At 42.2% G+C, this 72089-nt stretch overlaps 1 protein-coding gene and 1 long non-coding RNA gene across 2 annotated transcripts; one reads left to right on the top strand and one right to left on the bottom strand.

The window, feature by feature from the left end:
• Positions 1 to 587: 587 nt before the first annotated feature.
• Positions 588 to 46794, bottom strand: gfra4b (GDNF family receptor alpha 4b). The gene is made up of 8 exons (XM_037076088.1): positions 46540 to 46794; positions 10724 to 10999; positions 10549 to 10629; positions 8463 to 8808; positions 7604 to 7713; positions 6670 to 6804; positions 2477 to 2661; positions 588 to 1809 (listed from the first exon to the last, which is right to left on the bottom strand). The coding sequence occupies exons 1-8, from the start codon at positions 46580 to 46582 to the stop codon at positions 1666 to 1668; spliced, it is 1320 nt and encodes a 439-aa protein (XP_036931983.1). The 5' UTR covers positions 46583 to 46794; the 3' UTR covers positions 588 to 1665.
• A 4589-nt stretch (positions 46795 to 51383) lies between these two features.
• LOC119007717 lies at positions 51384 to 53701 on the top strand. The gene is made up of 3 exons (XR_005071206.1): positions 51384 to 51507; positions 52621 to 52689; positions 52877 to 53701. It is a non-coding gene; the product is annotated as an uncharacterized LOC119007717 (long non-coding RNA).
• Positions 53702 to 72089: the final 18388 nt, after the last annotated feature.

Genomic DNA, 72089 nt, shown 5'->3' on the forward strand with positions numbered 1-72089 from the left:
ATCACGATCCCTCATCTGCACCTCACGTCTAACAAACGCTAACAAGATGATAATTACATCACCCCGTGTCACAATCACAGGGTTAATTATGCACTGTTGTGACCTGAGCAATGTTAATTGTCTGTTTGCAGTAAAAATAAACAACTTTAAACAGCGAAAAAATCAGGAGGATTATGGGTAATTCATTTGTTGGAGTTGTCAGACAATGAATCTATTAGTGTTTCAACACATACTGTGATTGTAAATTACTGAGATGCCATGATGGTGAAATGCTTGTGTGTGTGTGTGTGTGTGTGTGTGTGTGTGTGTGTGTTTGGCAGCTGGCGAGCTTTCAACAAGACGGATCAGTTTGACACATCTTGGATCACAAATGGCTGGATTACGCTCTAACTCCTCTCGTATTTTTATTTCACGTAACGCACTCCAGAGCACTCGTGGAAGTCGAGTGGGCATTAGTTTAGAGAAACATGTATTCAGTTTTGTTGCCTCCGTCTCCCCTCGGAAAGTCTTAAGAGAGAGTCCACCCCGGCAGCACCAAAACAAAGCATTTGTTAATAATAAAAGAAAGGGTGAATGACACTAATGTGTAAACATAATGAGCTGAGAAGTTTTATTTGCAGAACCTCCGAGCCTGTTCAGATCTCACCGGCACGTTCCCAGAACAGAAAATACTGAATCATTCATGACAGTCTAATCTCAAACAGGCTGCACAACTGGTGTTGAACAAACCTCTCACTTCCCTCTCTGGCACGACTCAGAGCCTCGTATAGCAACGACGTTCACGTACACAATGACAAATAAAAGGGTATTACGCTCACAAAACACACACTACGGCAGCTACAGGTACAGGAGTTACTGCTTTTTTCTGATTATTTTCCTTTTCAAGTCCAAGAATTAGTCTTTGCTGATAAGGACCGAGGAGCAACAGCTACTGTAGCTTTAGCAATAACAAAGAGGTGCGAGAGAGTGTTGACGAAGGCCGTCCGTCCTGACGTTTCATCACGGTTGATCTTATGCGCTCTGGTTTAACACAGTTTCTTGCAGAGCGTGCTGCTGACATCTAAGAATCAGGGCATTTGTCCATCATGTCTGAGCAAATTGTCGCTCTATTGTCGGACCGTCTCTCCACTATTCCAGTGTTGGTCAGAAATAATGGTCGTCTTTCAGTCACTGGAGAAAAGTGGCATTGAAGCCCCTCGATACTGCAGCAGCTTTGAAATCAGTCTGTGGGCCGAGAACAGAGCGGACACAGTTCTGTGGTTTACTTCTGTCCACTTCCCCTCACAGCGTGTCGCATAAGAGCTTCTGTTGATACTACAAATCTTCACAGGTACCGACAAACGTCATGTCTTTGTATCATACATATCTGCGCTATATTTTCATAATAACTCTTGAAAACGGATACAGTTGGAAAGCAGCACTTCATTTCAGCGTTTGATATGATTGCAACGACAATGTACATATGTACAGACTGTGGCTTCGGCCTGCCGCAGAAGTCTGGCGGGTGGAACTGGACCACGTAGACACAAAAATAGAAAAACAGAATCGCTGTACATAGTTAAAGGGAGGAGTAATGCCTCACGGTCCATTTTCCTCTGAACTACACCGGTCCTCCCATCTGTTTGGTACTACTAGGAGGGTCCTCAGCACACACCCCTGCGGTCTTTAGTGTCTGTTGTTGAGCAGATGAAGGAGCACCAACAGAAGGCCGGAGGCGGCCTGAAGAATTAGGCTGGGAGGCGAGGCAGAGATTGGGAGGCTGTTGGACGGCAGAGTGGACTGACCCACTAGCTGTTCGTTCTCCAGGCCCTAGGAGGAGACAGAGAGATCAGTTTATGGCCACTTTTTGGATTGTACAGTGAAAACAAAAGAGATCTACCACCTCCACAGTGTGTTTACAAAGAGCCCTCTGAGCTTCAGGTGATCATAACTACTCATCACTTAAAAGAAGGATAGTTTTTTTCACAGTATCCCCGGACTGCATTAAACTGTTGCCCTGTGAGCCTGTGTGAGGTTATAGAGTCGATCATTTATAAATACGCACCATGTCCTGGGTGTGAAACATGGCTAACTGCACATTGGACCTTGGAGAATCACTGCAGTATTTACGTATGTAATTACATTTTTATGACGGCGAACCTAAGAACCATTAATCGTCACTTGGCATTGAAGGTGGGCTTTGTGTCTTCCCTTCCCACTCCGTATAAAGATAAGGGATGTGTGGGTATGTAGCATACATATGCAATTCATTTTGAATAATACTCCTGATCTGACATTCTTACAGGTTTCCTGGAAGGGAAAAAAAACATCTTTCTTCATTTTGTTTGTACGGAAGCCAGTAACAGATGGTTTTATTTGGATAACAAGAAAACGTATTATGAGAAAACAACTTCATGTCACTGTCACCAGTGTTTCCTGCTGTACGTACGACTGTGTGAAGCTGCAGAACACTGAGCGGAACAAGAAAATTGCCCACCTGTGTTGGTATTATTGTATCCAGGATGTTTCTCATCGTCTCTATGGTTTCTTGAGGAGAGGCGGTGCTCCGGTTTGTGCTGCTGCTGCTGCTGCTGCTGCTGCTGAGGCCGGGGCTCGCTGTGCTGGACTGGCCGAGAGTCAGCTGTGGGTCTGTTTCACTTCCGAACGTCACGAGGGCGTTCTCTAAAAAACATGATGCATAGAGTTGATAGATTAAAAAAAAAAAAAAAATCTTTTATCTTTATGTTTTCATCAAGTTCCACTCGGGTCACTTTCAAACCACAGCGGCTGCCTTTCGTTCTGAGCGTTCGCTGGGCCTGAGCTGGTTCGGATTTGGTCAGCAGAGGCGAGAAAGAGAGAAAAACACAAAATACTCAGTATTCTCTTGGAGTATCCAAACTGCACCTGCCTCTCCACATCGACCTCATTAACTCATAGACCATTTGCACTGGCCAAAACAACTCTGAGACCTCTCTCTGTATCTTTTCTAGGCAGGGGGCCCGAGGAAAGACTGGCCAAAGATTCACCTCGCTGCACACACACACACACACACACACACACACACACACACAGCGAAGATACTCATGGTGTGTGTACAGGTTCAATGATTTACTCGCCAAGGTCAGTAATAAGGACCATTAATTATTCAAACCCTGGAGCAGAGGTCATAAGCAGAAGTGGAAAGAAAGTGTTAGTGGGAGAATCAGCATCAGGGAAAACGGCTGAAGAACAGAGGAGACAATAAATTACAAGACCCAGACGCTGCCCTCTATTATGAACTGATTACATGAGCTCCACTTCCATCCATGTTGTTTCCATTATTTACCTCATGTTGTTTCCCCAGGTCACCTTCTTAACCCTGCAGTTAACACCATACACATGGTAATCCACTGGACTTGATATGCAGCGCTGAACATGTTCTGCGTTTGACACATTGAGGATTCAGAACTGTGACAGTTAAATATGTGGATGTGTTTGATAGTCAGGCATCATTTTAAGTCTTAAATGCTTTGTAAAGTTGGGAATATATTACACTCTGTTTAAGAAACTTCCTCTCTTGATGTATTTTTAGCAACTTCGTCTGTGTCGCTGTGTGAATGGTGATATTGATTTGTTAGTCACTTGGAACCAGACTGAAATATCTCGTGCTGACGTCTGTGATGTCCCGACTTTACCTCTACTCCAAACACGAGTTTGACATTTGTGGTTTTTTGTGAAATGTCCCAACAAGAGTCTAATCGATAGACATGAGATTTGGTTCAGATGTTCGCGTGTCCTCTGTCAGATGATTTGATGTGGCTTTAGTGATCCGGATCCTCTGACATTTCATCCAGTGCCATCAAGCCAAAGTTTTAATCCGTCCAATACTTTGATTCATGACCAAAACACTTCTGCCACACCCATCAGCCTCAGCTGTGCTTTGTTTTTTTTATTGTCAGTTAGAAAATGCTGGAAAAGTGCGTTTCTGCAAACCACAATGTTCCGTTTCCCCAGAAAGAAAAACCTGAAGGAGAGGGGTCGCACGTCGGGAAACTAACAAAGCACTGCACACATCACAAAAAAAGGGTCAAAGAAAACTGGTCCCTTGGTGTCCAAAAGGTGACGGTGGGAATTAAAACACACAACCCACCTGCTGATTCTATCAAAATGATTAACGAACAAAGGATTGGACCAAAAACCAGAGGTGAAGTTGGAGTCACAGGAAACTGCAGCCCCCCTCACAAAGTCTCTCTCACAGCAGGACGTCTGTAAATCTCTGATCTCTGTCCGTACAATGAACATCAAGCAATTCTACATTTCTTTCGGTTCAGTTATCCATTACATGTTGTGACAATGCAGGACTCAAGAAAAGAACTTTGAAAACACCAGCCTTGATCGACACAAACACAGCTCGAGATGTTCCGACTTCCTGTCAAAAATAAATTATTTTGTCGCTATTAACACGGCTGGAAATTGTCCCTAAGTCTCCTTAAACCATACTTACAAATGTTGAAACACAGTACTGAACTGTGGTCACTGGCTTCTCACTTAACTCCACCTCCCGATATGCAGCCTTTTATACTTGAAGTGTAAAATACTTTATTATAGTTCATGCAATTTACAAGCAATAACATGATAGTCAACCTGTTATCATGTGAAAAAAAAGGTATTTTATTGTTAAGTGTATCTATATACGTCACTTCTGAACTTCAGGTAGAGCTGCAACGATTAATCAATTAGTCCATCAAAAGAATATTAACTATTCTAATAGCCCTAAAGGTATGAAGGAGTGTTTGTTGAAATACCAGTTTAATGGTTAAAATGATCAAAAGTATTCTGCAGTTTTTCTGAAGGAAGTTTTCACAAGTTAGCTCTCTAACTTTCTTCCATTTAGAAAAACAAACAAAAAAGGTACATCAGGTGTTTGGAGGTGATTTAATAAATATACAATTACTTAACAATCACAGGGCCGCCTTACTTATAATTCACAGAGAAGTGACTGTCTGAACACCCAGGTAGAATTACCAAGGAAACAGCTTGAAGGGGATGATTAATAACTTGAGAAAATGAAGTGAGCGAGTGCACAGGAGAGAGACGAACTCAGAGTCTGGGAAGGAGGCGCCTGGTGTTAATTCTACAAATAGCGCAGCAGCTCTGATTTAAAACACACTGCTCTGCTGCTGTTTCGCCACGCTGGGAAACATCTGTCTCACTGAATCCCCACAGCTCCACCCTGTCACCTTTTTTTTTTCCATTTTATTCCATCACGGAACTTATTTACTTTGCATCTCACACCGTGTCTCTTCGAATATTCCCTCTTGCAGGTTAGTGTGAATTATTCTAATTAGGGACCACAGTTTTTGTATTTCACCTCATGATGAAGTTACTCCGGCTGCAGCAGCGGTGGAGTGTAATTATTTCAAACAGCAGCAACCAAAACAAGCAGCTGAGGTTTTGTATAGCGGTGCTTAACACTTTAAATGTAAACAGATTTGTGTGAGACACGAAAGTATCCATATGCCTACTTATTTTAGCTCAGGTGATGAAGAGCCAATGTAACATAAACAACATTATAATATCCTTAAAGTCTCAGAGGAAAGAGGAGGTTGTTTTTTTTTTATCCACTCCAGGCAGAAAAAATAGTGAGTTTGTGTGCTGGTGGATGGATTTTGTTACCTTTGAAAAGAGCCAGGCAGACTGTTTCGCCGTGTTTTCAGTCTTAATGCTAAGCTAAGCTAAGCTTTGCTAGCTATGTATTGGACAGACATGAGATTGTCTCTCAATCTAAACCTCAGCAAGAGAGAAAATTAGTGTATTTCGCAAACTGTTGCTGTGAAGGTGAACACAGGAGCATTGTTTATTTAGATTTCTGGCGTTTATTTCTTCTTCTAACTGATTTAAAGTTATTCACTCGCTTCATCACTCTCATTGAAATAGCACAAATTTGATCATACAAATTTATGAAACAGGGTTAGCGGTTTAAAAAAATTGTATGTATTACATACATTGCCTTACAAACTGTCAGTGACTAAAGTGACAGCCTAGTTTCAAGTTTAGTTTTGTACGAGTCATTTGCGACATACTTTTTTTTTTACATTTCTACTAAACTCAATTCACTGACATTCAGCAGGTTGAGGTTCGGTGATTGCAGTTCCAAAATTTGTAAGTGTGACACCACTGTATATTTCTTTTGAGGGACCACAGCTTCTGACACCACGGGGAAACTTTGGGGAGACCTGGGGACATTTTCCAGCTGTGTATTTTAAGCCAACACATGATATTTTTCTAACCCCAACCAAGTGTTTTTTTTTTTTTAGGCTGATAAGATCATAATCACAGAACTGTGACAAGAGACATAATGAAAATTGAGCCTAAAGAAATGCAAAGTTGCCACATCAAGGAAAGTAGCTCATGTGGTTTTGCAGAAACGACATTTATCCTGCAGATTACAATCTGAGAAAACTGACCCTTATGCTCTTAGAATACAAAGTATCTGATGATGTCAATGTTAAAATATAAAACGGTGGACAAAAAACAACATAAAGATGCTTGAATAAAACAAAACATACATCCTTTAATTAAACTGGATGACACTAGTTAAACGGGACACTGAAATAGCGTATAGTTTTTACCCCCAGTTCCCTCAATACAAACACAGCCCCTGCTCTATAAGTCCGTATATTCCAGGTCTTTGTGGATAGAGTGACTCACTGAGACAGATGTTGTCTGTGAAGTATCCCAGGAAGTTGTCGCAGTCTTCTCTCCGGCTGCCGCTGGCTGAGCAGGAGCACCACGGAGCCACGCTGGACGTGAAGTTGTCGACGTAGTTGGGAGTTATCGTGCTTCCTGCAGAGAGACCGCACACATGCCTCAGTCAGTATTAAATATTCATCCTCCTCTGAGTTGTTACACTGCTCTCATAGTGCTCTGTTAACAACATTAATGGACGCTGCATCTCCTACAGCCTGACCTGATGCACAGGGCTGATAATATTCCAGCGTTGTAGGTTGTACTGTCTGTGCACTGACTTGTGAGAAATACACCAATTTTCTCTTTTTTAGGTCACAGAAGTGTCTGGCATTGAGCTTTTCTTTTTTTTTTTTTTTTCGGTAGCTGTTTTTCTTTTTCCCCTTCACCATAGTGGAGGTAGGATTTCAAGTGCTTTAATAAATACAAGACAGGAATGAAGATGCCAAATGTGTGTTTGTGCTGAGGGGCACCATTTCAAGTTTCTTGAAATGCATTAGGTCGTCTCTCCTGCGCGCTGAAAAGGGAAGTGGCTGTTCTTTTTTTTTTCTCCATTTTTACGGACCGTTATAAAACAAATTAAATATTGTATAAAGAGGCTGTGTTTCTGTAATGAGAGATTTTTATGCTTTTGTATCTTAAAACCACGTTGAACTTTTGTTTTTCGGGTTAGAATTATACGTTTCATTTTATTCTCCCACTCACTCCGAGCCGGTTCTGTATTTTTTTAATGTACCCTCCAGCTAAGGTTGACTCATTCCTGCCGTCCTGTCGCTGCACAACTTCTCTCTCTCCCTCACCTAACACAGCATATGGCCTCATATCTTATTCCACATCCTCTACATGCTAATTTTTCCCCTCTCTCCATTCATGTGTTACCTCTCAGGTGTGCACCTACCTATGAGCCCTGTGTAGGCGAGGAGGCAGGCGCCGTGGTTCCCGTGTTTGCAGCCGTTGGCAGACGCTTTCGACGGTTCGCAGTCGTACTGAAACTGCGCCAGGCGAGACCTACAGAAACACCAGGCACACGGTTAGCAGGGAACATGATCCATGTGTCATATGATGTAAAAAAGTTTGCTGATTCTTTTTTTTTTTTTTTACACATTCTTTAAAACTTGGTCATTTAATTAGGAGTTTGCCCCTCTGACATAAAGACTTATCATCGGTCGTGGTGAAGACTCAGAGCATTGGACTGTAATGTGAAAGTGATAGAAAGAGTAATATATTTCATCCCCCAGACCTGGGATCATTAGTAAAGCCCTCTGAGTGTAATGGGGCTGTGAAAAATAATGGCCATGACCAGAGATAGCAATGAGCGATAACTCTGATCCATCTGGCTCTTTATCTGTGCTAAATATTTAATGTGTTATTCCAACAGGCTCTCTGGGGTGTTCTAACCGACGGTGGTAGAAAGCTTTAGGGTAAAACAGCGGGCCATTTCGTTGATTGAATGGCTGTTTATTTGGTTTCAAAGAGTCGTAATATTGAGCAACAGCGGCCAAAATATGTATGGTGAGGAGATCTGGAATCTGTGTCCGAGGAATACTGGAATAAACTGGGAAGGGTGAACGATCGGCTTCGCTGATTTGGTGTAGCTTCAGAAAAAGAGGCGGATCGTTAGGCAAAATCAAACTGGGAGTTATCAGCATATTATAGCGATATGTTATTGTATCCATATGAGACCGTGGCTACGTGAGGAATAACTTTAATATCTGTTACAGACATAAAGAGCCCATTAAAACATCTCTGTCTCTAACCTGCACACATAGTCGGCGTTGCAGATCCTCATCTGTGTAATGCAGCTGGGCTTTTCCGCACTTTCATAGGAGCAACTGGGCACGATGGTCTGCCGTCGACGCTCCGCACATGCCGTGTCGGTACAGGGGCAGAACAGCAGCTCGTGCGTGTAGTCAGCCGGGACCCGGTCGAAGAACCTCCTCAGAGCCTTATTGCATTTGGGCCGGTTGCACAGGCCCGACTTGGCAGTGGGTTTGATACAAGCAGAGACGTATTCCGTGCGGAGCTTCTGGCACAGGTCGTCCACATTGCAAGCCTTGGCTGCATCCAGGCAGCGATTCACAGTTGTCATGCCAACATCGGAGTCTGTGGATGGAAGTGAGGTCAAAGGCAAGCGTTAGATATCAGTGGAGGAAGCACAGCAACAGGGCCAAAAGGTTTTCTGTTGAGCGTGTGTGACCTGCGGTATGTACGCTGTTTATTTATTCAACATGCCTCGATGTAATCTCGCCCGGGTAGAGGGTTCAGACGTGGAGATCTGTACTTCGGAATTAAAGACCGGCTTCAAGGTGGAAGTGTCTGTAAATAAACACTGCAGTCTAATTTCCAGAATAACAAAAGGAAGTATGAGGAGGGGAGTCGGGTCTCTTCTCTCTTATGAAAACAGAACAATTTCTCAGGACGTAAGTAGAACACAGTGGGCTTCTTTGCATTATTTTTTTTTAATGGTAACGTTTTCAGACTTCAGAATTCAGGCTTTGAGTTGCAGCATTCAAAAGCACTTACTATATTTTTTTGCTGTTCACCTGTGTCCCCTCCCTGTCATCCTTTTATCTGCACAAGTGCGTCACTGCTACATCCTTATGGCTCGTCCTCTATCTGTTATTTCAATGTTACTAATGCTGCAGATGCACAGTCACAATCTGCTTTTATCAAACCTGTAAAATATGATTAGCAGACGGGTCTTTTTTTTTTTGTGCCCTCATGACTGAATTCTCCACTGACGTTACTGACATCACATGTACCCAGCAACTCGGTGAGATGCAGAGAAATTAACACAGATGCTGATTTAATTAAGCCTCAGGAAATGTATAACATACTTGATATCCAAGCGTAACTAGGTGCAGGCTACTGCTGTGTGATCCGCGAACAAAAGGCGTCAAGGCGACTTCCTGTCGTCAGTGAATAACGCAGACCTGCCCTGGTGAATGGTCACAGTGGGTGTGAGCATGAGCCCTGGTCCTCGGTGGGGGGACTTCTGAATGAACCTCTTGTGTTCACGTTGCCAGGGAAATGAGCAGCCAGCTGACCTTTGGGTGGTTTGCTTCTGGCATGATTCATCAGATTTCTGCAGTGTGTTTGCAGTTTTCTAACACTGACAGGTGGTCAGCCTCCACCTGTCACTCTGGGCGAGAATCCTTTGGCGCCTCGCGAATCAATTCTGATTCAGAGAGCTACGAACCTCAGCTTTCTTCATGGGGTTTTCAGCGTCTCTTCTGCTCTCAGACATGATCTTTCAAGAGAGACGCCACTACGACGCATCTAAGATCTTTCCCACGATAGAAAGAGAAACTTGATAGAGCTAGGCACTTCTTTCTTTTCTTGAGCAAATAATAATCAATATTTTAATAGCTTTAGTAAACATCCTACACAATGAACATGTGCAAATTACATATTCAGCTCACGTTGTTCACATTTAACACCAAGTTTGTAATTTTTATATCCACCAACTGTAATTTTCTTTTCAGAGTTTGGGCTTATTTTAATCAATTCTGTGAGATTGCATTGTTATGTGAGCCTGAGGCCATATGAAGGAATGCCTGCATTAGTATTCGTGGATGGTCTTGGATTGCGCTACTTCAGTGTCTGGCAGCAGAGTAAGGTTGCCATCAAATAACTTGAAGCCAAAGAGATCATTTAGGATGCTGGAATTGTGTTCAGATAAATAGTAATACAGGTGTAACTCTGTCTGAAGAACAGAAGGGACCTTGGCTTGCCTTGGGCACGCTTCCAGGCAAGAAAAAAAAATGTATATATGCGAGAACAAAATGTCTTCAAAAGGTAGAAAATATTAAGGGGAAAGTTAATGAAGGTCAGTGAACTTGCCAGCTGTAATAGAGGCCAAGCGGACGTAGTCGTAGTCCCTCTGCACGGTCTCATAGGGAAAACTCTCCACCAGGTTGAGTCCTGAAAGGAAAGTAAGCACAGGCAGAAACATCTGAATACTGTAACGGATCAATCTAATTTGTAAACTGCACTGTAAGCACAGTAAACCACTGACCATGTATGATGGACTGGTGAAGGCTCCAGTAGATGCTCAGGCAGTTCTTCTCCTTCTTCATGCCCCGTTTACACTGGCAGCCATGCAAGGGGCTGGACAGCAGGGCGGTCACAGCGTTGGCACACTGGCTCCTGGCGCCGGGGCCCAGCTTCACGCTGCCGTTGCCCGCCACGCACTGACGCAAGGTCCGCAGACGTGGACTGCAGGTCTCATCGCTCGAGCACGAGTCTCCAGCCACCAAGCAGTCTCTGCCGGCCAGTATAACCTCTAACAGAGCTGCGAGAGAGAAGACAAAGCCGACAGATAAGAGCACTTGAGACGGCAGCACAGGTGTCAGGTCATGAGACGAGAGGGAAAGTAAGGAGCAAAAGAGGAGCTGAAAAGTCTGACACAGATGTCAGGAGTGTGAAAGTGAAGGAGGCAGGAAAGTAAAGAACGTTTCTTACAGTTGTGAGAGGATATTGAGCAATAAGTTAAATCAGCTGTGAGGCTCAGTGTGTGATTCTGAAAGCGTGAAAGCTCCGAGATGAGATTCTTTTCAGCTTCTCAAGTATGCGATCATTACAACACCCCCTCCTACCAACCAGTGAGAGGTTTAATGGATGGCGTTGATGCACCTCATTGCTCTGTTGCTTCAAAACCTGAGATGTGTCATGCATCGTCAGTTTGGCGAGCTCAAAGGTATTGTGTGTGATGAGCGGTTTTCAGTCCGTTATTGTCGAGGCGATGGACGATCACGAATGATTTACGGTAGTATTTGTAGCTGTGATAGCAGCCCTGCTCTAAAGATGGCAATGTTGATCTGTCTGTCCACCTCTTTGATCCGGACGTCAGACAACGAGACAAAAAATTCTCGACTGAGCTATTCAGTTCCCTTCTATTACACGAGTCAAGTGAATTCAGTGGAGAACGCAGATAATGGTGTGTGCTCAGCTCACAACAGAACCATGACCGTTTAATGAACTCTGTCTCTATGAGCAGCTGTGGATGGTAGTAATTGGTTTTCCTTTTGCATGGCTCAGGTCGAATGGCAGGATATGTTCTTAAGATAAACATGGACCGACGTAAAATATGTAATTTATTCAAAGGCACGTGTATTCTGCCGTAACAAGTAGCGGTAACGTTAGTCGGATAATGAGGGAAGACTCGGTAATGCATCATGACTTATCTGGATGGAATTAAAATGTAATTAACTGCCGTGCTTATTATTACGCTGCTGTGTGTGTTGAGTTTGAGTCGACCCATTATCGCTGCATGGAGATTCGCTCACCGGCAACGTTTGTTTTAATAAACAAAGCTCACATTTAACATCACCGGGGTCACAGTGAGGTGGTCGGCTGGATGTTGGATGTGTAAAGCTCTGGTTCTGAACATGAAGAATGGGGTTTACACACTGAGTCCTGTGTGGTTAGAGCTGGGCAACAAAAGCATAAAAGGTCAAGTAGCCCAAAAGAAAAGAGAGGGTCATTACGTCACTGACTCTTGTTTTGGTGCCAGACTGTGGTGTCAATGGGAGACGCATGGAGAAAACTCAAGATGTCGACACGTTCATCCCTCGATCTGGTTTGATAAAGGCTCCTGTTCACAATGTTTTTACAGTCTCATCACAAACCTCGTCATAGTAACCATGAAACACACACTCATGTCTGTAACGTTTGACCATCCAATCGGTTCCACTGTACCCAACATGAAGTCCAATCTTACAGTCATGTCATACGAAATCACAGTGTTGAGAAAATTTGGCTTAAAATTCTTCTTTTTCAACTTTTTCTGCATGGAGACGTAATCTTTCAGGACAGAATCCCACTGCATCTAAAAATTGAGAGCACAGTCTTTTCCCTAACCTCAACAAAACGCCGGCAGCGTCTTAAATCTTCAGGCGGATATTGAAGAGCGAGATCTGATATTTTAGCAGAGAACAAATAGAAAACACAAATAGTTTTTTATAGAAATGTAATTTCTGGGCGACAGGGTCACATTTGGGATCGTGAAGGTATTAAAAGATAACAATACTAAAAAAAAAAAATAATAATAAAAAAAATGTTGTCTTCCTGGGTGTAAATTACCAGAATCTTCCACATCGTGTGGCCTGATAGAGCGCGAGTACACGAGACTCACACTTTTACAAACTTCAGACCGCCGCTAACTTGAATGGGAGCCTTTTACAAATGTTATCACACCAAATGGCTCAAACTCTGACTGGTAACATTCATCATTCTGCTGGGTTCCCAACAACCTTTTAAAGCTGCTTGTCCACAATGTAAGCTTTATTGTTTGCCGGTGTTTGTCACCGAACATTGTAATTGCACAGTTTGCCCACCGTGTCAGTCTTCAGAGTCGTGTGGTTGTAACTACTTGAAAGCCTTTTGACAGTATACACACAGTAACATGTAGCAGTGGGAGCTCATTATACAAAATCATCAATATACGTGTCAGAAAGTGTAAAAAATTAATTTGCAATTAGCAACGTCATCTTTTCACCGGAGAAGCTTTTTGTCATAGAGCTCGCCTTGTGAGCCACATGAAGCTCAGACCCTCGCTGGAGTTAATTGCGGCGGAGAGCTGCCACTTCTTCTTTTTAAGTCTTTATTGCGCTCCCTGCAGGTTTTCTTATCATATCGACAAAGTACAAGATAAAATAGCTTATTTTTGTAGCTCTGAACACTCTCATGTCCCATGGCATGTTCACACGTTGTTTTTATGTCGTTTAAATGTTAAGAGCTTCATGTTGCTGTTGTTTTCTTCATCGTCTCCGCAGAAGAATGTTTTTTTTTTTCTCAGGTTATTCTAAAAACACTTTCCTTAAGATCAGTGTCTCTCACCCCATCTGCTTAAATCAAATATGTTCAGTTACATGCTGCTTTTATCTGCTGAGGTATTTCTGAGTCAAAATTGCAGCAGCCAATGATTTGAGCTCCAAAACAAACACACAGATACAGACGCTCAAGAAGAAAGAACGCAATAAACCAACTTATTTCCCATTTTATCAGCATTGTACTATAAATCACATGATCCTTCAAAGAAGCTGGATCTTCACTGAAAACCCTGCAGGTGAACTGAGTCTCACTCTCTCATCCTCTATTCAGCACATGTCCGCTAAGTGCATCCAAAACAGGCATGTGGATGCTACAGGGGCAAAAAAAAAAAAAAAAAAAAGGTCCAACCTAGCGCCAACGTCCTGGAAGGCCAGATGGTCAGTTGCAAATTCAAGGCAGCGATCCCAGGCCCTTCCTGCTCTGTGTGTCAGTTTGTGCTGCCTGGCCAGAAGCTGGAATAGACGCCATACATCATGAATGCAAATGAGCCGCTTGATTTGACATTTCCAATAAGCCTGTCTCAGTGTACCAGTGGGTTTAGCCAATTAACCATGTCAGTAATCAATGTGTTCTGAGGCTCAGTTAAGTCCTCAGTTTCCCTGCCACATAAATCACGGGCAGATTGGCTGATCAGTTACCCTCGCGCACCGACTTAATGGTCCACTCCAGGAGAGATAAAATGGAAAATGAAACTTAATGAAGTCAGCTGGAATGTTACCCTCACTCCTATAGACCTACAAAGCAGTGAGGCGGTGAGGTTGGGGGGGAGGTAATCTATTGGTGCCCTTAAAGAGTATCACCTTTTGTGTTTGTGCTCTCAAGATATGAAAATTATCTTTGTTCATGAGCCGACTGGAACCACCAGGCTCCCAGCAGTCCGCTCTGCTTTTGCCACGTCTCCGTTTCAAGTTGATCGAGCGGCATAAGCCGTAAAAAGACGCTTTCGTCCGTCGCGTTTGTCTTCTTCAAAAGCCTCAGATTTTCCAGTTTATGTGTATGTCTTTTGAAATATTAACTCCAGCCGAAGGAGAAGAGAGAGATTTTTTGGAGAAGGGAGAGACATTCATCAAAAGTCATTAAAATGTAAAGGGTTAGGAGTGACACACTTTAATAACATCCAAGTGAATATTAAATTCGGTCTTATTCTTTTTTGATCTCCTGCTGGTCACATTAAGCTCCTTAAGTACAGCACCCCTGCCTTTGAGATAAAAGTGAAGTTTATAACGTCGTAGACGCCGTGTCGGCCCCCGAGTGTCCTTTTATTCGTTGTTTGCATCAGTGACGAGTTCTCGAAGCTGAAAATTTACATTACTCAGCGAACTCAAACTGTGTGTTTAATCATGTTGGCAAAGATGTTGGCCTCTATTTTTTTTTCCTGTTATAAACTCTTGCTGTCTGATTCTCTGCCCAAGACGACATTATTTGCTTTTATGGTTCAAAAATGAGCAATTCCAGACATCAAAGCAGAGAAAATTGAATTTGGCAAAAACGAGCCGGCAAAATATCCGTCTGCGTTCAAAATAAAGCGGCGTCAGCTTCGCTCGTGGTGGACATCAAACAAACAGAGCTGGAAGACCCAGAAAAACAGTGTCATTTGTGTTCAAAGATCCTGAAAGAGGAGCAGTAACACTCTCGTGAGGTTGTGCCAGGTAACTTATTTGTGCTACACATTCACATTATTTTGTTTCTTTAAAAATACAAACATCCTCTCAGTCGATCCTTCTCTCTCTTACGGAGGGACAGTGCTGCCTGTAGGACTGTCATAGGAAGTATTTCCTCAGAAACATCAGACATGAAAACACTTCAGTCAGAGGTTTTATCAAAGAATGTGATCTGCAATGAACGGATGCGACGCCGTCTTCTGTCAGAAAACATTGTTCTCTTTATTGTTACATGGTGAACAGGACCTAAGGCACAAGGCAGGAACTGCCATCAAAAGCAGGTAGTAAGAAACTGGAACGGAGAAGTCTCTGGTGACGGAGGGACGAGCAGAAGCACAGAGGAGTAAACAAGCAGCAGCATCGAGGGCCCTCAGTGACGGAGTCTGTATCATACAAACTGCCTCACCGACTGGATTGATGATTGTAGAAGTCGGATAATCGCGATCGACTCTCAACTTGTCTGAGTAAAATGCTCTGCTTGAACAAACGAGATGAATCCTCTGTCTGGTGTGATTCAAGAGGCTTGTTTCAAGTATATTCCCGCGACATGTGACTCAAATCGATGCACTCGAATTTTATTTATTTATGTAGAAAAATAATGTGATTCCAATGTGTGAATTGTGATACACAACAAAATCTCTGCTGTTAAAAGTTAAGATTTACAACCGGTTAAATTAATTTCTTCAAACATTATCGTGCATATTGGGGAGAGGTAGACGGTCAAAAGTGTCAAAAACTGGGTTTCATTTTGTGAAAATCTTAATGAGGAATTCTGGTGCTTTCAAACCTGGACGCGGTATTTTGACGTTTTGGATTCTGGCCTTTGCAACCTTCCTACAACGGTCTGCAACATGATCATTTGGGGCAACTCCCAACAGACAAAGGTTCATCCACTAAACATGCTTTGGGTTTTGCCACTTGCCGGCTGAGGTTTTCATTGTAATAGGTTGTAATAGGAAATGTTTGGTAACCAGAAATACAAGTCTCGTTCCGAAATCTGGCGAGTAGTGAGATACTGCGGGATTACAACGGTATGAAGTCAGAGTGGGAAAGAAGACTTTGGAGTTTACAAAGAAGAACTTCCTACAATAACTTATTTCCAATGAAACTATATAACTCTAACAAATCAACAATTATTATTTTATCTTTATCTGTTCTCTCGGAGTCGGTCAGTCGGATCAGTTTTTTGGAAATATTCCAAAACTCACTGGACATATTAGTTGGTAAATGTTGCACCTGCTGGAATCTTTAAGCGTTTCCCAGTTTCCCCTATAGGTTTATTCTTTTTTTTTTATGAGTTCAAACTGCACCAATCTGCCTGTTTATAACTCATTCTGATCTTATTTAAACAAAACATGACTGGCAACCGTCGTGCAGTGAGTCAGGATCAGGATCTGCACTCCGTTCGACACCCTGTATTTTAGAAGACCCATCATTTGTATTCCCCGGTCGGCTGGCTCGAGTCCATCCTCAGCGCCGCAGACAGCCGGCACTTTCACACCAGGGGAGGAAAAAAAAAAAAAAAAATCATGATGTGTCACGCTCTCCACTTCTGCAAGCAAAGGACGATACGCTGATAAGTTAATTGCGACCATTACATACCAATCGTCGGTGCACTCATAGTGTCACCATTTCCAAGTTGAAGATAAAACAGCCTTTGTTGCGCGACATTGAGACCGAACTTGACAAGCCGTCACACCAACATACAAATTGGACCACACACACACACACACACACACACACACACACACACACACACACACACACACACACACAGATAGAGCTCCACTCCTTCAGTCTTTCTCCTAAATAATCACAGCCTTTATTTCCCTTACATCTGATGAATGAATGAATAAAAATTTAAGTTCTCCGTCTGTTGGAAACTGAGAAAGAAAAAGCTTTTCATAATTTCTTGTCTTAGTTACAGTAACGAGTCGCATCTCCTCCTTTGTCGTATAAATGTTAGAAGCCTTCTGTTTGGTGATAAAGCAAATTAGCGAGGGCCGAAGAAGCAACCTCGCATGGATGACTAATCCTAATACATTTATGGAAATCTCCTGCAGCAACAAAACACAATTGTTATGTCGGTTAACTTCTCAGACCCCAATAACACTGAGTCAACCATCTGTTTTGGCATTCTGTCCTCACCAAGATCACAGTTTTCATTCCTGATTACTCAAATCTGACCCACATTTTGTTGCGGACAAGAAAAACATAGCTTTTGGAAATTATAGACATCTGTTGTTTGTCTATCTGTCACCTCTAACAATCTTTGGATTCGCTCATTTTGAAATTCAACATGACCAGTAACACAATAAAAGTCTTGTCGATCTGTATTCATGCTAGTTTTTGGCAGATGACTTAGGGACAATAACACTTGATTGCCTAAGTCATTTTTGAATAGAAAAATACCCAAAATTAGTTGTTTCCAAATTCGAAAAACATTTACGTGTCATTCTTTTTGTCTTCTTGAGCTCTTAATAATATTTAACTTGTTTCTTCTTTAAAGGAAACAATCAGAAGTTTAAGCTCTAAAGGATGTAATTGTAAGTTTCAGTTCTCGTCTCTGCACTGGAATAAAAAATGGAAATGATCTGAATGGAAACATTAAGACCATTGATGTATTCCATCCAAAAGATTAACAAGTAGAAGAGATTTGGCTGAATTCAGATTATTTGGGTGTTCTGGCTCAGACACACTGAACTGACGTCAAAGCCATAAAGTTGCACTTTAACGCCCCAAAAAACGACATCGACTGCCAACCAGCTTGTGCGCCGTGAGCCTGCGTGGTGGCGACAGTCTTTTCTCTTCTTCTTCCGTTTCTCCTCTTGTGCACAGATTCTCTAAGCCGAACAGCCAGTCACAGCGATTTCTCTCACCGACGGCTCTGCTGCAGATTCAAACACGCTCGATCCAATCCAACCCAGGATTTAACAGGCTTAAGGCTCATTCACAGGTAGCACACTTGTTGCAGCCCAGATCTGAGCCCACACCAGGTACGTTCATCTGACTGGAGCAGACCGCCGGAGTGCCATCATTCCATGCGGTTTGTGGGCCAGAACAGGGTGTCTGGTACAATTTTGCTCTGTTTCCACACGGACTAAAGCAGCTGTGTGGCTACACGGCCTTGTGCCCTCCATGACTACAGGTGGTATCGCTCTGTATGTGCTGAAATACGGATTAAAAGAAAGCAGAGTACGGACAAAAGGCTTCGTCCATATCTGAGCTGCTATTGAGCATAAACAAGCCTTCAGCGTGGATTTATGCTAATTTAACTATGAAGGCCTTTGTCCAGATATAGTTAGCATCATTTAGCCATTCAACTAAACCCCAAGAGAACGGCCTTATATGTGACGGCTTTGTCTGCATGTCTTTCAGTGTTGTTTATTGTTGTTCCGACCTGCGACCTGCGTTTTCCCTAATTATGCATTACCAGCTGAGTGAGTCAATGTCCTGTAGTCTTTCTCATGGATCAACAGGAACAAAACGGGCTTGTAGCTGGCTCGAATGTGTGTCTATGTGTCAGCATGTGGGCGCCGTCGTGCCGGTTTGAATTTTGGCACTTGTCCCGGCGCTTTACGACTGTTTCAGCGTGCCAGTAATACAAGCCTCAGGTGGTTCAGGAAGCTTTTAGAAACCACCTGAGGAGGAACGGCCGAGGCTTTCGCAGAACACACACGTCAGCCGTTTCACCAGTGAGGATTTACAGGGAGCCTCTTTTCAGGTTAGGTTCAATTTCAGTGTTTAGACCACCGTAACGTCTGATTTTAAGGTAATTATTGATGAGCCAGATACATTAAACTGCACTACATCTAACACTCCGCACATTCTTTGTATCGGATGAATGAAACTGTGTGTTCATGGACATCGATCATTGTGAAACTGTCACAACGCATCTGATCCATCAGATTATTCAATGAAAGGAGTGACAGGGATCCAGCAGCACCAGAGCAGTGGTCCTCTGATGATTGCATGCAGCTGTGGATATTTACTGCACACATAATATCAGGAAGTAATCACACACGCACCTGTTAATCATCAGACGGTGATCATCGTCCAAACACCAAATGGCCACTGATGATGATGTGGTGATGATTTAGTTTACAGTGCTCATGTTTAAACGAGTTTAACAAAGTGCTTCACACATACCAGGAAATAAAATGATGTTATGATAAAAAAAGAAACCAATATCTCACTAAATAATGCTCAATAACAAAAAGCAATTTTAAGTTTATAAATAAGCCTTTGGCAATGATTATAAGGGGTGAGTCAGTCGACAACAACAAAGTTGCTTATTAGATTCTGTCTGTTCCCCCCCCTTTTTTTTTTTCATTTCTGACAGTTTTTCTGTCTGTTCACAACTTTGGTCCAAGCTGAAATCTATCAACAACTATTAAATGGACTGCTGTGAAATGTTGTACACACGTTAATATTGCCCAAACGTTGAGTCCTAATGATTTTGCAAACTGTCATCAACATTTCTGAGCGCGTGTTCTGGGTGACGACTGTTGAATGGATTGTTATTTGGTACAGACTCTAAAGCTTTGCTCAGACCACAGACAAAATCTGTTTAAATTTAAAACGGATTGTGCACTCTAGAAAACGATCAGACTGGATTTGCGTCCCCAGACATCACCAACCCATCAGCATGTGTTGCTTTGGTAACGATGTAGGCCTCAGTAGGTTCGCTGGTGACGCAGCCTTGAGCTTCCTGCTTCGCCCGTAGAGAGAGAGCCTCCCCACAAACTGTCACCCGACGGTTTATTCCAGCTTCTGTCCACGGACTGCTGCTCTGTGTCAACAATGAGCTCCTCTGAAACTTCCCTCTGGATTTGACAGTGTTGTTATGTGTCATGCTGCATGTGACACTTTATATCTCCCGTTGGTGAGATAGTTCGGATGTTTGCTACAATCTCAAAATATCTGTAGTTCTGTTTTACCAACAGGAGCTTTAAGCTCAGATTTCTGTTAATCTAGACTATCCAATGTGACTTTCTTACTTTCTAACTTTCTCAAATCATTGAGGAAACTGGAGATGCACCGATTGCAATTTTTGCCCTGAGAACGCTCCGTCTTGGTGGTGATATGATCTCATCTGACTTTAACTGAACGCCACCGTCCGAGTCCTGTCGAATCCGTCTCTGATAGACGTTGATCGATGTCCTTTTAAATCCTAAAACCCTTTAAACACCCTGTAACACATGTGTTTCTCATTCAGGGAACTAAAACTTCTCAAAAGGATGGTTGAACGGGAAACACACACACACACACACTCGCACACAAACGCAGACTCAAGCTGTTACTAGTCAGCTCGTACTTTGTGGAGCCAAACAAACTTTAACGCTACAAGACCTCTGCAGCTGTGCTAGTCAGTCCTGCAGCATCCAGCCCTCGCATCAAACTGACACCGGTGCTCACTCGACTCACTGACTCCAGTCATGAATAACAACCACCATCTTCGCTGCGTTCAGATGTAATCTTTTGTTTACAGTTCCTCTCTCTCAGATGGCAGCTCTTGCATTACGGGATCAATTTATGTGTTTGCTTTTTCTTTTTTCTTTGTTTTCTCTTACTGCACGGTTGAAATGTGAAATTCCAACATGGAAAAATAAAACACAGGAAAGAGTGAAATGCAAAGAAAACATGGCTTTGTTACTACACGGTGGGTAAATGGCATCATGCTCCTGCCTTTAGCAATCGAGTGTGATTAATAACAAGCGTATTTGTCAATGTGAATGCCTCGGGGGAGAATCACGAGCACATGCAGCATAATTAAATGGAGGCGACTGAGAGAAATGTGGCACTGAGTTCATTATACATTCATTACAGTAGATTTAGAGACGTCAACACATGTAGTACTGTTGATTTTTAGGAGTTGAGTGCAAGGTCATGTTGGTACTGACTGAGTTAAAGGATTAGTTCACACAAAATTGAAAATTAATTATCTACTCGCCCTGATGCTGATGGAAAGTTTTGTAGATCACAGAGTATTTCTGGAGCAAACCAGCAAAACGGAAACACAGCAATCTTCCCCAAAACTGAAATATATATATATATATATATATATATATATATATATATATATGTATATATGTATGATTTTCACACTGAACACACAGTGGAACTTGTGTCCAGGGCTACGGAACTTAACCCAAATTTTCATCGGCATGGAACTGAGTAGATGACAACTGGATTTTCGTTGCTGGGTGAACCTATCCTTTAATATCAGTGTCCTCCCGCTGTGTTTGTGTCACTGTGTTTGGCGAGGGGAGAGTAGGGTGAGTTTAGGCTTGGCTTCAGAAAAGCTAGAGCATCATCGCCTTTCCGGGCCAAAGCCCCTCTGAGGGAAAGTATCGATTAAAGTCAAGGGTGGTGGTGCAGGTGGAGGAGGGGAGATGGTTATCAGAGAACTAAAAGGTTCCTATTCGGGATCCGATACTATCTTAGAGACATGAGACGTCACTTATAGGAACACAGGTTTTTATTGCTCTAACAGACATCTCTGTATCTCTAAATCAGATGACATACTTGTGTCTGAGTGAATGTGATTCTCTGGATACAATTTTACCTTTAAATGCAAGTTACGATTTCAGTCCTGGTTGATGTTGTGACGCCTTTGGTCCGTCTGGCAAGCAATACAGAAATATCCACAGCCTTACTACAGTATAAACCAAGACCCGGGAAATCTGTTGAATAGCTTTCATGTAACTCTGCTGACAAACCGACCAACCAACAAACACACACAGGTGAACAAATAACCTCCTAGGCGGAGCTAATACAGTGACAATACAATCAATCAAAGCCAAACACCAAACGCTTGAGCTGGATAACTTTGTAAAATAGTGTTTTTCCATCAAATCAACAGACTTTAATTATCAGAACGGGAAATGTCAGGAACATCTTTGTCAACCAAGACAAAGACTGCTTGTAGCAGACAGTTACCTGAAAGCCTGTTCAAAATGTAGCAGCAATTAGTGATTAATGTAGCTGTTCATCAGGAGACTATAAATCACTTCAGTAGTTCAGAGACTTTGTACAGCCACAGTCTGGAGGTTTTCATTAGCAGTAATTAGCAATTATTTGAGCAAGAATTAAAGCTACCTGTCCAGATATCAACACAATATGACTCTGTCTCACCCAAACTGTGTTATGAAATTGTGTTTTTGTACATGTTATTTGTTTTTGCACAGTAATCCATGAGACCTGGTCCCCAGAAACCCTTCCTACTTTTTATACATCCATGTTAGCATCATAATAATCAAGAGATCTTTTACTGGGTGAAGGATTAGCATATGCATACTGTCATGAAAAGGCCATTATTTATGCCGCTGTTGTGCTTGGTTCTGGCACAAAGGTGAGATACAGAGAGAAACATGTGATTAAAACACTTAAACACCTATTTTTTTCTTCATGCGAGCTAATGTTTTAATGATGTTTGTAGCACTGAGTGTGTAGGATTAATTAGTTGCCAAAAAGGAAATGGCTACACAGAGGAACCTTAACTTGATTGCTGGCCTTTGCCCAACACTCCCACAAATAAGAAGGAAATGTTTACGGAACAGTAGCAGCGCTGCTTTAACAAAGTGATTAAGTGTTAACCTTCTGTCGGGTCTGATGTTGTGGCAAGGCCATAATACCTGCCAGCTGTGGCTGTCACTCAGGAGTCATTACAGGAGGGTGGAGGGGCCACACATTCCAATACGATGATTGATGGGCACTTTTACTGATGAGACTCTTTAACAGCGGAGCCCTCTGGGTTGCTCAGACACACAGCATGGCCTCGGTCCTTGAGACCCGTCTGTTGTGTTGTAATAAAGCAGAAGCAGCCGCAATGAGATGAGCTCACACATGAATCTTGAGCTCGTGGCTTTTTCGGCTGATTGCCTACCATTGCGATAAGGAGTTGCGACATGGCAATTTCCATAGTGTGTTGTTATTTGAAGGTAATAAATCTCTGGGCTTTTTTGTGTTTTTTTTTCAATTTTATGGGCCCATATGCACACTACACTGGTGATGTGCACAACAACTGCATCGGCTGTTTTTAGCAGTAAATTATTTGAATGTGTTGCATGGCCTTCACAAAGCACCCCTGCGTTAGATCTCAGTTTGATTTTGTGTCTCTGTTTGCCTTCCCTTGATCTGTAATTGGTGTCTGAAAGCACTATATGAAAGCATATCAGTGCAGGGGAAATTATCATTCACTTCCAGCCAACATTAAGACGACAAAAAGTGAAATGTGGGTCAGCAAGACCAGATGTTATCCTGTTGAGTTAGACTCCTGAGCAGAGGACTCTGTCAATCAGGCAGAACCCTTGGGACTCCAACAGTGATCTGCAGTAGCTCAGCTGCACAACTTCATTTGTGATTCACTGTTTTTAAAGCCTCCAATTAAAGGTCACCGAGGGATCAGAGACTCCCAAAGGCACGGCCTGCAGATCAAAAGGATCACACATCCCTGGTCAACACAGGCTGTAGAATAAAGTCAAGAATCGGTCACTGGCCACTGCTAAACAAGAGATTTCTCGTAAACTTGTCTATAACTGGTGCTTCAGTGGGTGACTATGATTGCAAAGGATATGTGAAAGTCATTCCTCTAGGATCGAGAACCTGGGCACCTATTTGCCATCTTCACAGCTGTCAGTCATGCTAACAACACTGTTAGTGAGAAAACGAAATTTACAGTCAGGCGCGGAGGTGTTGTGCTGTGAAGTCTTACATACATGCGAGGAATGCACACAGGAGAGGGTGACAGCGAGTCATTCTCCTCTCCTCATTAGCATGTCAGAGGAGTGATTCAAAACACAGCGTGTAGCCTCACATGGTGTTAGAGAAGCTATGAGTCTACTGCTAATCCAGCTGATAATTATTTTATTAGTCACAGCATTTTAAAGGTGTTTTTTGTAAAACTATGGCCAGAGTTCAAAGGTAGCTCCAAAAGTTAGAGTGGACAGAATAACTTGGCTGTCGACTCATTGAGTTGTTTCCTCGCATTCTGTTGATAATGTTGGTTCAATGAATACAATTCAGGCCATATCTTAAGAAAAAATGGCACTTTATTTGCACAGTATGAGCCTTATCTTATGCACGGAGCAAAGTGTCATTTTTCATGCCAAGTGCCCACGTTGTGTGAGTAGCAGATGTACTTGCGGCATGCTGGTCTTAAAATGAGGTGTGGTCAGGCGCCACAGACCTACAAAAGCCTGGTATAAAGTTAAAGGCGCAGTATTTTTCCTGCTGTTTAATTTTTTTTTCAGATAGATAGATAGATAGATAGATAGATAGATAGATAGATAGATAGATAGATAGATAGATAGATAGATTCACACACACATTCATACACTGATGGCAGAGGCTGCCATGCAAGGCGCCAACTGCAACTGTATCTTGCTCATGGACACTTCGACATAAAGCTAGGGGGAGCCGGGATTCAAACCAGTGACCTTCCAATTACTAGACGACCCACTCTACCCACTGAGCCAATAATAATATATCATAATAAACTTGACAGGGCAGAGGAAACTCTCAAAAGAAACATAAATTAAACCTTTTGCTTCTCAAATGATGTTAGACAGCTCTGATGGAGCTCGGGATTCATTAGGAGGACAGCTGCTTCACTCCAAACTGTTTCACTGTGGAACACGAACAATGTGTTATCCTCAGATCCTGACTGGTCCTGCCGGCGTGTTGGGAGACGCTTTGTGCCCAGATTGTGCATTGTTTAACAAGCAAAAGAAAGTTGGATATATCCTTAATGCACTTAGGCTGTGGACTTCAGACCATGCACCATAGATTGTTTAAATATGCATCCATAAGTGTTTTTGATTTTTAGTTCCTTTGAATGTGCATCTGTAATTAACGCATTTTAAAACACAAATGTAAATTATAAAAATAATACATGTTTATTTTCTCTTCAGATCTACTGGTAAACATTGTCCATGGCACTTACTTCTACAGCTTTCTCTTGTATTTACTGTTCGTTCTAAACAGCCTGGCTGAAACAGTTATCCATTATTATAGACAAAAACCCATTAAACCTGTCTGTCATGGTTTGGAGAACAAAAGCAATACTCTGAATGAAATAATCACAATTTTCTTTTTTTCAGTCACTTCAATTTGACTTCCACTGGCAATAAACCATAACAATGTCCTACTTAATTTCAGCCCCGATATTAATAGTTACTCAGTCAAACAAACTGCCTGGATTATAGGTTGTGGAGGGGGGGGGACAACTGAAGCTAAAGCATAATTGAATAAGTGGCTTCATTTGACACTTTGCTGTGTTACTGTAAATGTTATGGTAAAGAATTTGAAAATGTTCAGAGACACACTAACGAGCTGTGTTTTTTTTTTTTTCAGAATGACAATATTAACATGACGAGCTCTGCGGAAGCTCAAAATGAGACAAGTGCATGTCAAGTGCTTTAATACAAGCTTTACTCCAGTTGCTTTCATCCTTTATTTAGTTTTTACCGTCATAATTGTGGACTGTAATCAAAAACCTCCCCACTTCACTGCAGGTCAAACACAGCCTGCAACATTATAACAATGCCGAGCTTGAAAAACATTTTACAACACACTTTACCTTTCATGCAGTGTTATAATTCCTATCCCAACAAATAACACCTTTGGATGAAATAATTGACTAGGTAACATTGATCGCAGGAACTACGTAATAAGGTTGATATTGAACAGAATCCTCCTCTCAGTGGCAGAACCGGGCAGGGCTTTCATAACAATTCAGGGTTTTTCGTTAAATGTGTTTATTAGCCTTGAAAACGGCTCGAGCAGACCGCTGATGCTGCGCTTTACCGACCCGAAGCATCAGTGTTCAACTACGAGGGAACGAGACTCAATAATCAACTATCTTTCTCAAGAACTGCTTACGTCACCTTTATGTACAATTCAAATTGTGCTGAGAGGGAAGTATTTACACTGGACGTATTACCAGGGAGATTTAAATATAGGAATCATGTAACAAATACATCCTCATCACCGCTGACTGCCTACATATTTACTGCTGACACAGCCATCAACAGTCCATCTGAACAGAGGTGCGAAGACGGAGGAGTTATTTCTGGCACCTTCCGGTTCCAGAAGCAGAAATCCCATCTGTTTTCTTGTTGAGGACTCACAGTTGGAGCGCTTCAAGGCTTGGATGGACGCGTGACTCTCCTGGTTGAATCATTAGTTACAAAACACGAACAACAGTGTTTGAATATGTCTTTGATTAAATGTCAAAGCGCTGCATAACCTCGCCCGCAGTCACATTTTGATCTCCTTGGTCCTCATTCCACTTCTCAACCAAACCGGGCCTCAAATCCATCTCTGCTCTAACCGCTAAACAAAACAACTGATCGTGCCTTTGCTGCTTTAGCCTCAACCCCCTGAAAACAACCTCTCAAAAGAGCTGCTGAGTCTTTGGACTGTTTTACAGACTCGTTTTCAAAGACAAGCCTCCAGATCTCCGTTCATCTCTTTGTTTTGTCTTGATTTTTATTTCAATGTTCATTAATATGTGTGTGTGTGTGTGTGTGTGTGTGTGTGTGTGTGTGTGTGTGTGTGTGTGTGTGTGTGTGTCTGTGTGTGTGTGTGTGTATGAAACATCTTCCTACCTGTGTGCATACAAGTGTAATATTAGTGCTTTTTTTTTTCGGTAAGAAACATCCAATCAGACCTTGAATTTCTGTTACAGTGTGTGCAACACTAGTGGAGGGCAAAAGCTAAAAAACTGACAAAAGGAAACAATAAAGCAACATAAATTAATTCAGTTTCATATTCTGGGTCCATTTTTTAAAAAAAAACTGAGCAACCTCTGTGCTGTGTTTTATTTCGAACTGCAAGCATTTAGAATTTACTCTAATGACCGACGGTCCTTCAGAATAACAGCAGTCACAGCTCGTACTAAAGCCAACTTCAATGTCAAACAGACAAAAAAATAAGCATGAAATAGCTGCAGACCATCAAATCAGCCTTTACATTATCAGACTCCTGTGTTTCTGCGATTAGCACTGAAGGTACTCGACTTGGATGCTACATCCGTGATCTGGCTTCTCTCTCAGCGAAGGAAATGTACAAAATCAGCTATTAAATGTCACAGAACCAACTGTTGGACAAAAGAGACAGCGGCAAACAGAAAGCATGCAAGTGTAGGCGAGAGAGAGAGAGACGGGGGAGCGTTCATGTGGAAGAAAATGAGGTGAAACAGACACTTCACATTTCTTTGATAATTATTAAATGTGTTTCAGTGTAATTTATGGTTCAGCAGTGAAGTGTATGGAACTACACGGCAGACTGGAGTCTCTGCCAACTGTGACAACCACAGATTAACGTGTGACAGCTGTCGCCGCCTCACTTGAGTGGGTGTGACGCACATTAAGGCGACGCATGTGCATCACCTGTATGGAAAAGATTTTAATGACTGCGAGGAACAATAATGGAGAAAAAAGACAAAAGAAGTAAGTAAGAAAGTTAAATTAAGAGGGATATTTAACTCTAATTTTCCATTCTGATATATTTCAGTTGAGATTATACTAATCGAACTATTCACCAACATCAGGATACCTGGTGTTATTTTACAGTTTGGTATATTAACATTTGTATGATCATCACATAGAATGTTTTTTCTCACTTTCCTTTGTCCCTGAATACAGAGACTTTCAAGGCTGGTTCATACTGAATGTAATGTCACACAACAGCCTGTTCAAGGATTCCTGCCGTGTTAATCTGTTTAAAAGAGAATATATATGATATATATTGGAATACTTTACTTGCTTGATTTATAAAAAAAAAATGTATTTATGTAAAATCTCACTGATAGTCAAAGGAATGTTAGCTGTTAAAGGGAAAGTTACGGTTAGGAACTAACCAGGTACTCCAGCTTCCTCCCACAACCCAAATTGTCCCGAGGTGTGAATGTTGTTCACTGTGATCCTGAAAATGATAATTGGTTTCAGATAATAGACTGATGGAAGTCCAGCTGTGCAGCACCATGACATGAATGTATCTTCATTCAAGCCAGCTCAGCTTTCAGATTTGTACTCGCTGTAAAGGCTGTGTGAAAGCTCCGGGTCATTTTATACCCAGGAAGTCGAACTTTTTTAGCTTCATGCACCACTGAGCAACATTTATTGGAATGAACTGGACGCTGCATCCAGATTTTCCTTCATAAATCCGCACTAATCTTGAACATGAGGTTAGCGAACTAAGCCTGCTAATGTCAGCTCAGCAGTGCCATTAGTAGATGCATGCTTCCTTCTGCGTGATGATATGGTTGATGGCTGTAATTCGGTAGAAAAGAAGTAGTTCTGTCATAAAACTGCACAGAACAAGGTTATCTTGAGTAACCACATCATGATTTCTAGAAAGAGACATTGCCGTTGATGTTTTACAAATGTATTTTTTGGGGCGCTCTGAGCATCACAAGCTGAGTGTCGTCAATTAAATTTTAATTTAAATGCAAATGCAGACCATTCTACAAAGCTTCACAACTCACATCGAAACAGTCAAGATGGATAAATGACACGACAGGTAAGATGTTTTTTTGGGGGGGTGATTTGGTCATGAAGTTAACCTTCACTGGAGAAATAAAGCACATAAGATGCATAACCTGAGAATAGAATCACTAAGAATTTTTCTGAATTCACAATATTCACACTTGAAAATGTCAAGCTGACTTCAGCGGTGCCATTTCCCAAAAGGTTGCTCTGTTATAATTTCGTAACACGAAATACCATAAAATAATGTGTCCAAATTGGTTTCATCAAGAGACTTGCAGACGCGCTGTGGATAAGCTTCTGATTGTAATTAGTCCATGAAGTTCAGCGTAATCCTCCATCTTGTCCCTCTGCATAACCTTTCAAACAGCGTTCTGCGGAGGAGATTCTTCGGACAGGGTATTAATCCTCAAACGACCTTTGTTTCTTTCTTTCCTTGTGGCCTTGTAATGACTTGAAGAGAGCAACATCAGCTTTTACATGACCTTTTGTTTTGCACAACATAACCATATGTTGTTTCTGTAACCCCAGACAGGTGTTCCGCCCAGGTTCGAAGGGCATGTATAAAAGTACTGAGGCAGGTAATCTCAGCCAGCAGCTTGTTCTGCAAACCTTGCCTTCCTCCTCCTCTTCCTCCCTCAACCTGGCTCAAAAAGCGCCCTTCCGTTCTTGCAGGAAAGTGTGATCCTGTAAGAGATATCAAGCTCGAGTCTCATTATGATGCAGACCATGAGAACCGCGGGGCAATGGATCAACATCCCAAAAGCAATAACAATGCTGCCAAAAAACTGAAAGTGCAGACGTCTCTGCTTCTCTTTCTACTGGAAATCTTTTCACCATTAATGAGCAGGTCATTTTGCCGAAGAAACGCATGAGATCACAGCCCGAGAGCCTTTATAACATCAAATCTGTCTAAACTAGCGAGCAGCAGGTCTTATTATTCTACACTCAACTTATTCAGCCATCAAACAGCATGAACATCTAATATAATACCCCGAATGTTAGTTCTCATCAATGATTTTGTTTTAACAATTGATCGAACAGGTGGTTTCTTAAGTGATGAACCCCCGAGAACTAAACCCTACTATGAAGTTCCCTTTAATGCTAAAATAAAACAATGTGTGCAGCCGTAAAACACAATAATAAAACTGGAATGGGATTCAGTAGAGAGTATACCCCCGCCAAGTATCAGAAAATACATTTATGGTGTTTATTCTGGGCCGAGACACATCCTCCATCCAAAAGTTGTAATATTAGAGATTCTAGTCCCCGTTCATTTTGTGAAACCGAATGGGACCGTGGTAACAGAAAGTGTGGTTAATTGCTACAACAGAGAATATAACAGAAAATCAAATTTTTATGCTCGCTGTGGCTGTTCCTTCTTGTTCCTTTACTCCAAAATAGCAGTGACTTCTAAACGAAGAAAACAGTGCTAAAGTCGAAAGCCAATCACTATGTATGATAATCTGATACTGGATCCAAAGACGGCACCAGTTCGACGTGTCCTGTCAGCAGCTTTATAGTTTTACTTTAAACATGGAGAAAATATTTTTTGGGGAGGCACAGGAGGATTTTCTTTTTGCTGCAATACCACAAGTGGCCACCGGGCAAAACTAAAAGCAAGTCTTTCTTTCTTTCCCATGACTTTTTTCACAATAAATCATCTTGTGATTCGTCTGTGTAGCAGCAGCAACAGTGGGATGTTCCATTTGCATTGGTAGTAATTTAACACAGCAGTAATACAGAATACAGAGTAAAGAGAGTGAACACTGAGGCTTATACCAAAGAGATTAAATTACGTTGGATTACAAAGCATCGTTTCCCCGTAAATCCCTCGCGCAAGTGTGAAAACAATCTTTATTCAGTGCAGAAATGTCTGACTGCCATGAAAAATTTAAACTCTGCATGAATAAAACATGCAAAAAAATGCATATATACACATAATCATATACTGTATATATATAATCAAATGGGCTTCGATTTCATTAAATATTAAAGATTATAGTGCCATGTTTTTTGTAACATGTACTGTACATGTTCTATCATACTAACCACTGTGGAGATATATTTATCTTTACACAGTACCACAGAAAATAACTTCCGAGCCCATTGCGGTTTTGCTGCTTCTTATCACAGCAGCAGTGTTGAATCTCCCGGGATGTGTGTGGCAGAGATTCAATGGACCCTAATACGGAGCGATTCTTCTCCAGGGGCATATCCATGGGAATGTGGCTCTGGTTTCACAGTTATCACTCACAGAGAGCTGTCAAACGCTTAGTGGCATTCACTTGATCCAATTAATTAGGGCCTAACAAGGCATGGAGTGGGAAGGGATTTGGATCTACAGGGTGGTGACAGAGTCAAAGGCCGCTACAAACGAGGCCAGCGTCTCGTCACACACTGGCCATTAATGAGACGTGTGCTGAACTGCTCTTTCCAAGAAAGTTGTGGGCGTAGAACACGCTCACTGCATATTTCCCTCAAAATACAGAATCAATAATGTTAATCTAAAAGGTTCTAGCAAACGTTAACATAACCAAACCAACCCTGACACTGAACAAACATTCAATAACTTCCAGGGACGCTGTACGAGTCTCACTGAGCTCAACGTGAGACGGGGATCTTCTGTGCACACAATTTGCAATTTGTTGGCTGCGTCGCTCCCTGTGTCTGAAATAATTAATCCAGTTTTGGTGAGCGGAGGTGGCATGCTCTCCTGCATGGAGCAGATGTTGTAAATCCACTGCAGCTCACACAGACAGGTGCCCTCCAGCCGGTTCCTGTCTGCTGCCTTGGTAATGGCGTGCTTCCTTTCCTTTGCACACACTGGAGGAGTCGAGCAGCACTTGGCCCAGCCTCTATCATCTCCACAGCACAAGGTTACACAGGAGAACATCAGTCGACTCATTATTTCAGCATGCTGCTTCGTTGAACTGAACTGAATTTCCAGGGTACCTTTCACTGATCGGATGAATCAGCTCCTTGTAATAACATACTGTATATTCAGCTCTGTCGTCAATTCAAAGAGACTTTTATTATCTTCTAGTGTTGAGAATAACAAGGTACTTTCTCACACTCAATGAGAAAATCTGTCCATCTCCATCGACTGAATCTTTGCTGCAGCTCAGCATCTGTGACTTGGTTGTACATTACAGTTAGCATACTGCATATTGTATGTTTGTGGGTATGAATTCTTGGCATTGTGGACTGTAGTCTTGCGTGCACAATCCAATATCACCATGTTAGTGTTGTTCCTGGACCATCCTTCCACCCACCAATCTCACTTTTGTAATGCTGTAGATTTCCCACTACGAGGACAGAGTGGAAAAACACTCACACGGGAGAAGTTATCCTTTCAAACATGGTTTACATGCCACGTTCAGCATGGACGTCGTTTTTTTTCTAAGAGGTTGATGTTTCGACAGCAACATGCAGATAGCAGAGGGAAGCAGAGTGCTGCCAACACTCTACACCAAACTAAAGTATGTGGATGGAGGTGCAACTAATGGTTATTTTTGGCAGCCAGTTACCTCTTCAGAGGTCTGACAGTCCCCATTTTGTACTCGCTCAGATTACCAGCTGCCTAAATATGCCTGATCAAGATCCATGCATTATTCCCGCAGAAATTTACGAGAACCTCAAAAGAAAATCATATCTCGCAATTTTAAAGACAGTAAGAAAGGAATTCCAACATCTGTCCCTTTTTCTGGATCTGCTCCAAAAATTAACAGGGTCTATTCTGGGCTGAGACACATCCGCTGTTCAGGTTTTGTGGAAATCCATTCAGTAGTTTTTGTGAATGCCTGCCTACAAACCAACAAACGGACACAGGGGAAAACATCGAGCTAACTGGCAGAGGTAATTCAATTTTCTCCCAGAGCTCAAAGTCACATCTTCTTGTTGCCACTGCTTGTTTTATCTCTCTGAAAGTTTAAACTTCTGAATGATTCAATTCTTTTTCTTCTGACATTTGGAAAAGAAACAAATCCTTAAAACTAAGAATCTGGAACTTGAGACTGTTTTACTGATAAATGACTTAAATGGTTGATTAAATTAACAAAAGAGCTGCTGAATACATTTCTGTCAATTAGTTCAGTGAATTTGAAGGATAATCTTTTCAACTATGACAATGAAAATGGAAACAAAGTGGGTTTTTTTGCGACAATCTTTTGTTATATAAACCTTGATTAAAGGCCTCTTGTGGTGTAACATCACACGAGTCTCACATGTTTAAACACGTGACTGAACACTTCGAGGTGTTTTATTAATTAAAGTGCAGCTTCACTCAAAACTTTGACCAGGAATTACTCTCTGATCTATATCGATCTACATTTAAACCTTTTATTAATCGTATTAGGACCAAACCAGTAGCCTTCCACTCAGCAGCAGTGACTCATCCATCCGTCTACCGCTGTGAACAAGCAGGAAACACTCTGGATAGGTCAGCATACACACAGCGCAGGCACATTTAGTTTCCAGTACACTTGTCCTGTACTTTTTGGGGATTTTCAGACCTCTTGTCAGTGCTCATCAATAAACCAGTGTACCGTGTATGCAGAACTGCAACTAAATCACAAAAATCAAACCACAGTCATACACAGTGTTGTGCTGTGGTGACCACAGATATTGAACCTGATGTATGAGTTGTGTGAATTATCTTGTGAATATTACAAATATACTTTTGCAATTTACTTTATTTCAGCATGTTTTAAAGTTTGAATGACGTCAGGGAGCCTCCACATCGCTCCAACATACATTCACTCAACCCACAAAGACGTAAAGGCTCTGAATACTTGTCGTTCAGATGTGGTAAACAAGATTAGGCTGTATTTTTTCCACTCAGACTACAGTATTAACAGCAATCCTGTTGGGACACAGGGCCGTTGCTGCCAGTTTCTGATCTTGCTGCCATTTTTTAAAAACATTTATTTACGGTATTTCATATTTCCTGGTGTAGACAATAATTCAATTCACATCGTGCAAACAAGCCATTCCAGTCATTCCGTTTTATTGTGGCTGCGATGAAGCCACAAACTGATTTCACTGATTTGATTAACTGAAGAGCTCCTCCTAGGCATAAAGATAGCGAATAAATTTCATTGAAAAAGTGCGTGGTGCCATAGCTCAGCTGGTACATGGTCTAGTCTGGGAACGCTGATAAGAAACTATTCCATTTGCTGGCTGAACTGCAGCGTAATTCACTTGCCTCTGCATGTAAACAAACAATGAAACAGTAATTAAATACTATAAAGTTTGAGGCTGCACTTATTTTAATTAAATAATAGCAGTAATACAGCATATAGAGCGTATGCACGACTGCAGATATAAGAAAGTTCAGTTCGGTGAGCTCGTTCATCCTGCCTGTCAGAAAACTCGTGTTGGGACCACGATGATACGAGGCTGCGGCATCCATCATACGCAAGCTTCGTCCTCCGAGCTTCTTTTCTGGCGTTGAGCTTAGTTTATAAACTTCTTTTCTCCTTTTTGTCCCACACTGCTTAAAGGGACATTTCACCCAAGGGTTCCCTCTTACTTGTAACACTATTGATCCATCAAGATTGTTTCAGTGTGAGTGGACAAGTTTCAGAGATATCAGTCGGTAACATTTTTTTAAAAAAGTCAACCATGAGTCCGGCTAACGTAGCTTTGTTACATTAAGTACATTACATAACTGACATAACATGTGTAACATGGGCAATGTTTGTTACAAGTTACAAGTAATATAGTTTTTTTCAGCCAAACCAAGACCTAACCAAGTTGTTTTCTTTCCTAAAACTCAACCAAAAAACTATGGTGATCATTTTGAGGTTCACTGAAAATTGACCTGCTCAGTCGTTCACGTGTGAGGATGTATTGTGATTACTCAAAATAATCATTGTTAATTGTTGGTTTAATGAAGAAGAATTTATTTTTCGTGTTACTGCACGGACGAATGCGTTCGTCGTGATCTTAACACAGCTAACTAAGCTCCTGATCTTCTGGCTCAGCTGAAGCGGATGCCATTCATGTTAACATCCAGCGCTGTTACGAACACAAACCCCTCGTCCATGAGGTCACGTTTTCATTCTGCATGGATGCAGAGTACAGTGTGATAGAAAGAGAACACTGAATATTTTTGTGGCACTGTGAGCAGCCGTGCGGCTTCTCGTTCCATTTTCGGGAGCTCACACCAGAACAATCCAGACGGATGAAAAGTGCTGCAGGTGAGAGGAAAAAACGTGCGTTTTATTTCTGTGGCACAGTTTCCCTTTGAATACCTGCTGGGCACAAATACTTTGAGTGAGAGACTTTTTTTTTTACAGGGTCCAACAGATCCTTGAAACATTATGACATTCATAATGCTTGAATTTATGCATTTTGTGACAGACTGAAATTCTCAGTGTTTATACAATTATTAACCTTGATCCTTGTTTTGATATCATGCTTTGTTGGTTCCTTGACTGTGAGGAAATTAATACTGGAAAGTTAAAAAAAAAGTCCTTGAAAATAATGTCTAAGAAGGTGTGGGGACTTATTTTTATCTAAGCAGTAAGTTTTGCTGTAACTGCAGGAGATACTTCTACACGGAGCTGCCTGAATGCTGACCACACTGTGTGATACAGCAGCTCTTCATCGCAGGAAAAAAAAAAAAGAAAGTAAAAGGAATGAATATCAGCAGCTGTCATTTCTATGTGGAGGGAGAAAAAAATAACCCTAGAACAGATGACTGGTTCATCTAAAAGTCACTTCACTGCCTGAACTCTGTGGTTATTAATGCCAGCAAGTCAAAGAGGAAACAGATACTCACTATATTAATCAAAAAAGAAGTTCAAATTTGACGCAGGGTTATTACATCGCCGTGAGAGAGAGCGAGAGCCTTATTTACGCTTTTAAAACAGCCAACGTCTGCTCGTCTTTAAGAGGATTACTTCTCTGAGTGTCACCAAAGTCTGCAAGGAAACTGCAGTGTTGTTACCAGCTTACTGCTGATGTCACACCTGTGTTTGAGTAGAAAAAAAAAAAAAAGTGAAAATCATCAGTATCAACATCAGTAAATCAACTTCTGCCAATCAGAAGCCGTATCTGTAATGAAAATACTCATTTCACACTCAGCTAACTGCAGGGAGGAGGCCAAAGGGGAAAAAAAACAAAAACGTCCTTGGACCTTTTGTCGCATGTACTCTTCTAAGATTTGCTTCCATCCATCTTCATGAAACTTCACTCACCCCAAATAGATTCAGCAGTGTCCCAGAAATGCAACAAGAAGGCAGGAAGCGGAGCCTAAGCCCTCCATTTGAAATCGTGTCACAATGAGGCTGTGCCTACTCGTCTGGAACAGTCTTTCTCTCTGGATAACCACCGACAGACTCCGAGTTAATGAGCCTCTGTTTGGCCCATAGAGGCCATTGTATGGCTATAACCTCCGAGCCATTTTTTGAATTTCCTAACAGGTCTAATGGAGAGGGAGACGCTGCTTTTAGCCCGATCAGGAGCCCTACTTACTCCAGCGCCCCATCATTATCACCTTCTATCTCCAGACTTTTTTCAGATTTCAATCAGAGTTTCCTGCAGATTAAAAATAAACTCTGTCAGCCGTCACTTCAGCTCCGGACAACGACCGCAGATGCTTTTGACAGTTGCAGTCGATTCGTAGTGCTGTCTCACTTTTTGAACATAACCTACGAGCGTAATAGAGGACATCGTCTTACAGGTAGCAAGAGAATCAGAGCTGAGATCTGAGATACTGACCTGAAAGATGATAAGTGAGGGGAATGTTGTGGCAGACAAAGGGAAGCGGGGGGCCGGGTGAAAGCAGATACTGCAGCTCATTGAGATTATAGAGTACAGCGTGTCCACGTCCGTCCCAGATGTAAAATCCTGAAGCTTCTCCAAGCCAACCGAACAGCGGTAATTTTATGAGTGTGTTCCTTATTCCACCGAAACCACAGCATTTCATCCAATTATGCAACTGGTGGACCGACTGCTCGCTCAGCAGTTTCACGGAAAACACTCAAATCGAACAAAACAAAGTGTACGGTCAGACGGATTGATTTACAACCACCAAGAGTCACGAGTTTTCTTCCTCCAAAAGACAAACCATCTAACCGTGAGCCAGACTGTGTTTCTCCAGCTCCAACCACAGCAGGGGAGTCTGTTTCTTTTGCCAAAACCTTTGTCAGTGTTCGCCGTTGCGCGACCATCGATCAAAGTTAATGATTTTACTCTAAACCGCTTCGGTCCGAGCGTTTAAACACATTTGGAGGAAGATGTTAAGTTGTTGCTTTTTTTTAAATATGTATGACATTTAATACGTCCACAGTAGCTTACGTTGTCATTGTACTCACATTATCTCTGCATCGGTCCAAGTCTTGATATAAAATGTCAATTTCACCGGTATCAGAATGTGTCTACATGCTGAATTGTCTGAAAGGATCTTTGTGCCTCGTACATCCTTTATTCACTAAGATGCTCCGATCAGAATCTGTTTCTGGTTCCCTTTGTGTTAAAGGACGTTGAGATAAAAGCTTCTGCATGTGAAAAAGTTACATGTAAACAAGATTTGATCTTCATGTCACAACTTTTTGTTTTCTCGTCTTAAAGCAGATTTTCTGTATCACTGTTCCTTTATTTAGAGATTCATCCTGTTTCTTCTTCCTGTGTGTATATTTGTGAATCTCTTGTTCCTTTTTGTTTTGTTATTTAATCTCTGTTTGTTTTCTTGTCTGTGTTGTCGTCATTGTGTTATATTGTGTCCTGTTCTGTAAGCTGAGGGGCGATCATTACATCTGCCCGCTACATTGACTCCAGGCTCAAATGTACTTTTATTCGCTGGCGTTTGAGTCCAAACGATGCGGCCGACTGTTGACCTGCGTCTGTGACGTGCGTTGTGTGCGTGGGTCGTTTGTAAATCTGCTTCATGAATAAACTTGACTTGTTTTGTCTTCCATTAGTTTTCTTTGGGAACGACACGATGACACACAAACACTGAGACGACACAAAGCGCCCGACCTACTAACCAGACAGTTCACCTCAAGTTATGTTTAACCAAATCTCTGATCAAGGAGTTGACAGACATGTTGCATTGTGGGTAATGTGGGCATCAGGTTGTAACAAGAAGGAGCGCATGAAATAAAAACATGAGATGATACCTCTGGTTCTGCTGCATTGATCCTTGGAAGTAAACAAAAACTGCATCAGGAGTTGCAGAGTTTTATAGAAGAACAATACTCAGTCACTGTTTTCTCCATGATATTAAGGAAGTTGAGTTTGGGACAGTTCATGATAAGATAAAGCTTTGATTTATTAAAAGGGTTTAATGCAGAAAAATATGAATGTAACATCAATGAGGATTATGTAAATACGAGTCTTCAAAGCTGACCCTCAAGCTTTTGTCCCTTTGCTTTATTTCACAGGACGGGAGGCGACTGAAACAAGCAGTGAACTCATCACTGACATATCGTCACCTAAAAAAAAGTTCTCATAAAACTGCACATTCATCAGTGAGAGACAATATTTAAAAGTTGTGTTTCTGGATATCTGCTTCATGTGTGCGCTCGGTTTCTGCTCTGGTTTGGTCTCCAGCAGCAGCTGATGGAAACACCTGATGCTTCAGCTGCTCGATGCTCCGCTATGTTCACCAGCTAGTCTCTTGTTTGGTGTTGGCAGGTAGCATTCAGTGAGCTTTTATAGCTTATCCTTAAAAATAGCTCTCTGTTACGTCTGGGAACAGAACTAATGAGGCTGAGAGGGAACCAAAACCACGAAGAGGTGAAAATGAACAGAAAGGTCCAAAAATAGAAGCAGCTTCCTGAACTCAAATTGTGTTTGTTAGAGGTGCTCTTTGGATGGAGACATAAAGAAAACTTTAATTTAAATGCTTTTACTGTCACATTGTGCTCATGTTGGACCTTAAAAGAGTTTGCTTTTGTTTACCAGAGCGTGCCGAGACAATAGAGCTTTTTAATTGGTTAAAGAAGACTTTTACAGAGCAGGTGACAGGATAAAATATTGGCAATTAATGCTCATGCAAACCACTGGCAACAGGCTACATACTGTCTTGGCACATCACATTACCTTCATTACCTCGACTTTCACGTCTGGTTTTGCAGGTGACGCGGCTGCAAAGCCGAGGACTGCAGACCGACTCTGCATTTCAACGTGAGTGTGAAGCGGCTGGATATTTTTAAGCTGACCGAGGGACTCTTTCTGGCGGTGTTTTTTATGAGAAGACGTGTGTGCTCTCCAGATGTGTTCGTGGCCACCAAGACAGGTATTTTAAGCCAAAACGTGATCCTTTCTAAACCTGACCAGAGCATAGGAATGGCATTGAGGGAAAATTGAAAACTGAACCTAAAGCAGCGTAAAGCTGCAACATATCTGTGGTTTTGCAGAAACATACAGTATTTATTCTGGTGACTGTGTTGGAGTGAGATGACCTGTAGTGTTACATTCAGCTGCAGTGTAGGGCAGTAATATCTGTGGGCTTACTGGATCCAGTCTACATGTAAAAAATATCGACCGCAGCAGCTTTAAGTACCTAATAAAAATGTCAATACGTGAAGGAAAGTCAGCCTCATAATCTAAATGAGTTGTTAAATGCATAATTTGTAACTGCTGTGCGAAAATACGCGAACAGAATCGCTTAAATACAGACAGTTGGACACAGGGATGAAAATGTGTACAGACAAGGTTTTTACAGCTTTTGACTATAATTCCAAATTAGGGTTTATCCTGTTTTTTTTTTGGCAAACTAAGCCACTAAGCCTCTTATAGGCCACGAATATCAATGCAAGATGGACAGGAGTCGGCTTCTGTGTCTCCCCATGGCTTGTTGTCGGTCATATTGCCCTCAATCACGTAAATCTCGGAATTGTAAACACATTCAGTAATGAGTTAACGGTGATATAACTGTAGGCACTCAACTACAATAATAGATTAGGGCTTTAAACTCAGACTCATTTATTCTTCACCCACATACATCACGTCCAATCAATGCCCCGGCTTTGGCTGTAACCCTCCTGCAGCCGGCTCTGACGCTTGCCCTCCTTCTTTTTCAGCCTTTTTTTCCTCCAAACTTTATGTACTGGTTGAAGTTATAATAGTTCAATATTGTAGGCAGATGATTACGTGATAAATTGAATACTGTCACCATTAAAGGTCAGAGCTATCAGACTGACTGACACCGGATGAATGGCAGTGTGCCAGCTCCACGGCACATTTTAGAAACCTCGCTAATTAAACACAAAGGCAACTTTAAGCGCTCTGACAAAAGGCTGGGGAACAGACGCTGCCCACAGGAAAAAGTATAACAGCCATTGTGTCTGGAAAGCTTTTAAGCCTCGAGCTCCGCCAGCGAGTGAATGTTACTCATATATATCGATAGGGTTTAGATGGAAAACTCATATCCTCTATAGAGTTTGACTTCCTGTAGACCGCGAGGCAAATGAGAGGCTACAACCGTCTCCTGAGGACAAATAATCAGTTATTTTAAAAGTGAGGTGAACATCAGGACGGGTGCATTAAGTCACGACTGCAGCCACGGTGTTTGTTCTTCGTCCCCTCAGATTCACACTTGAAGGCCATTTTAAACTAATGAACGTGAACCCTGCTGTTACAGCTCCGTCTGTATCTGCTGTATTGGCTGATTTTGCAAATATGGTGCCTGAATGTCTGTTGGCTGAGACGTTACAAGAAATCTCAGAGGTCCATGTCCGTATCAAACATCTCAGTTAAATGTCCCTCATAGTACATGTTGTGTCTTTGTCCTAGTTTTACTTTACGGCGGTTTTGTTTACACCCATTTGTTTATCTGTTTGTTGGTTTGTCAGCAGGTTTACATATAAACTACTGAACAGACTTCCATGAAACATGGACGGAGGATGTGTCTCGGCCCCACAACAGATCCCATTAACATTAATTTTAGTAAGTGTGGATCTGGACAAATGGACAGATTCAGGATTTTTTTATGGGCTTGTTTCCTAATTTCACAAAGAGGGACTGAAGGAGAGGAAATGGAAGAGCACAGTTGGGGTGCTGTTTCAGTTTCTTGAAGACGTGTCACCTCTCATCCAATCGGCTTCTTCATTTCTAACTAACTGGAGGGGAGTCACAAGCTTTTAAACACTGTGTGGGAGTGTCCTTACATGGTGTGGGAGTGTCCTTACATGGTGTGGGAGTGTCCTTACATGGTGTGGGAGTGTCCTTACGGAGTCATTAGGGCCACTTGTGGGCTGTCAGTAGCCCCTTTTAAATAGAAATGGTGGCACATTTGCAGCAAGTTAAAGGCTGCAATGTGCCGCTTTGTCTTTCTAAAAGGAGGTGTAATATTCCTTCTTTTCCAAAAAGCCGCCACTGATGTAGCCGTAAACATGTGACGTCACTTGAATCACAAAGTTTGGTGTGAACATTGAAGCAGGTCGAATTTGTCTTCAAAGTAAGAGCTTTACATTGCACCCCACTGGAGTTTAGAACTTGGCTGTTAGCGGGGGGGCTTTTAATTTGAAAGCAGCGACTGTTAGTAGCTTGCCGCTACAGCGACAAGCGGACAGTGAAGACAGCTACAGAGACCGAGGAGACGCTGCATCTCCTGGATCTCAGCAGCTGTCCAGTTGCTCATCTTGACGTCCGTGGATGAAGTGATGGACTGACTGCTGTGATCAGCTGTTTCCTGGTTTTAAAACTCGACACCTCCACCCGTCTTACGCAATTGCCGGCATGTCGACGGCTCGGATTTACATAGCAGTGGAGGTGGAAACACAAATTGGCGGACCAAAACAGACCACCAATATACCGTCTTCTGTCTAAATCCTAAAGACTGTCGTTCCAGTTTGACACAGATGGATTCAACTGCCCATAACACTGTCTTAAATTGCTCTTGTACCTTATTGTACTTTTTTTTATACACATTCTATTGACTTATTTTTACCTTTCCATTTACTTTCTTCTTTTCTTGTGCTGCTGCAACAATCAAATCCCTCCACTGTGGATCAATAAAGGCTTATCTTGTCTTACCTTAAACATTCATTTATACAGTTTCCACGTAAAGCAGCTGAAATTAATACAGTCAAATACAACAACCCTTCAATAAATTCCCCTTTTAATGAAGCTTATAATGTTCAGTTTTTGTTGAAATCTGCTTGTTCAACTTTATGGCCATTTTGGAGTTTGCGGCGCTGCTGAATCCTGCTGGCGATTCAGATATTTGGTTTATCCTCTTTGATATAAACTGCCAGCTGAGAGTACTTAGAAAGTTTATTGTCCATATTTGTTGATTTCACTGCTTGTACCAATAAATGTGCAATCATAGAGAGAGCATACTTTATTTATTGTGTTTGGCTGAACACTTTACTTTTGAGTAAAATGCTCCCGAGGCGAAATGTGAAAAATTAATTTGAAAACGTGCAAGTGGTACCAGATTTTTTTTATTTATTCTTTTAGTTTCACTTCATTCATTTGCAGATAGCAAAACAGATGTGGACGGTAATGAGGTCTGGATGAGGGATGCATTTTCCCTTCGATCAGTACAAACAAATTTAGTCTGTTAGATGACAGCTCCTTAGAAATAAACAAAGTTAAATGTCAGTTCTTCTCGTGGAACTCATTAAGAAAACCAACGAGTCCATAAATCAAACGTGCTATAAAAAAAAAAAAAAAATGCTTTCACCAAAAAGAAAAACTGTTTATTATTATGACTGTTGAGAGTCAGTTAGTGCATCAGCTTCCCATTAGGTGACAGAATACGTTTTAAAAATGCTATAAAATTACGTCACAATCGCACAATAATGAATATATTGAATCTCCAAAGCTGAGATGCTGTAAAAACATCTTCTTTAGTGGTGACGTGTGTGAAGCTGAACACATGTTTAACCCCAGTGAGTGTGAAGGTTATAAAAGTCTTCCGGTGTTTATGTGGTATCGAAGTCTACAGACATTTTACTGGTATTGCCGTGGCCGACCTGTTCGCCCCACACGAAGGAAGCCTGAGCGTGTGTGATGGGCTGTATGTTGGCCACGGGTGCTAACCTGCCTCAAATGAGATTCATGACAAATCCCCTACAAGAGGCCAGCCAATATGCTAGGTAATAGGATGCTTGGCAGTACTTATCTGTCTCCATTAAAGGCCCAGGTCATATCCCCACAATGTCAAAACCATTAAATCAAAAAATATGGCATGATGGTGGGCTGAGACTGGTCGGCTGTGGGGAGCGAGAAGGCCGCTCCGACTGAGGAAGGAGGCTAAAAATAGTGAATCTTACGCAGCTAAAATAAAAAGACCCAAGTCAGCAGAATAAATGTCGGCAATGTGTGTTTCTGCAAACCATGGATATGCTTATGATCTGTTAGGACTGAGGCACCAAAAAAACGGTCGGAGGTGTCCTTTAACTTCTCGTTTAAAAACAGCCGTTGCTGTCACCCACTTTAACGGGTTTTGTTCCCAGTAACACAGCTTGAGGATTTCCCGATTTCTGGTCAAATACCCCCGATTTTGTCGACACAGACACAGTTGGGGATGTTCTGACTTCTAAAATATCAGTTTTTTTGTTTCCATGGCTGGAAATTGTCCTGAGGTCTCTTTAAAAAATGTCCAGTGTTGAAGCGCAGTCTTGAACTACACAGTCTCTGACTTGCCCTCTCGTTTGCGACTCACTGAAGACTAATTTTAAAAGCGACAACGATCAAAAAATACTTCATCAGAAGAAATAAGAGCAGTTTTTTTGCTGTGCTTGTTTCAGTGCAGCCTCGGCCCGTCTGGTTGCCATCAGAGAGATCACCTCCTACACTCTCTGTTTGACCCATTAATGTTAAATTCAACGTCGATGCCCCTTTTTACCACGTCAACTTATTCTTATCCAACCTAAAGAAAAGAAAAAAGACTTACGCTGCACATTTGTGCCTAATTCTACGTAATGCTGAGCCTCCGTGCGGATCTGTCACGCCAAGCCGTGGTGCACATTTATCATGCAGATAAGATCAGAGCTCGGACATTCAACCACTTGGCTGGGATTCATTTTTATTTTTCATAACAGCGGAGGCCAAAGTGATTCAGTTTGATCTTCACAGCTCGTCTGAATGCTTAAGATGACCCTTCTGCTACGTTCATGTCTTCTTCAGGAACCCGCAGAACTCGACTGACCATCATCGCTGCTCGAGGTTCTCGTCTCAGCTCAGACCGACATGCCAGAGAGTCCAATATGTCACATGAGCAAGCTTTTAATAAACCGGTTGTTTTATCCTGATTGAACACGATTGCTTATGATTTTTCACGGCATCGACTGTTCGATGCGGTGAAAATGTCAGAAAATAGCAAAATAAATACCAAAGTTGACGTCTTTTAAATGTCTCCTTTCGTCTGATTGGCGGACAAAAAACAAACAATTCGAACATATTCCATTCAACAGTCTCATAATGAGAAGGAAAAAGAACATTTTCCTGTCAACCAGCTGATTGATCATTAATGATTTTTACAATTAATCTGCAATTTCCCAGAATTCAATGTGACGTCTTCAGAGTGCTTCTTATTCCTGACCAACAGTCCAAAACCCAAAGAAACAGATCTTCATCAAACTAAATGGACAAAATCAACAAACTGACCTCAAGAACAATTTCAAACTGTTTTACTCTGTTTATGTGGCGGACCCTGCCACATCTCTACGTTATTTTCCCTTGAGAACAGCTCTTTTACTCGGTTATGGAGAAATAAATCTCAGGGTCAATGGAACGTATTAATTTCCATTAATTATTCATTGAAAAAAGTATGTAGATGACTCAGTGGTGGCCTCCACTGACCAGCAGCTAAAAGTAAATAAAATGATCAATCATCTGATTTTGTATCATTACCTTAACGATAAATATTAAAATTTTGAATTTCTTCTCTAAAACTTCTTAGTTCCTCATCAAGAAGCTGCAAACAAATTAGTTGGAAATGAGATTTTCTTTCAATCATCTTGTCAGTAAGTCATCGTTGCGGCTCTGATTTGGATGGAAACATGATAAATTTGAGCATCAGCGTTGATAACAAGACCTCAAAAAAGCTTAAATATGACAAAAAGTAATACTTTTATTCATATTGGGCTTCAACAGAGCTTTCACAAAGCGCTCTGACAGACAAAGTCAAAGCAGGAAACACAGGACATGTCAGTGATACTCGATAAGGAGCCAAACAATCCACCAGATTTACTGTCATTCATTCCCATATATAAACTTGGTCTGGCTCTGTTTTTCGAAAAGTTAATAGAGCACAAATAACAGCACAGAAACTCTGCGCTGTTCCAACATGATTTCAGCCGGCAAGGACAGGCAACAAAAGCCAAAGAAATAATCCAACAATGCCAAACCCCTTAATGACCACTCGTCCCAGCTGAGAAATACCTTCTGCTGGTGTTTGCTTTAAGAGCTCTTCCTGGAAAATGGTGGTGGTGATTTTGAGGCCCTCTCTGTGTGTGTGTGTGTGTGTGTGTGTGTGTGTGTGTGTGTGTGTGTGTGTTGGCTCGCAGGTATCCGGAGCAGTAAGCCTTTAGAAATCACAGAAACTGCCCCGAATGCCACATAGGATGGATTGAGTCATCCGAACAGGCCGGAGTTTGTGACCTTTTGCAGTTCGGTCTCGGCTAATTGATTCAGGCAGATGGCTTAACAGGCTGGAATCAGCATCAGCACCTCACAACAACAACAACAACAACAAAAAACTCATCTTATCTGCCATTTATCCTACTTTTTTTTTTTTTTTTTTTTAAATTTCCTCCATCTGAATACGAAGGTTTGCAATAAGCTACACAGGAACGAGTCGTTTTCAGGCATATGGCTGGAGCGCACGCAGCAGAGTGTCCCCGTCTGTTTCTAATTACCAGCCAAATAAATGTGTGACCGTTGGATGTCATTACAGGGAGACGAGCTGATTCACAGAGCAAACTGCGTTCTTCTCTTTCCACTCAGCATTTCCAACTGCATTCCTCCCTCTAATGAAGAGCTCCAAAGAGGACATTAATAATGAATAAAGACAGGTAAGATATGATGCATGTTTTTTGTTGTTGTTGAGCAGGATGAGCTGCAGCCAATTAAAACCAGGATCATTACCTCTGGTGTCCTGGCCATCACCTGGTTGTTTAATGACATTAGTTACAGTTAGCAGCAGCAGCAGCAGCAGCAGCCTGAACTGGGATTGACACATTTTGTGTTTTAGTGACACAGAGACACTTCGAGGCAAACAACAACACGCACTTCTCTTCTCTCTCAAGACTGTGGATTGTTGCCACGAAAATCAATATTCCAGCTTGGTTCAATTACATGGAGAGCTGCGAGCTCAGTGACACACACTGCAATGACTGATGTAGTGCTGGGGATGGCCACTCTGGGAGGGTGGGTTCACTAGAATGAGGAATCAGGCCACTGAAAAAACTTTGGATACATAAAGTGGGTAAATATGCATGAAAACAGTAAATTCATGTAAATATATGATGACAGATATCGTGATGCCAGCAGTGCTCAAATACATGAATGTGGACATTATACCGATAGGAGGCCAAAATAATCACACACACACACACACACACACACACACACACACACACACACACACACTGACCTCTGGAGAAAAGGGACGGTTTTACACGCGCACACACGCGCACATGTAAGCACGTGCGTGTGCACAAAGCTCATTTTTGCACAGCACGCTGCACACTGATGAGAAACCCGCGTCAATCATACCGTTAAGTAATTAAGTTTATGCAAATGCAATTGTTTTCATTTTTATTTGATTTTTTTTTTTTTTTTTACATTTAAAAATGATCTGATCAGTCCAGACGGAGCAGGCTGGATTATCTTAATCCTTACTAACATCTCATATCTGATAGATTCAAGCCGTCACTTACCCAAAGTTATGAGATGGAAGAGATAAACTCCCCACAGATCCATCTCTGTGTGAACGGAGAGGCTCGGATAACGCGTCGGACCTTCACGTACAGCTTTAGTACTGACTACACTGCGAGCTGATATCCAGAGGAGATCATCACCATCAGCAGCAGCACGGGGAGAATAATCTCTTCAACAACAGCAAAAAGACAAACAAAAATCCCTTAAATCTTCCTGCTGCTGTCTTTGATTTTTCTTTACAATCCCATCAGTTTCCTCCAGGAAAACGGCGTTTGCGCAGAGCCGGAGCCATGCGTAATGCTGCGAGTCAAAGTTGCTCCTGTGCGCTGCTGCTGCTGCTGCTGCTGCTGCTGCGCGGTCCGGAGCTGAGAGAGGGGAGCCTTCTGTTGCGCGTCGAGGTGGTCGCACAAGTCCTTGAGTCCACTGCTGGAGAGATGCTGAGTGCTGCCGGGTAGAACCACTGCCAAGAGGAGGGGAGGGAGGGAGGGAGGGAGGGAGCAGCGGGACATGAAACAGCCTGGTTACACGACACGAGGTGAACTAACGTATCACCACTAAAGACCTGCAGGGACTCCCAGCGTTACCCTGCTGTGTGGTATCCGGATTGTTACACCATGCCACCCATAAAATACAGTGTATCATACATAACATCAGAATAGTTTTCTTTATTTCATACTGTATGTGGGTGTTTTGATCACCTGCCTTTTCAAAACTCTTTTTATCTTTTCACTTGTCCTCTGATCAGTTCAAGGTCCAACACATTCAGGTATTTCATGTAAGATCAACTGACAGGTTTTTGTTGCAGAGAGTTAATAGACCCAAAAAAAGGCAGAAAGGGCTCAAAAATCAAAAGTTAGTAGTTTAGTAGGTGTAGAACACCTGGTTTTATCTTGTCTCATGTCTCCGTGTCCAGTCGGTCGGATGTGTTTATTCTCATTCATGCCTCTTTTGTGAAACGTCACTTTTGACTCCTCTCTGTTCCTGATGTATTCGCAGACACGTGACGCAGATCATTCATCCGAGTCTGAAGCGAGTCGCAAGTCACCTTTTTTTCTTAGGCGAGTCCTCGGTCATCAGTTTATGTGAGCAGGCTCCGTTTCTAAACGTGAGCTGCTGTTGCCTTCTGTTAGAGGAGCAGACAGGCGTCGAGACGAGGCTCGACCCGAATCCTTCACCAAGAAATCCACAGTGCAGCAGCTGAAAAACCATCCACAGGCTTGAAGAGACAACCGAGACCAATAAGAAAGTGATTCATACATGTTGATTCCTGCACATTGTCACACAGAGTCTCTTTAAAGCAAGTTGAGTCACGCTTTCACCTCCAGGATTCTGCAGTCTTACCTGCAGTATCTGGTCTTTGTAAGAGAAAATTATTGGTTAAAAAAAGTATGACAATTAATTGAATTTGTAATATAATAATTGCTGTTCATGTTTCCCTATTCAACTCTCCCAAAAGTGCCCTTCCTCTTCTCTTTTAAACTGTGTAATACTGAAATTAAACTGAAAACAGAGCGAGTGACCTTGTTCTGTAGGGTCGACAGAATGAAAGCGGTTTATCACGACCCAAAATAAAGTGCGGCGTCCTCTAGCAGCTGTTGTTGTTATTACAGCTGTGAAGGAGGAAGTGAGGAGGAGTTGTAGAAGGAGTGAATTGTCCATTTTAGGGAGGGAGGAGGTCAGACATGGACGGTCGGGGTTAAACAAGCAAAGGACTTTCATTCAGGAGATCGACATGTTGAGAGTGAAACCAGAAGTCATCATGTAACTTACGTAATAGAAGATACTAAAGTAACGAAGATATGTTTGTAACAGAAGCTACAGAAGAAGAACAACAAGGATTTTAACTGAAACCACAATATTCTCCTAAACCTAACCACAGTGTGACCGCACGGCGAAGATCCGGTACGTGTGTGGTCTCATTTCTGGAGATGCTGACAATCGACCTGTTCAGTTGTTAACGTACAAGGACGTGTTGTAAAATGACTGCAGACGACATCATTGCTGTGCTTCAATTCAGGGTCTGCATCCTTCAGAGGAGCATTTTTGAAGGTAAATTACGTCACAACACCGCAACGCTCCTCCAAACGCAGCCCACAAATGCTCCTTCTTCTCCTTGTTTTTGGAGGATGCACCGCTACGATCCTTCATGGCCTCACATATCCCAAATTCTTTGTGCGCCCAAAAAAGACAAAAGAAAGAGAAAATAGCGTCATCGCGTGACGTAGATCGTCACTTTCGCGGGCCTGGGCGGCAGAAATCATGACGTAAGGGTAAAACATCTGGTGACGCAACCAGGAAATGCTCCAAAGGCTCGACCGTCACATTTAACAACGGCTGACGAGGTTAACAAGGTCTCTGAAGGACTCGCCTTCGAAGACCGCAAAGGCCGAGTCCTTCGAAGGATGCAGACCCTGAACTGAGACACTTTCAAGTCAAATGAGGTCACGAGTCTTAAACTTTCAAGGTCAATCACCAACTCTCAAGTTGTAAGTCATCAAAACAGTGACTCGACTCGAATCCAAGTCACAATGTTTCGACTCCACACCTCCAAGTGATGGTGAGCGATGTGTGGCCTACATCCTGTCTGAGTGCTGCCCTGGTGCTGATGGAGGTCTCCAAGAAAATTAAACAAAAGATTACTATCAATACACGAAACAGCAGAACTCTCAGAGGAGGCAGATTTGGGGCATTCTCCACCAGAAAACCTGTTTCATTCTAGGTTTCCTGTGCACAAAGTTTGAGGGCTCACAGTGCAAATTCAAGTGGACAGCGCACCTCTAATTGGTTATACAATGAAACGCAGACAGACAGGCAGGCAGTCCCTTCGAGTGAATTCCCTCCAGGTCAGATGGCTTTAGGTGCTGAGCCTCCCAAATTGGCCATGTTTACTCTCAGCAGCCATTAAATTACAAAAATGAGCAAATTTGAAATGCTGACAGGAGGAAAGGACTGTTAGAAACACCTGAATGTCACCTGGACAGCCCGTGTGTGGGCGAGCACAATTATTTCTTTTATGAAATTGCTGTGTGTGTGTCCACAACTGTGAAGGGTTTTTTCTTTTGTTCCATATAAAAGTGGAGACGTTTAGCCCCCACAGAGAGTCTGATCCGGTTCCTCGTCACTACCGACCTGCACACATTTTCAGCTGTTCACTGTTTTGAAACAGACAGTTATTGATTTTTTTTTATTTTTTTTTTTTTTTATTTTTTTTTTTAGAATTCGCACCATTTGTTCATTTTATGGTTCAGAAGCCCTTTTTTTGTTGTTGTTGTTCGGCGGGTCAGGATGTGCGTTTTTGGAGTTTTGTTGACTCGCCTCCACTTTAGCGTGTCTCCAAAACGGCAACGGCAAAACGGGAGTTTCCAGAAGATCCACGCAAACAAAGCTGGCGAGGAGCAGATAACAAAAGGGTCACCATGTTGGATCAGCGGGACTCTGTGTGCGCGCTTTACTGTATGTGTGTATGTCAGCGTCTGTAAAAGCAAAACACAGGTCCAAGAGGATGATCCAGCTGTGTGCCAAAAGACAGAATGAAGACCTCTGAAGAGCCTTTTCAGCCTGCTGCTGTTATCTTCGCTGCCATTCATGTCTGCTCAAACACACTCGCTTCACTGGACTTACATGAGCCGGCAACATTAACTCGAGCCCTTTGCAGAGCCTCGGTTGTTTCAAGTTCCTATTTTATTTTTATTTATTGCTGCGGCCTCAAATTGGAAAGACTGTAACTGTAAAATGTCTCTACGCCTCAGCGACTGTAATTTTAACTCCCTAACAAGCTCGCGATGAGAATATTTGGAACAATACATTATCGCGTCTGATGGGAGTTGGGAGTATTTAAACGGGCTCTAAAAAAAAAAAAGAAGAAAAAAAAAACGCTATATGAATCTGTAAGGAGCGACTCGGTGCCGCTGGGGATCTTTTAGCCAAGTACAACATTTGCAACACGCATCCGCATTTGTAATTCACATTTTTTTCTTCCAAGAAGGGAAAGAGCTCCGTTAACGGTTTAGGGAGAATTAGAGGGAGAATGTTTGTTTTCTTCTAAACCATTAAAGCGTTTGCCTCCCTCCCGGTGGATTGTGGGTGCAGAGGGGTTTGTTTTTCTTACCCTCGAATTACCAAACAGCAACCTAACGTGATCAGAATCAGCTCGGCTTCGATTTCTTCAGTAGCCCCTCCTCATGACACCTTATCATTTTCGTCCTAAGGAGACTAGGCTGCTGTCAGTAGGTCCGGGATCTCTCACTCAACAATCTTTCAACATGGAGAGTGGCTTCTGTTTGAACACGGGAGATTGACAGCTCTCAGTTCTCGCTTCAGGCGAAGGTACATCGATTTCCTATCTGTGTGAGGCAGAGCAGAGTCGACACAACATTAATGAGGGATTAGTTATTGTACCCATAATCACTGCTATGTCACACAGCCAGCGCCGGGTGATGAAGACGGGCTTTGTAAATATTTATTGGAGCCATTTAAGAGCCAAACTCGCTGCCAAACGCCGCCTTCTAACTTCTGCATGAGCAACCAAAGCACAGCGGCCTCATTTCCCTTCGCTTCAAAGTCCAGTGTCCGGTTTGATGCGCACCTATTTTTTATTTTTGTGTGTGTGTGTGTTTAGGGGATTCTTTGTTTTGTTCTGGGAGGATTTAAAGCTCCAGCTCACCCTCTGGCACAGCCACACAGGTGTTTTCATTTATTTTGCCTGATTGGACGTCACTCAGGTTGAAATCTGGCCGAGGCAACGCTGGGATTTACGAGGGGTCACCAAATGCCCCGTAACCCTTTATTTTCAGCCTTGGTAGCAGGGAAGACACAGGTGCAACTTATATTGTTAACGATGGGCCCGGTCCAGTAAAGTGTCGGCCGGGTCAGTCAGGGATCGAGACTAACGGCATCCTGGGGACGACAGAAAACGTGCTGGGGAGAAAGATATTCCCTGGAGCGCCTCCGGGACAAAAAGGAGTTTTGTATGTAACGTGTATATAACACTAAAGAAATGACAAGCTGAACTACAGACTTCAGCTGAGCGTGTCTTCTCATGCTGTTAATGAAGTTTCTACGACTGGCTGTCTTCTGCAGAGGCCCTGAGGGGAAAGTGAGATCTTTCTTTGTTTTGTTTTTTTTTCTGGCGCCCCATTTTCAACAAAAAAACCTTTCTCACCCAGCTCAACACATGAATTACTTTGTTCTTTTTTCACAATTTATTTATTTATTTATTTTTTACTTGTCTTGACACATTAAAGAAAATGTATGTTTTTCCAAAGTCGTACTGATAGATGGAAAAAAAAAACTTTTTTGGGAAAATGGAGCACTAGAAAATGAACTTCTCTTTTGCCTTTCAGGGCGAGTTTAAAAAAATTATGTCAACAGAGCGATAAAGATTCAGTGTCTGTTTCTGTAAAGCTCATTTTTGACCACAAAGGGCGAGACTGCACCACCTCTCGTGAACTAAATGAGATAAGATTGCATGTGTCGATATAAGTGGAAAAAATGATTTCTCACCAGCGATAAAAATCTGTTTTACTCATCTCGATGCGTGACAAACATTTTTTTTTCACCCGACACATGAAGAAAAAAACTTTTTACTGGTCTCAAAAACAAAAGGAGAAAAACTTTTAATCCATGCAACATGAAAAAAAATAACATTTTATCCACTGGTCCCAACACATGAAAAAAAAACAAAAAAACATTTTTTTCTTCACTGGTCCCGATAACTCTTCTTGACGTGAAAAAAAAAATCTTTTACTCATTTCGACATTAAAAAAATGTTTTAATGGTCTCAACCAAAGAAAAAATGTATTTTACTCGTGTGAAAAATGGAGGACCTTCCAAAAAACATGTAGTGAAAACACTGGTTGTTGGTTGAACCGTGAACCATGGTTGTTTTATTACCCTGGTCTAATTTCAAGAAATAGTTTTGCTTCCATTTAAGCTCCACCCACAAAATAACCTTTCATGGTTTACTGAGAGGACAGTCGTCTGATCTGGCTTCATCTTTCTGCCATGACATTTGTTTCCCTCCTCACCAGTTTGTTTCTCATAACGATGTGCCTGTTGTTTCTATCTTCCTGTTACCACAGTCTGAATTATCAGAGCTTGTTGTCCTTTCAGACACAGACGTTGGCTGCCATTAATCCTTGCGAGGGATGGTACATAAGTTTCAAAAAGCATTTTGTTTTTTTTCATTTTAATGCTGTTTGCTTCACCGCCCAAGTTGGGAAATGTTACACTTTAACTGCTGTCAATCATCTGACATTCATAGGAGGAAATGGAAAAAATTCTGCAGCACAAATTAATCCCTGAAAAGCGTGACTCCTGCTTCTCTTATCATCACAGTTGAGACATCTGCGGTGGTCGAAGAAGTGCACGCTGTAGCTCTCCGTCTTAAAGAAGAGAGGCGGTGTAGTAGGTGGAGGTGAAGGTTCATGTTGCAGTGAGCAATAAGGAGTCTGCTGACATGTGTTTCTAGACGTCATTCTACACCTCAAAACCTTCACAGAGTGCAGTCAGAAGCCGGCCGTACAAACAGCTCCCAGGACAGTGACGTCATGTCCGCGCTCGATTGCAAACAGAGCGATAGTTGTTCCGCGAGGACCCGCAGGACGCTTCCTCTTCCCGTTTGTTCCCCTCTCTAACAGCTCCGTGGGTCAGATGGGACGGACTTGGAACAACTTGCGAAGAACTTCATTTTTCCAAGTGTCGATGTCTTTCTTGATGAGGCTGAATGTGGTTTACTAAAACTTTTAATTCCTGCAGGCCGGCCGAGAGTCTTTTTTTTTTTTTAACCCTTGTTCCCTCATAATTACTCCCCTTTGACCACCTTTGTGGCAAAAATGTCCAGGCACAAAAGAAATGCCATTAAATCACCATACATCAAAATTTATTGCTGCTTTTTTTTCATAACTCACTCAAACAACTTCAGACCTACTCAAAACTACCAAAGATTCAATATTTTCCAGGATTTTAACCCTTTAAATGCCAGTTTTACAAATTAAATAACTTCATTATTTTTCTCCAAAAAAACCAAATGATTACCAACAAAATTGATTTGATTGCATCAGTATTTTTTATGTAGTGACAGATAATCCCTCTAACCACCTTTGTGGCCAAAAATGCCTCATTGACTTCCATTAAAACCATACTTTTTAATCACCACTAAAGCCCCAACCTTCAACTATGCAGTATATGGAAAATTTAAAAAATGTTGTCCTTTTTTTAATCAATAAATAATTCATAATTCATATAATAAAACTGGCATTTAAAGGATTAGATTCCTGAAAACTATTAAATGTTTGGTAGTTATGAGTAGGTCTGAAGTTGTTTTAGTGATTTATGAAAAAAAAAAAATAATAATTGGTGATTTAATGGGATTTTTTTGTGTGTGTACATTTTTGCCATGAAGGTGGTTAGAGGGAACCACACAATTTCACGCCACAAGCTGTAACACAGCCAAAATGATCACCAAATTTTTTAAAAAAAATGTACAAAAATGTCCGAGGAGGGCGTGAGGGTTTAAAGAACATCCACCTCATCACCTCCAGTCCTGGACAAAGAGCGGACTCGGAGGTTTTGATAAATATGCAGGGAAGCTTTTTGGGTTTTTTTTGGTCACGGCGATCTGAGGAGGGTGTTTCACAGCCAGCGGCGTGCCAAATAGAGCGGCGCTCGAATGGTGCCAGACTGCACGGCGGGCATTTGCACAGACGGTGACTCGGTTACCTCTCACTACAACAGATGGTGTGTCTCATGCATGCTGCGCAGGAAGGTTGTGTTACTTCTCCGCGGATGCCTAGTTGTGTCTTAAACCTAATTTGGACCACACACACACACACACATGCGTGCACAGACACACTGAGGGAAGAGAAGGCCGCGCTGACTTAATCAAGCTGTACGAGCTGGAAAGATGACAATATTAGTTTTTTAATGGTGAAACAGTGAAGATTGGGAACACATGCTGGAACACCAACGCAGTCACAAAGGTGTGGGTTGTTTGTTTGTTCCCACCCTTCCTTCCTTCCTTTAACAAGCTGAATATACGACACGTGTATCTGCTCCGAGGACGAGCTTCACCGCAGCAAATCCTCCTTTTTAAAACACCTCAGGGTTCATCCACTATCACTCCTGTAATTGATTAAAAATGAGGAGGAAACAGAGCGGTCAGGTTACCGTTTGACAGATTCATGACATTCTTCTGGTTTTCCAGCAGGGGCTATCTGTCTCAGTCGTAGGCCTAAGAGGGTGATAAGGTTATCCAACAACATCTATCACCGGTTTCCTGACACTGCCGGTGGCCAACAATAATCAGATGGCACCTGGATCAACAGCTCTCGTGTTTTTACGATCCATAACTCGGTCTCCCGGGATTTTGGTGAACACATGCCGAAATATGTGTGGGTGAGCGCGAGAGAGTGTGCAGATCCTTTGTTATAAATGGCTGTTCTGTCTTCTTCTCTGACACTTGGATGAGAGTTTATTGCCGTTCGCCGCACGCGTCTTTTAAAAGCTCGGAGCAGCAGATGTTCGTGGGAAGCGATGCTGCTTTTGAAGCGCGTTCTGCTCGGCAAACTTTAAGAACTTGGCTCGCTGAAGTCATGGCCGTTTTGTTTCACTGTTGGAAAACACTCACCAGAAAAATGCCCCTGATATATTTTTTTATAAACTGTAAAAGTTTGTGAAATGAGCACAAAGTGAAGATAATACTCCTCTACAACAAAACTCTGCATCATGCTGACAAATTTTGACTTTTTTCTTAAATAAAAGCTGGCAAGTGATGGTTAATGCTTTGTTGCTCTGTATGTTAGTGGTCCTGGTTATCGGTTTAAAACTCTGACAATGCACAAAGAACAAAATGGAGAGAGGACATCATCACTGGAAGCAGCTGGATCAGTTGTCTTCTCTTCTCAGAGCACGGAAATATGTAACACAACAAAACATACAAATAAAAACACAGAAAATGGAATAAAAAATCAAGAAAATGCAATTATGTTATCAGGCAAATATTTTTATTTGAATGAGCACTCTAGTTTCTTTTAGATGAAATTCAAACTCAGAAGTTTAATATCTACAATTTATTTTTCCCATTACTGCATAAACAAGCTGCTCTCAGAGGAAAATAAGGTGGCAGGGTCCGCCACATATAAACAAAATAAACCAGAATTGAAATCGTGTTGTTCTTCTGTTTATTCAGCTGCAGGAGAGGTAAGATGATTAAAATACGATTCAGTCAGTTTGGTGTGTGTTATCATGGTGCAGTGAAACAGGATCACACAACTCTTTAACATTCATCATACTGGAAACTATTTTATCTTTTACTTTGTGTCGCCTTGATGGAAATGTTCTGCCTGTATCCGTAGGAGAGCGCCGAGCGTCTTTCAAAATTCTGTAAAGCAGAACTATTCATTACTTATGTCTGTTGCCGAGCATAAAAAAAATAAAAAAATCATTTAATGTTTTAAAGCAGAAAAATCTATTTGAGAATTTCCATGAAAAAAAAAAGGTGCATCGTTTTTTTCTGTACTTTTGCATACAAACATCTGTGAAAGTAGCTGAATGAGCCTGCTGCAGAAGATGACGCATGAAACGAGAGGACAGGATCCATGTGGTCATATCTCACAGCCCGGCTCGCTTGTATTGGATCGACCTCTTCATGGAAGAAGTCATGTCGCAGCGTTTTCTCCAGATGACCCTGCGTTGTTGGTGTTGTTGGTGTTGTTGTGCAGGAGCTCGCTGCATCATCAGCCACGGCCTGGCTCCGTTCAGATGAACGAGCGGACTGCTTTTCCTCCACGCACGGTTCAAGTCGCTGTGAACACGACCTTAGGGTTAATTAAGCAAACTATGTTTCAGGTCAGCACCACGGCATACGAGTCAGAAAGCTAATGGCCTTCAGAGAGCGGCCTGAGCCTCACGCTCGACCAGTGACCCAAACCAGCTTTACCTTACGTCAGCTCCTTATGATGCATCGCTCAGGCGGCGCACATCAGAGGCGCGTGACATTCAGACAGTCAGAACTCACTTCACAGCTCCGCGTTATCAGGAAGTGAACAGAAAGCAGTTTTCCGACGGCGCAGCCGGTGACATGGCGAAAAAAAGCGGGAGGTGCATTTTTTTCAGGCGCACGTCTTTGTAATGAACCGTGTTAAACCAGACACGACCTGAGCGCCAGTTCATTGATGTTGTCCATAACAGTTTCAGTGTGTGTGAGTGAGTGTGTGTGTGTGTGTGTGTCCCCTGGGAAAAAGACAATTAGCCGAATTAGAAGAGAAAATCTGGAGAGGGTAGAGTTCAAAAGGGGAACCTCTGGTGTTTTTCCGTGCCCGTTGTGAACAGGACTGTTATTTCAAGAAGCCTAAACTGGAAACCTATTACTGTAGCAGTTATCTCACAGATGTATCCATGTTTTTTTTATATATATATATATTTATTTCTTGCCTGTCGAAGACCTACACAAGCGTACACGCACGGATATAAACGCAAATGCAAAAGAAGTGCACACATTTCCGTCTCTCTCTCTCTCTCATGTAATTTCCATAATGTATTCTATCACGAACTCTTTGAAGTCAACATCGCTTTCATTTCTCCACAAACAAGCTGAAGTAGCAATTTTACCTTGTGTCTTTATTTAATGGGCTGCGGCGCGAGCTGAAGCCGGCGCGTCCGTCTTCGGCAGGAGAAAAGAATTAGCAATCTGCAGCGAGGCCCCCTTCTTCCCCCTCCGAGTAGTTATTCATGAAATTAGCTGTTTCGCAGCGCTGACGGATGCAACTGTGAAAATTCACATGGTGGTTTGCAAGCTGTCTCGGTGCTAATGTTTTTTTTCTTGTGTTTGTATGATAATGCTACTTGTTGAGTCTTATTATCGGGGAATTTAGCGGCTGCTTGTTGTGAGACGGGGAGAAGCTGCGGAGGTTAAAACTACAGAGAGGCTGATGAAACGATGGCCTCAGTGTGTGATGAGTAATTTTCCACTGTGGCAGCCACATGTAGGATGTTTATGAGGCGTACGGCAGCTTCTGCGTCAGGTGTTGATTCACTCACCTTTTGGCCCGGAGGCAAAGAGTTGTGATCCTTCAGCTCATGCAGTATTCAGCTCTATAGGCTTTTCTACTGCGCCTTGCATTTGCTCCTTCTGGCCTGAGGTTTCCATAAATATTGCACCGTACGCTCTATGGTAAAACTCCATGTTGTATGCAGTGTATCGTATTACTTCATGAATTATAGATGAAGGTTATGGCAGAGGAATACCTCATATTCAGTGCGGGTCAGTTTAGGGATTCACCGATCACTTTTCTCTAGGTTAGTTGATACCGAGCACCGATCAGGTACGGTATCAATATTTTCCCTTATTTTTCAGTCTGTTTTAACCTCACAGTGTGGAACTGAAAGCCGTCATATTTTATCTATGAGTTAATGTGAGGCTGCGGCTGCACAGAACCAGACATGTTCATAAAACTCATTTCTTTTTTTGCAGGATTTTCTTTCTCCCACTTTGCCCCCAAATGTCTCCTGCGGTCTCCTGATTTTATAGTGATTCAGATGAAATGGAAGTCTCTCCGTTTCTTGTGGGATGTGTGTGTCGCGGTACCGGGCGGACCCGACGACCCTGCCTGATGTGTGTGTGTGTGTGTCCCGGTCCTGCCCTCGCTCTGCTCCGCTTGTCACTGGAAACAGATGAAACGGGTCCCGAGAAGAAGAAATACGCTTCCAAATTTCACTCCACTCTGTGTGAAACTTTTCCCTTTTATTGAAATTTGCCCTCTGTCTCACTTGCTTGTCCTCTTGCCTCTGCACAGGAATTTATTCAGATACCCCAGAAAATGGTTCATTTTTCTCCTCTGTGGCAGTGAACTGAATATTTTATGGGTTCTTGTAAAAAAAAAAGACATTTGAGGTCATCACCTGACACATTAGGATCAACATTTTTCACCATTTTCTGATATTTATAGACCATATAACATCTCACTAACTAACTGAGGAAACGATCGACAGATTAATCTACAATGAAAATAACTGAGGTCTCTATCAGCACTGATATATTGATCCATATGTTGATGTTACATAAGAGAATATAGATCACACTATATGTGTTCCGAGGTCAGAAATTGATCTCTCCTGTTGAGTCAGTGAGGACAAGACGTCCTTAAAGATGTCCTGGATGGAGTTTCCATGTAGTTCTTGTGAGTTACGTTTATATTCAGGATTATTGATTAGACCGAAGTTTCATTGTTTAAATCCATGTTTCTCAGCCCTCAGTCGTCCTTCTTGACTGTGTCGGTTCATTGTTATGTTCCTGCAGCCAAACGTCAATCAGCATGAAACTGGCCAGAATACATCATGATGCCCGCATGATGAAAGAAGAGGAAGAAAAAAGAAGAAAAGAAAACATTTTTCAAACAAAAGAAAAAGAGGAAGAAGAAGAAAAAAGAGAGAAAAAAGAAAAAGAAGAAAGCGTAGAAGGAGGAGAAGTAAAGGGAAGAAGAAAAAAGAAGAACAAGAAAAAGAACGAGAATTAGAAGTTAAAGAAGGAGGAGAGGACGAGGAGGAAGAGGAAGCTTTATTATCGGCATTCAGTGAAACGAATCCCTGAGGAGCAGCCAGTGATTCCTTTAATTTAAGGAACCTGACCAGAGAATGAAGCTGATCAGCATGTTTTTACAAACAGTTCCAGCAATCAGGACTCTCATGTAAAAACCTGCTTCACTTCCCTGGTCAGAAACATCTCAGACATCTCACGGCTCAGAGAAATGAAAGTGTGAACGTCTACATTTCCATCACTGCTGAGTGAGATTCTGTGATACGACCCCGAACAGATTGTAATACCGTTTGTAAGAAAGATGATTGTTGAGTCATCAAACACCGACCCACAAACCTAAAGTGTCAGTGTATGATGACCTGCGAACGACACCCAGCATGCAACAGTAACTCTCCAGACTCACCTTTTTTGCACCTTTTACACCTAAACGTTCTGGTGTTTGACTGCAGAAATCAGGGAGAGGTGCAGAGCAACACGGAGGCCAGTGAAGATGTTTCAGTCGTTACTTAATTCTGTATTTTACTTCAGTCTCTCTGAAGTGTTGGAGCTCTCCTCTTCATGAATGGAGACGACTGAGCACAATTTATGTGCCAGTGTGAAAGTTCCTCCCTTCACATCCTCATAGACAACACAAACATATTCTGTGTCTCACTTCAGGGTCTGCATCCAGAACCAGAACCGACTGTCTCTGCTACTGAAGGCAGGAGCCAGGTGTTTTGTTTGTTGGACCTCGTGGTCACAATGTCACAAGTTTACAGTCGGCTAACGAGGTCGTTAGATTCAACAGAATATTACTAATGTGTGTTGATACTCTGTGTAGTTAAACTGTGACGTTACGCTCGTAGTTATTGTTTAATAAAGGCCATTGAATTAAACATTAGTCTTATTATTCTGTCTGCACTTGTGCATGTATTTGCCACAGTGATATCAGTATTCTTATTATTATTCAGCAACATCGCTCAGGATCTTATTGCAGGTTCTTGCAGTCTACAAACTGACTTTAATTTGGATTAATCGTCAATGAATTAGGGTTCAATACTTTACAACACTTTTTAAATAAAGGTGTTTACAACAGACGTGAGGTTCTTATTCTCATATTTCCACCTTTCTAATATGAAGAAAAGAGCTTTAAATCATTCATCTGGAATAGTAAAAAGAAAATCCGGCCTGTAAATTTACTGCGCGCACAGTTTAACTTGTGCACATCATCTTGAAAACCCTAAACTAATACAGCCTTCGGATAAATGTCCCGTCAGCCGGCGCCACAAGAGAAGTCGTGTCGTGATTTTAACTTCACTCTTCTTCGCCGCCGCGCTCTCATAAGCTGTCATTGTAAAACCGCTCACATAACGTGCAGCGAGCAGTATAAATAATAAGGCAATCTGCTGTAGGTGTCATCCCCTCCTGCTTTAATAAATAACCGCTCCAACTACTGGTCCCCAGATCTCATAGTGCTCGCACTCCATAATTAAGCTGGAGATCACTGCAGTATAGCAGGCTTAGAACTTTGTCCATGATTGTTAATGAAACACACACGTGTAGCACCGATTTTTAAACAAGACGAGACGATTCCATGTTTCTGCGTCGTGAATCTGCGGGTTTTATGCATCCTGACCCCTGACAGCAAGTTAAAAATACTTCATTAGCAGAGTGTGCGTGGAGGTCGCTGGGATTACAAGGCCTCGTTAGAGTAATGATGTAATGATTTATCTTCCATCTCGATTACTGGATATCATGTCTAGCTGGCTGTTAGTCACAGCGCAGTGACCGCGTCCAGGACAGGACACTGCTCTTAGACTAATGAGAACGCTTCACCCCAAAAAATCTCATTTTTAGTATCACGACCAGTTTTTTTCTTTCCCCCACATCCTTCGCGCAGAAACGAACAATCTGAAAACAAAGGGGTTGGGCTTCATTCAGATGAACAAAGAGCGGTGTATACAAGAGTAAAAAAGAAAATGCAGCTGCCTCATTATTTTGAATGGGACCACTTCACTCCACTCAGCAGTGCAGTCGAGGAGCTCAGGCAGGAGCAGGAACATAATGTCTGTCTGGAAAAAGAAAAAATAACTGTGGCTGAAGTTTAACTGCAAAGTTAGAAATCAGGTAGATGCTACAGAGTACATCAGTCTGTCTATTTATCTATCTGTTGATCTATCTGTCCATCTATCTAACTGTCTTGTCTTGTCTTCAGAGGTGACAGTACACAACTCCAGTAAAAGTACAGAATCTGGTGAAAGTAGAAGTACTGATTCAACTTTGTTCCTCCAGTAAAAGTACTGCAGTACAGGCTCTGAAATGAACTCACAGTATAAAATGTCTCCGTCTGAGGGAGCGTCTCTTCTACCTGTTAGCTAACTGAAGCTCATGTTGCGTTGATATGATTCTACTAAAATTTAAAGGCAGAGTCAGTAAGATTTGTCCGAGCTGTACGTAAATGAACCAGGACTATAACTGATTGTTGGGTCTCATTCCCAGAAAGTCAAATACTCCGAGCAAAGCAACAAATTGAGAAAATCCAGACGGAGAGCTGCAGAGTCAGATGTGCAGATAAGAGCAAGTGACTCTTCGACCCGTTTGAATCTCCCTCCATCTGCTGATCTTCGATGTTAAAGACACGGCGACACAGAAGCCGAGATAAATCTACGGAGGTAATGGACAGGAAACACAGCGCAGACGCTTTTAATTAAATGACTTCCAGCACAAACTGTCAGAGCAGCGGAGAGTCGTACGAGATTCACTGCATTTGATTACTAAACTGGAGGTCAATTGTGACGCGCCGTAACCTTGAATACAATCACAGATTTCTCTGCGTTTGATGACAACATCTGGGATAATGTTAAGTAGACAAGTCAATATATACTTTTTTTATAATTTTATTATTTAGCGCCACGTAATCTTTAAACCAACAAAAGAAAAACTTGCATTACATATCAGAAGTTTCTTTTCACCTTCGCCGCGGTGAATCACTGAGGTGCTTGATAAGAAGTGCCGATAAAGTGGAGGCACAATCAAAGCTGATTGAGATAATTATGTAATAGCCATTAGCTTTAGGTGATAATTGGTCTCATTATGCTGTTGAGAACTGAAAGATGGCTGACTGTAACAGGGTCAGAATAAATGGCCGCATCAGAAAATCACAGCTTTTTCTTTATAAAAACATTAAAAAAGGAACTTCAGGTAAGTTTCAAAAACAAATTGAATGAAAGCAAAAGTAAAATCAAAGAACATGATTCATACACAGGGTGTGATTTCCGGTGGCTATTAAGTTGTTCGACGCTTTGCTGAGGCGTCGTGTTGTAATCGGGATAATTTCCCTGAACAGCACACTGTTTATTTCCCTGTACAGACGTCCCCGGCGGTTTGCTCGTCTCAAATTCACATTGACGTTAGTCTGGGAAATATGACCAAGGGAAATCAGTGTGAAGTTCCAGTTAAACGCAGAAAACCGCAGCGTTTTATTTGATCTGCGCTGGGATCTATTTCCCCACCGTGTGAGACAAGAATAAAAATCTACAGGGGGAATATCTGGATTTGTTTTGGGTTTTTTTACACATGAACCCCACTTTCTCCTCCAGTCTTCAACAATAATACGCCAGCTTATCTTAACCGTGCGCATGAAGCACTTTATGTTACACTCATCCTGCTGTACATTGTGCAAACAGCATGCAGAGCAGTTCAGGTCCATGGGAAATGTGCCCCCCGTGTCCTCTGGGAAGCGAGAGTGAATGGGAAGATTCAGGATCCGCTCGGCTGGAGAAGGATTACATCCCACAGAGTCTCGTGGGGAGGAAGACACAGATGCTGCATTGATCCCGCTGATAAACACTGAATGGCTGGAAGCTCGAGGACGTGTCAGGTTTCCCCGAACGGAAAACGCCAAGACAGCCCGGGATGAAGTTTGGAGCGGTGCGCGGCGGACTCGCAGATAAGATGGCGATATGTGAAATTAGCAGAACTAATGTGCTGTTTGCCGGTCATTTACATAATCTCCCCACTGCATTGTAACTGATGGAGATATGAACTACGCTATAGCCACACATAGTAATAATAAGGTCTTCCTCTGCAGCGTGTGGTCTGTGTCAGAGGAGACTTGTGCAATAATATCAGGCCGACTTTTCTTTGTGATCAACACTTCCTGGCTTGTTATTCAGGGAAAATGTTGGCGATTCTGTAGTTTGATCACCTCTCGTTTATCATTTCAGTAAGTAAGATGTGAAAATATTCCAGTGTTTCTGTGTTCACTGTTGCTTCACTGACTGTTTAACCTAGTTGAGCTGCAACCGTCACCTAAAAACCATTAAACAGGCACTGGACAGCTAACAAGGAGCGTCAGTCATCGGCTGTTATCATGACGTGCTGCCGCCTGTCTTAAAAATGCTCGTCACATATTTGTTCCAGTTTCTGGTTTTGAGTAAGGTTAATCTGCTGAGGCGGGGTGAAATCAAATTTTATGCTTCTGAGCTGATTAATAAGGGGCGTTTGATTATTTGACCATTTAATGGTAATATTACTAATTTGTTTCTATTTAACTGCATGACTATTTCTTCCATTAATTTTTCATCAACTTGTTGATCTTGAAAGGTAAAAAAAAGCAGTAAATCCTCACATTTGATAAGCTGGATCCAAGAAATATTGTCATTTTGTCCTTGATAAATGTCTGAAGTGATGAATTGATGGTTGATGCTTGTAGTTTATTGTCTCTTTCAGTCTTTCTTCTTTCTGTAATCGCAGCCAGGGATAATCACACAGTAAAGTGCGGTTGTATCACCACTCGCCTCGGAGAAGCTCTACAAGAGACAAAAGTCATCTTGGGGGGTTCAGAGAGCACAAATCACAGAGGACACACGAGGGACCGTCACCGAGTGTAACGAGACCCTCCTGAACTCACAGGAGAGGAGAGGAAACACAGCGATCTCAACCCGACTGCTCTTTGATTTGCACGGCGTGAAATGACCGTCCTGTTTGTATGAACAGGAGCGAGCGGCCACCCATCAGGTGGGGACCACGGAGAGAGGTCCAAGAGGGCCCTCGTGAATTAAGGGAGCATTCATGGAGTCTCCGGGGAGGTCTGCTGATTGCCTGCAGCACTGCTAATTGATTTAGTGCAAGGTCGGAGCGTGAGTGACAGAGGGTAAAGGGAGGAATTTCCTGTTTCTGCATCTATAATTCAGTGGCTTCCTGTGTGTGTGAGGGAGAGTGTGTATGGAAAGAAACGTGCCTCATATGAATATCAGCCGTATACATATACAGCACATATACTTTATACTGTATACGTGCAGTTACTGCTGAATAAATACAGATCAGTGTAAGCGAGCATAAATCAGGTACAGGTGGTGGCCGTCCTTTTTGTGGCTACGTCCACAGATTCAGGCCCCACATTCATTAGTGTAAACGCACATGTGTTGCATCGTTTTGGCGGATCTGCATACTTTCCGTATCGATGACGCCATCGCCCCACCAATCGACCTCTGAACCCCGCGACATCTAATAACAGCAACAATGGCGGACTACTGCTTCTGTTCGTGTTTCTTGCAACTTACTCGCCTTGTAGTCGAGTGTGAGTCGCAGCAGCAGTTCGACCTCATTATCAGTCCACACAAACGCTTCTGGTTTCCCTGCACAAGCCATTTTCGTCTTCTTCTTTTTCTTGTTGTGTTCAGTTTCTTCTTCTACTGTCTGTTTGTATAAAGAGTGCAAGCTTTATGCACATGCTCCGCCTCTTCTTCTCCGTTTTTGATGAATTTCAAGCGCCGCCTATAGACCTGGAATATGAAGTACAGCGTGTTGAGTCATTACAATGGATCCGTTTGGACGCAAATATTCTAGAAACGATGCCAAGGAAGACAGAAGAAAAAAAAAATAGTTTTGGTACGTCCTTAGACAGATGGCGGTTTATTGTGCTGATCACAGCAGTCAGTCCATCACTTCATCTGCGGACGTCAAGATGAACAACTGGACAGCTGCTGAGATCCAGGAGCTGCAGCGTCTCCTCGGTCTCTGTAGCTGTTTTCGTTGTCCGCTTGTTGTTGTAGCTGCAAGAACGGTCGCTGCTTTCAAATTAAAAGCTCCCCACTAAGAACCCAGTTCTAAACTCCAGTGTGGTGCAATGTAAAGCTCTTATTTTGAAGATAAATTCGACCTGCTTCACTGTTTACGCCCAACTTCGTGCTTCACGTCACGTGGTTACGTCTACCCCAGAAGCAAAATCTGTGTATTCTGATGGTTGAAAATGAACTTTGGCAGTAAAAAAGAGGGTTTCTACACTTGTATCATCTGATGAGGACTCGTCCATCTTCTCCAAACTCTTTGCTTTACCTGAGCTTTTCCCACCTGATAAACCGACTGACATCTTCCTAACAGCGAACATAGCCAGAGCTTCGTCTTTGGCTCAGATAAAACATAAGGGCTTTGCTTATTTGCATGTACATACTGTAAATATTCTTTAACTCTGGTATACATGCCTCTAATTCACAGCAGCATAACACAGTATTATTAGAAAAACACCCACACTGGCTTGCATACGTGTTGCATGGTAAACTAATGATTTGCATAAACATATGGCTTATGTAAATCCTGAATAGATTTCCAGATCGGCGGATGGATTTGTCAGTTCACTTGTGGAATTGTGCTAAAATCTAAAAATCCTGCCGTTGGTCGGCTTCGAATCACACCGGATTACACTCGTAAGCGGATCAGAACCACCTTTTCTTGACGATCTCTGCCGGCTTTGTTTAGTCCCGTTTCTGTGTTCACAAAAGCTGAAAAACAAAAAAACAAAAAAAAAAGACGATCTTATAGGTGGAAACACTCCCGCTTTCCAAAAAAAACAAACTGCTCCAAATGAGCCAGGTGTTAATACATCAGCAGCTTCTGAACCCAATTACATTTTCATTATTATTCACTCAGAAGTGACCAGCTGTCTGCATTTCTCTGCTGACTAGTTGTCACGCGTCCTCAATCACAATGTAACGTTAAGGCTTTTAATCAAATCCTAAGTCGAACCGTTCAGGAAATGCAGAGTAAACCTCGGGGTGTGTCTGTTGTTTCAGTAAACATGCCTGTACGTTGCGTGTTGATCCATACTGGTGGGCGATGCCGTGTTTGTGTGTGCTGGTCTGTTGTCTGGGGTTGTGTTATAAGGTATGCAAGCTGTCCAAACTAGCAGTGTGCCAACACCCCCCGCTGTGCTGTCCCTTTGAAGGTTTGGTGGATTTCCCTCTGGTGTCTCAAGACTCTTCAACCAGCCGCACAAACAGACCGCCAGCATCATGAGAGAGGCCTTTGTTTCTGCTCTCCTCCTCTACAATCCTCGAGCTGTCCCATCACAATTGAACAAACACTGCACTGTTGCAAAATCTGTAACATAACTCTCGCAGTGAGCAGCTGAAGACCGACCGGACCTCCATCTGAAACGCGGAGCGAGGCTATTTTCATTCGTGGCAGTTTAATAGCTAAAAAGTGTTTTTTCCGCAAATCCCAGAAGCAATTAAGTTAAAGCAGAAATTACTCATATGAACCTAAAACCAATTTCAGAGTGCATATTAGAGTTCTTCTATGTGAAGACAGAAAGTGGTCCCACTTTAACTGAGAATGTGAAACTATTTCATTTTGAGAGCACCTTGCTCGAGGCAACAATGACCCTTCACTCCCAAGTATTTGAAACAACCCCAAGTCGCTGTTTTCGTAACTCTCGGACTCTGAGATTCTGAAGGAGGAGGGTAAAGGAGCGATGGAGCTGTTTATTTGCTCTCTGAAACAGAGACGCTGTATTCAATATCAACGTCTCTCCGAGAAAAAGCAAAAAAGACTGGATCAGCTCAGGATTTCAAACAGCCCGAGGCAACCTGAGCACTGTACCCGCCCTCCCTCCTCTCCAAAAAAAAAGAAGAAGAAGAAAAACTGACTTCCCATCACATTAAAGAGAAACATCTGTCACTTCAGGGGCCTTCATCAGATGTCACACTAAACAGGTTTATGTTAACAAAATGCTAAACGTCTCCTGAGGAACCGCAGCAGAATTACGGTGTTGGATCTGGGATTTGTTGGGCGGATCCCCCACCGCAGAGGTTCAGGCCTTAATCACATTTCCAGCTTTGCGCTCGGATCCAACTTTCTGTCCTGGCGGATTTGGCACCTCGAAGCTCAATCACCAAACTTTCTGGAACGGCTCGGTTTCAGACGACGACGGCGGCCCTTCGGAGGCACTTCCATCTGGAGACGTTCACCGCGTCATAGTACAGTACACAAGCACCTGATGCCGTGTTTCATCGGGGCTGGACTGCTCTGTGGGGGATTCTGTGTATGAAATATAAATACTAAGCCATCGGTGAAGTGCTGGATAGTCCGGGCACAGGGTCGCTCTTGTCGTCGTCCCATAAAATATGTTTTATCTGTTCATTTTATGAACAGACGTTAGATGTAACAGGAAGCCGGCACCAGATAATATGCGCATTGTTTGTTGCAGCCAACACGTTGCTGAGTAATTACACGATGTCCTGGGGTGAGACTGATGACTGACAATATTTTTCTTCAATAAAAGAGGCCCTGCCCATAGCACAAGGCTTAGGATGTGCAATAAACTCTGATGATTATTTATTTACTTGTAATATTCGATAACAAACCGCACTGAAAAAGCGCTAAAGGTCAGCACGTCGTGTTCCTGTGAAATAAAGGTGTTTAATAATCCTCTGCTTGAGTCAGACTTTACAAATGTGGAATATAAAGTACATACGTCAAGAAAATTCACACTGTGGTTATCTCACCCAGAGAGCATAATGGAGGGGCCTCGTGAGACCCAGGCGCCTATGTGGTCTTTTTATGCGTAATCAATGGAAATTGTGAGGAACTCAAATCAGGACACAAAGCACCCGGCGCTGGCTTCCTTTCCCCCCTCATGCTGGTCTGAGCGTGTCCTGAGGGTATGTGGTGATGACAGGGGGGAGGGAGGGGAGGGAGGGGAGGGCTCACTTTCACACACAGGCCATTTCATTTGGGATGGAGCCGGGTAATTTACTGATGAAGGATCATTTTCCTTAGAATTCAAATACAGAGGCTGTAAATCTTAAAGGGGGGGGCGGGTCACGCTCCACAGAGGCTCCCGCCACCTGCAGCCATTTTCATCAGACGGAGGGGAACTCAAAAAAATCCTCCTGGGGGCCACAAAACAGGGGCCACATGTGGTGATCAATACGTTAAAGCCAAAAGGATACCGGGTTTCCAGCTAATCAATGCGCTAAAAAATTAACTGTCCACATATTTATTTTTCTGGGGAAAAAAAGTCAAAACTGTTATATAGTTCCAGCTGGTTACGTTTTGGTTTTGAGCTGTTAGTTAGAAAAAAAAACAACTATTAAAATACGTCACCATGGGTTCAGGACACTCTTGAAGACATTTTCCCAATTTTCTAATATTTAATAGATGATCCTGCATTTTACTGAGCAGCCTTTAGCTTGTTCAGGCACGGGGCGTTCTTGGTACATGCTTCGGACTTCGTTGCCACCAGGAGAATCAGACTGAGGGGAGGAGAACATCAGCTGACAATCATCTGTCACATTTATTTGTTTTAAAATACACAACTGTGCAGGAAAATATTCCACTGGCTCCCCCTCTGTGAAGGTCAGGAGACAAAAAGCAATCTGTGAATGTGACTTTTGGGTGCAAATATCTAAATCGGAATTAGTAAAGGAACACATTAAAGCCACATTATGTAGAAATATAATAAAGCTAATACTTTCACCTGTACATTTAATCCTGACTCTGGCCTTTAACAGCTCGACTTGCTATAAGCTACAGTACCGTGTATATTAAATTATCCTACTTTTTCTCTATAATCTAATTCTATCTAAATAAAATGGCTTGATAAAGCCAAAATGAATTGAATGAGTTGTTCATTGACTGACTTGCTCAACATTAAAACCTAAAAGATTTGGAAAACCTGCTAAAAAATTCAATGGATAACTTCTTTAACAAATTTCTTACACACTTCAATTTCATTAACACCTAAAATAGACTTTCAGCGTCTCCACCCGCTTAAAAAAAAGAAAAATACATGCAAATTACTGTCGTAACTGTTGTTTTCTTGTGTAAAAGCAGGTACTCACATGACACGTTCAGCGCCGAGCATCATGTTCTGGTGTCACTGACGTCACCGATCTGCACTTCAGAAGACAAAAAAAAAAAAAACTTGAATAACATTATTTCTTGCTTCAAATAAATGTAGAAATTTAGAAATACATGGGTTTTTTTTAAGGTTTAAGCAGAACAGGAGAGGAAGAGAAGCAGCTGTATATCGAGACTCATCTGATTCCACGACTTTGTATAGAAACACACATCGTTTACAGTGCTGAAAGGTTAACTGTGTACTTGAATAAATAAAAAGAGGATTATTTTAGGTAGTGCCACGCGTCCGCCCTCCGTGAATACGACAGCGTTCATCTCAATCAGCTTTCATAAAAGTGAAAACACAGTCTGAAGAACAGAATTGTCTCTTCTCATTTGTGTCTTTTTCCTGCTTTTTCTTTTTTTCTTTTTTGTCCGCAAAGATTCCCGATGTAATTGGTTCGTGAATGTGACCTTTTTCTCATGATGAACGGTCCGTCAGCCGGCTGCCCACAGGACGAGAGAGCGGCCCTTCATATAGAAAAGTGTCTTATCTGGCGAGGCTATCTCGCTAGCATGCTCATGATTCTGACGAGCAAGAATAAGCCGCGCATAATTGGATACTGTTAACTTCTTTCACACAACGGGGACTTTGAAATGCCACGGCCAAAAGAAAGCATTAGCCTCATCCAGCAAGGATGTGCTGAATGTCCTGCAAGAGATGTGGAAATGAGATAGCGCGAGATAAAGCTGAATAGCCAAAGTGTTTGAAATGCCTCATTTGCACCACATGAGTCAGACCATGTTTGGTCTCAGTGGGAATGTCTGGCCTGACCTTAAAGAAAGAATTCAGCAAGGCAGTCACAGTTGATCACAGCTGACCTCTTTCACATTTGGCACAATGGTCTTTTTTTTTTTTTTTTTCTTTTTTTTTAATTATCTGAGCCTCAAACTGTTGAGGTTAGAGTAAATAAAAAGTGCTGAAGGATGGAGAGAGAACAAAAATTTAACGACCCATCCAAGAATGAATAAAAAAACAACCCCACAGCTCCTCAGTTGTGCTTGGACGAGCTTGGCAAAAACAAGAATTCTGACACAAAATACTCAAACTAAACGGCCCGGCGTTTCCACAGTCAACTATGAGGTTTGTTCTGATCGTTTTACACACTTTGCCCCCCCAAAAAACCATCAGCATAGAGGTGGAAATTAAAAGTTCAGATTTGTGTCTGTAGGCATCAACATTCAAATCACTGACTGTATAAAATATGGACGCAGCAAATACACAAGTGCCTTAAACGTGCATTCTTAAAATGGCCAGCAGAGGGCGACTCCACTGGTTTCAAAATGAAGTCAGATTGTATGTAATCCTATGAGAAAATGACCTGATTACCTCAGTCAACAGTTCCCTAATGAGTTCATGGTCTCAATCAAGTCCTCTTCAATACAGCATGAAGTTCATTTTGTAAATTATGGCCCCAGGAAGAGCGCCTAGCTTTCAAGTCAACTTTCGTAGTCGCCAAACTGTGAAATCACATCGTCGCGAGGTGCACAGGGCCAAAAAATACTTATTCACATAAGCTACTGTGTGAAAGAAGCAGCTGTAAAATGGTGGATACACTTTTTGAGCACCACAACCACCACAAAAATGCCTCGTTTCACAATTACAAGCTGAGCCATTTGGTCTGATAGAAGTCGGAGAGTCCAGAAGAGCCGCAAGATTAAATAATTTTTATTCCTGTTCAAGTTAGCTCGGCGCTAAACCAGAAGTTAGCCAGCTCGGTCAGCGGAAGTCTCACACTCTTTGGGCTCTTTGGGCTCTTTTGGCTTCAGGGGCAACTTTGCTGCTTTGATACGCATGAACGGGCTCCAATTTTGATCTTCTCTGTAGCTTTCGCAGTCTTTTGATATGTTGTGTAGAAGGTTTAACTGTAAGCATGCTAACAGTTGCTAATTAGCACAGCTGAAATGGTGGGAATGTTAACGATAACGTTTCGTAATCAAACTGGAGGAGCTGAATAAGAACGTGTTCCCAGAATTTAGCGGCGATCCATCAAATAGTCATTGAGACGTTTCACTCAAGGCCGTCTAACTGAGGCGTTAAAGGAAAAGCTAAACACACGGCAGCGATCTCTCAATCAAACCACTTGATTGTTAAACAACCTGCATCGCTGATGAAAATCTGAGTGACTGAGGCAGAAATGTTCACAGAAAGTTGTGTTCACATTATGTTTCCGCCACAGTTCCGTCCTCGCTCTCTGACTCCTCTTAAGCAGGAAGATCTCCTCATTTTTAGACATTTTCTTCTGCCGATGTGTTCTGTATTATATCTTTGAGAGGATTACAAAGTCAGATTCGTTCCTCCGGAGGCCAAATTTTAATGCCAATCCACGTTCGCTATATTTCATTTGGAAACGATCAGACTGACAGACCTAAATTGCCGTCCCAGGCTAAAAACATGTAAATCCCCAGTTGTGGTTGGAAAAAACTTTCAAAACAAGAAACTTCTAATCAGCTCAGTATTTCCGGAGTCAAAACGAATGTCGAGATCAGGCTTGTCATTTCTCTGTGTGCAAGTTCTTGCTTCTCTGCTCCGTCAGCAAACTAATCACGTCACTACAAATCTCACACTAACTGTTTTCAAATCCTAAAACAAAAAGAACGAGTCTGTTCACAAAACTGGCACATTTCTCCTGAGTCGCCTGTCAGGGCGTCACAAACATGCCGTTCCTGCTATTTTTGTGTATCTGTGATGTTAAAGCCTCCGTTTGGATGATTCACAGCTCGGCTCGCCGTGTTCCAGCGTTTTTACATGATGTCATTGAGGTTTCTCCCTGAAGATGAATGTGATGTTATTGCGCCGCCGACAGTCTTCTATAAGTCTCTCCGATGACTACGTGACAGAGGCGCCGTTGACAG

Source organism: Acanthopagrus latus, chromosome 18 (genome assembly GCF_904848185.1).
Source record: "Acanthopagrus latus isolate v.2019 chromosome 18, fAcaLat1.1, whole genome shotgun sequence".
In the NCBI taxonomy this organism is placed as follows: Eukaryota; Metazoa; Chordata; class Actinopteri; order Spariformes; family Sparidae; genus Acanthopagrus; species Acanthopagrus latus.

What these genes read in the sequence shown, in the direction of transcription:
- gfra4b (XM_037076088.1), bottom strand. Translation starts at nt 46,582, where the DNA reads ATGGATCTGTGGGGAGTTTATCTCTTCCATCTCATAACTTTGG. An exon ending in CTTCCATCTCATAACTTTGG is followed by an intron (nt 11,000 to 46,539) that starts GTAAGTGACGGC and finishes TCTCTCTCGCAG; the next exon opens with CTCTGTTAGAGGTTATACTG. An exon ending in CTTGGCCTCTATTACAGCTG is followed by an intron (nt 8,809 to 10,548) that starts GCAAGTTCACTG and finishes TTCCATCCACAG; the next exon opens with ACTCCGATGTTGGCATGACA.